This window comes from Medicago sativa, chromosome 1 (genome assembly GCF_051527215.1).
Source record: "Medicago sativa cultivar Bolivia chromosome 1, Bolivia_mono, whole genome shotgun sequence".
Lineage (NCBI taxonomy): Eukaryota > Viridiplantae > Streptophyta > Magnoliopsida > Fabales > Fabaceae > Medicago > Medicago sativa.
The window spans coordinates 51680129-51752217 of NC_140749.1; the positions used below are offsets into that span (position 1 = coordinate 51680129).

Consider the following 72089-nt stretch of genomic DNA (forward strand, 5'->3'; position numbering starts at 1 on the left):
GCAATTAGTATTAAGCAATGTTGAGATAGCAAGCAAGTTCAGTAAAAACGAAATCTGCTAGCAAACAGGGCCCAAGCCCAAAGGGAAATTGGTTTACCATGGATCCTTATCCACTAGCTGAACCCGTTTGGCTTTAACATAGAAGGAACCTTATGAATAGCATGAAAAAGATCCTCTTTATTCATAGAAGCTGCTGGTGATTTCTTTTTCTAAGAAAATGGAGAACGTACAGGTCTTGATTTCCACGACGACGGTGATGACGGCGGAGTCATGTAGCACCTTGCCGGAGAGTTTCTTTCCAATGTCAATCTTCGGATCAGAAATTTTCAACAAAGACATTGAGACTATAAAGAGATCGAATTCTTCAAAGGTTTGAGAGATGGTTGAAAGGTTCGTTCTGCTTCCTTCCTTGCTGCAATCTGGTTCGTCCTTCCTTCCATGATTCCGATCGGTTTTCTCTTGGCTTGTTCCTCTACGTTTTGGTTATGGTGACGGATTCGAAGCCGGACTAGATTGATTGCGTATTCGAGTTGGTTTGAAAGTTTGGTGAATGCAATTCGATTTTGACAGTGGTGAATTGATTGTGGTTGTTGATTCAATGTGTTGTGTTGATCCAAAAATGAGGGTGTTATGAGATGGGTTGTGAATTGAATTTTGATGATGGTTGTAGTGGTTATGGAGTTTTTTTTGTGTAGTGATTGAAGGTTGTTATGATGGTTGAAGATGAAGATTGATGAAGATGGTGGTGGTTTGTGGTGGTTAGAATGGTGGAGAAAAGTTGTTACGGTGGAGGAAAAGAAAGAGGGAAAAAAAATGAATTTTTGTGACTTTTTTTATTTTGTGGAAAAATGATTGAAAATAATTAGTAAAAAAATGATTAGTTGTGCCCCTTGACCATGACCTTGACTTATTTATAGGTGATGTGGGAATGCTTGGACCAATGGTGTGATGCCACGTGGCACTTGACTTGTAACAAACCTTGACTTTGACTCTAACAAACTTAAAAAGGATTAAAACGCAAATAATAAAAGTGCGAGGACTAAAATGAAAATTAAAACTAAAATTGAATTGAAAAAGTAAATTGAAAATTAACGTAAAATGAGACGATTAAAAACAACAAAGCAGATTAAAATGAATCAGAAATATTATGTGAAATGACCAAAACGCCCCTAGGGACTAAAACGACTAAAAACGACTCAAATGCAATTTTAAAATGATTTTTTAACAAGGGATTAAAGCAAGAGCTTATTCAAACAAATTAAAAGACTCAGAGACAAATTTTAGAAATTAAACAGGGTTTTAACACATGAAAAGACTAAAATGCCCCTAGGGGCAAAACTGACTCAAAATGACTACAAATGCAATTTTTGGAAAGGGTTTTGACATAGAATTGAAATGAAGACTTATTCACACTATTTGAAAGGACTTAAACAAATTTTTAAAAGATTGAAAGAAAATTTAACACAGGAAATGACTAAAATGCCCCTAGGGGCTAAGCTGACTAAAAGATGACTCAACTGATATTTTCTGAAATGAATTTTGACATGAGATTGAAACAAGGACTTATACAAACCAATTTAAAATACTCAAACAATTTTCAAGGATTAAAATGAGTTGAATGCAGGAAATGACTAAAATACCCTTTTATGTGAATTTTGCAAACAACATTGAAATAAAATGCTGAGAACGATGCAATTAATCAGAGACATATCAAGTGACTTATAATGCAAGAAAAGAAGAATTGAACAAGTATTTTTAGGTCCAAAATTAGGGTATAACAGCTGCCCCTATTTAAGTTTCTTTGTCCGGGGAGTCAAGAGACGAAGTCTTAGAGTTGACGGGACGAAGATACTTAAATATTAACATTTGCACTGCTTTTGGACATAAAAATACGTTTTCAGATTTTCAAAAAACATGAATGCCATGCAACATTTCATTTATGAATGCAAGACAATCGAACCGGAATCTACGGGCTGTGTCACACCACCAAGGGATTTATAGACATCAAGGTAGAAAGAACGGGCAACAAATAGACAGGTACAAGCTGTTCTTTGGATCGAACTTGCCACTTGACCGAGAGATACAAACAAGAGACGGGTACAAGCTGTTCTTTGGATCGAACTTGCCACTTGACCGGGGAAATACAAACAAGAGACGGGTACAAGCTGTTCTTTGGATCGAACTTGCCACTTGACCGAGGAAATACAAACAAGAAACGGGTACAAGCTGTTCTTTGGATCGAACTTGCCACTTGACCGGAAATACAAACAAGAAACGGGTACAAGCTGTTCTTTGGATCGAACTTGCCACTTGACCGAGGAAATACAAACAAGACACGGGTACAAGCTGTTCTTTGGATCGAACTTGCCACTTGACCGAGGAAATACAAACAAGAAACGGGTACAAGCTGTTCTTTGGATCGAACTTGCCACTTGACCGAAAACATAGACATATATGCAGGTACAAGCTATTCTTTGGATCGAACTTGCCACTTGACCAGTAACAAGATACAAATTGAAAGTCTGGTTTAACAAGATACCAATTGAGGGTAAATTGTCATTGACTTGATTTGAAAATAGACATGACCATTTTTGTTGGCCCAAAAGCAAATTGACATTGATTTGAACTGAATTGACAGTTGAAATTGACACCAGCATTGACATTGACATTGACATTGGCATTGACATTGACATTGACATTGACATTGGCATTGACATTGGCATTGGATATTAACATTGACATTGACATTGACATTGGCATTGGCATTTGACATTAACATTGACATTGACATTGACATTAGCATTTGACATTAACATTGACATTGACATTGACATTGGCATTGGCATTGGCATTTGACATTAACATTGACATTGACATTGGCTTTTGACATTAACATTGACATTGACATTGACATTAGCATTTGACATTAACATTGACATTGACATTGACATTGACATTGGCATTGGCATTTGACGTTAACATTGACATTGACATTGGCATTTGACATTAACATTGACATTCGACATTAACATTGACATTGACATTGGCATTTGACATTAACATTGACATTGACATTGGCATTTGACATTAACATTGACATTTGACATTGGCATTTGACATTAACATTGACATTCGACATTAACATTGACATTGACATTGGCATTTGACATTAACATTGACATTGACATTGGCATTTGACATTAACATTGACATTGGCATTAACATTGACATTGACATTGGCATTTGACATTAACATTGACATTGGCATTTGACATTGACATTTGACATTGACATTTGACATTGACATTGGCATTGGATATTGGAGTTTGACATTGACATTGACATTGACATTGACATTGGAATTGTAATTGGAGATCGGAAATTGCTTCGAATTTGACAGTTGACATGATTTGGAATTGAGATTGCTTCGAATTTGACATTTGACATGGTTTGGAATTGAGATCGGAAGGTTGAGATTGCATCGAATTTGACAATTGAAATTGAGTTGAATTTGACAGTTTGACATTGAAATTGAGGTTAGGATTGACATTGGAGATTGGAAATTGCTTCGAATTTGACAGTTGACATGATTGGAATTGAAGTTGGAGAGTGGAAACTTGCATTGAATTTGGCAGTTGAAGGTTGGATATGCAACATGTATGTATGGTATAGCAAGATTATTGGATATATGAGCACATAAAATGCATGATTATGCATGTATGAATGCTTGAAATGCATGATTGGTTTGTAACTTGACAGAGAAAGTTTCACAGAGATAGACGAAACGTTGGAAGATTGGGCACGTAGTGGCTCGTGCTGCGACATATTCACAGGGGAAAACCTCTTTGGAGAGACCGTCGTTGAGAGACGTATCGAAACCATGGCTGAGGGCAGTAAAACTTGTAAAGAAGGGACCCTTGGAAGGTTCTTGGATACAGGTCGCCGTTGCTAGGCGTGTCAGTGCTGGGTAATCATTGGATGTTCGCATCTGTGGTCAATGCTTTTCAATATTCTTTTCATTTTTCATTTCCAAACCCCACTTTTGCCTGAACCGCCCTTTCGGGTTTTCGATTCACCGGGGAATAAGATTCTTTTCATTGCCCCATTTTTGCCTGATTTGCCTTCACAGGTTGTCAATCAGCGGGGTGCTCATTTTTGCCTAAGCCGCCCTTTCGGGTTTTCAACTTAGCGAGCTTTTCATTTTTCATTTTTCATTTTCATTCTATTTTTTTCATTCTTGCCATTGACCACAGATCATCATGGGGAGTAACCTGCTTGTAACATGTATTGAAATAGACATTGACATTCATTCATTCATGCATGTTTCATTGAAATGTACTTTATTGCTCAGGTTTGCTTTCAAAATAGACAGAAAAAGATTTTTCAATTTTCAAAAATGTTTGTTTCAGACATTAACATTATCAAAATAGAAAGAAAATGTTTTGTATATAGCATTGAAAGTGGAAAGAAAAATAGAGTTTCAAACAATAGAAAGGCTCAAATTGATGTAGAAGAGTGAAAGTCAGCCAAAGGCATGGCTTCACGGATTTACAAAGCTTGGAAAATGGTAATTTTATTGGTTGGTGATACATTGAACACGATGACCGCTACATTTCATAGAAATTTTGAATTCACAAATACAGAAGCCTCTGATGAAGAAGATCATTGACAGTTGCAGATGCCCCAAGGGGTGATGGTGATTTGCCAGATATAGTTACTTGTCTTTTATTGTCAACCTCATTTTTGCATGAACCGCCCTTTCGGGTTTTCGGCTCATCGAGGCGCTCATTCTTGCCTGAGTTGCGTACAATCTCAGCGAGCTCTTTTATATTCATTTTTTTTGTCCCTAACTTTTGCCTGGATCGCCCTTTCGGGTTTTCGATCCACCGGGAAGCGCATTTTTGCCTAGGCCGCCCTTTCGGGTTTTCGACCTACCACGCTGTTCTTTTCTTTTTAGACAAAGTATTTCTTGACTATATCGGCATTAACAGGATTTGGGAGTTCAACACCATCCATGTGTGTAAGAATCAGAGCACCACCAGAGAAGGCCTTCTTGACAACATAAGGACCTTCGTAGTTAGGTGTCCACTTGCCCCTTGGGTCGGGTTGCTGACTTATCCTTCTTTTCAATACAAGTTCGCCTTCCTTGAATTCTCGAGGTCGGACTTTCTTATCAAAAGCATTCTTCATTCGCACTTGATACAACTGTCCATGAGCCATAGCATTCATACGTTTCTCTTCAATTAAATTCAATTGATCATACCGACTTTGACACCATTCAGCCTCAGTTAGTTTTGCTTCCATGATTACTCGAAGAGATGGAATCTCCACTTCTAGTGAGAGAACTGCTTCCATGCCATATACCAGAGAGAAAGGAGTTGCCCCGGTTGAACTGCGCACCGTAGTACGGTAACCATGCAAGGCAAAAGGTAGCATTTCATGCCAGTCTTTGTAAGTAGTGACCATCTTCTGAACAATCTTCTTGATGTTCTTGTTAGCGGCCTCAACTGCACCATTCATCTGAGGTCTATAAGGAGAAGAGTTGTGATGCTCAATCTTGAATTCTTCACATAAAGCTTGCATCATGCTATTGTTCAGATTGGAGCCATTGTCAGTGATGATTTTGTTGGGAACACCATATCGACAGATGATGTTATTCTTGATAAACTTGACAACCACTTGCTTGGTCACATTTGCATAGGAAGCAGCTTCAACCCACTTGGTGAAGTAGTCAATTGCCACTAGAATGAAACGATGTCCATTGGACGCTTTTGGTTCAATTCTTCCGATCATGTCAATGCCCCACATAGAGAAGGGCCATGGGGAAGATATAACATTGAGAGCGTGTGGAGGCACATGAATCTTGTCAGCATAAATTTGACATTTGTGGCATTTCTTAGCATGTTTGTGGCAGTCACGCTCCATAGTTATCCAGTAGTAGCCGGCTCTTAACAGTTTCCTTGACATGGCATGGCCCGAAGCATGGGTCCCAAAGGTACCATCATGCACATCATGCATCAACTTCTCAGCTTCTTGTTTGTCAACACATCTCAGCAAGACCATGTCATAGTTCCTCTTGTATAGGATTTCTCCGTCCAGAAAGAATCTACTAGCCCATCGTCTCAAAGTCTTTTTATCCCTGTTGGAAGCACCAGGTGGATATTCACGATTCTGCAAGAATTGTTTGATGTTGTAATACCAAGGTTTTTTATCATTCACATCTTCATCAGCTTGATCTGGCATATTTTCAATAGTAAACACATGAGCGGGTCTATCAAGACGCTGCACCTTGATCACAGGCACATCATTCCAGTGATTTACACGAAACATGGAAGACAAAGTAGCGAGAGCATCAGCCATCTGGTTTTCATCCCGAGGGATGTGGTGCAGTTCAACCTTTGTAAAGTATGTCAACAGACGTCTTGCATAGTCACGGTATGGGATCAGCTTCTCATGATGAGTTTCCCATTCACCCTTTATCTGATTGATAACAAGTGCAGAATCTCCATAGATGTCAAGGTGCTTAATTCTCAGATCAAGGGCTTCTTCAATGCCCAAGATGCATGCTTCATATTCAGCTATGTTGTTTGTGCAGTCAAAGGTTATTCGAGCGGTGAAAGGAATGTGGTGCCCCTGCGGAGTTACAATGATGGCCCCAATTCCTTTACCATAAACATTAACAGCACCATCAAACACCAATCCCCATTTGCTATTGGGGTCTGGCCCTTCATTGATCAGTGGCTCTTCACAGTCTTTTGCTTTCAGATACATAACTTCTTCATCAGGGAAATCAAACTTAATCGGCTGGTAATCATCAAGAGGTTGACAAGCAAGATGCTCAGCAAGGACACTTCCTTTGATTGCTTTCTGAGCTTTGTACACAATATCATATTCAGACAACAACATTTGCCAACGTGCGATCTTTCCAGTAACAGCAGGCTTTTCAAAGATGTACTTGATTGGATCCATTCGGGATATCAACCAAGTTGTATGATTCACCATATAATGACGCAGGCGTTTGGCAGCCCAAGCTAAAGCACAACAAGTTTTTTCAAGCATTGTGTACCGAGTCTCACAGTCGGTGAACTTCTTGCTCAGATAGTAGATAGCATGCTCTTTCTTACCAGTCTCATCTTGTTGACCGAGAACACAACCCACTGAATCATCTAATACTGATAGATACATAATCAAAGGCCTTCCTTCCACTGGCGGGACAAGGATAGGTGGTTCCAACAGGTATTCTTTAATGCTATCAAAAGCTTCCTGACATTCATCATTCCATACAACAGGCTGATTTTTCCTGAGCAATTTGAAAATTGGACCACAAGTAGTAGTCATATGAGATATGAATCTTGAAATGTAATTCAGACGTCCGAGGAAACCTCTGACTTGCTTTTCAGTTTGAGGGGCCGGCATTTCTCTGATGGCTCGGACTTTGTCAGGATCAACTTCAATGCCTCTTTGACTGACAATGAAGCCTAGCAACTTTCCCGATCGTACACCGAATGTACACTTGTTAGGATTCAACCGCAGCTTGTACTTTCTTAGTCTTTCAAACATCTTTTTCAAATACACAACATGCTGCTCTTCATCACTTGACTTCACAATCATGTCATCAACATATACCTCAATCTCTTTGTGAATCATATCATGAAACAGAGTTGTCATACCTCTTTGATAGGTAGCACCAGCATTTATCAAGCCAAACGGCATTACTTTATAACAGAACGTTCCCCACGGAGTGATGAAGGACGTCTTTTCTCTATCTTCAGGAGACATTCGTATTTGATTATAACCAGAGAAACCATCCATAAAGGAGAACACTTTGGATTGAGCAGTACTGTCAACAAGCACATCAATATGAGGCAATGGGAAGTTATCTTTTGGACTGGCTTTGTTCAGATCTCTGTAATCAACACACATTCGAACTTTCCCATCTTTCTTTGGTACTGGTACGATGTTGGCAATCCACTCAGGGTATTCAGCTGTCATGAGGAAACCTGCATCAATTTGCTTTTGTACTTCAGCCTTGATCTTAAGAGCCATGTCTGGACGAGACCTTCTCAATTTCTGTTTGACAGGAGGACATTCAGGTCTTGTCGGTATCCGATGTTCCACAATCTGGGGATCTAGACCCGGCATATCTTCATAAGACCATGCAAAGACATCTGGATAGTCGTGGAGAAGCTGAGTAATCTTCCTTTTCACTTCTGGCTCAAGTGCAGCACCAATCTTGATCTCTCGCTTGTTTTCTTCAGTACCCAGGTTGATAAGCTCAATCTCTTCCTGGTGAGGCTGAATGGCTCTTCTTTCTTGCTCAAGCAGTCGAGTGATCTCATACGGTATCTCTTCATCATCATCCTCATCTTCAGCTTCATATACAGGGAATTCAAAATTTGGAGGAACCATAGGGTCACTGTGTTCAACGGGTTTATTATGGTTCAATCTGCATAATATGATTGGGATGATTTTAGAAAAAGTTTTTCATGCAGATTTTTGAAATTAATAAGAAAATAACAAATGTTTTGGTTTTTTTTTGGCATTACCATTATTTCCAAGAAAAGGGCACTAAAAAGTAAAAAACAAAGAGTCGTGAGAAAGACGACAACTTTTATTGATAACGGCAATGCCGAAACAAACATGCCCTTACAATGATATCACTTTCGCCTTGGGCAGAGCGAAAGGATTGTTATTTTGAAAACAAAAAACACGAGCAACACGACACATTACATGGAAGCATGCATGACTAAAGGAACATCGATGGCCTCCCAATTTCTCACAGTGCCTCCTGGTATAACAAATGTAGGCGCGTGACTTCCTTCAGCAGCATCTTCAGTAATAGCGTTGATGAACCCAGCACTGTAGAAAGTTCCCTTTGAAATAGCAGATGTCGAGGAGAATCCAAGGCCCTCTTTACGCTTGTTTTCCAGAATCTGAATCACTTTGCCCCAGCCAGCAGCTTGCCCTTGTTGAACAGCCCTCTGGGCATCTTTCAGTGAAGCCATAGCAGTACCAGCCCTTCGGGGTTCTGCACCCTCCACGGTCAAGCCTTGAAACGGCGTCCCTTCAGCGGACCCTGCTTCAACACAAGAGAAGGATGATACTTGGCTAACTAGAAATGCCTCTTCACCATGCACAGTGACAATCTTACCATTCCTCATGAACTTGAGCTTCTGATGCAATGTAGAAGTTACCGCTCCAGCGTCGTGGATCCACGGCCTTCCGAGGAGACAACTGTAAGAAGCGTTGATGTCCATGACTTGGAAAGTGATTTGGAACGTCTCTGGACCAATGGTAATTGGCAAGTCTACTTCCCCAAGAACATCTTTGCGAGATCCGTCAAAAGCCTTAACCAGATAGCTGCTACCCCTTAGGGAAATTCCATGATGACTTAATTGCCTTAGTGTGGACTCAGGCATTACATTCAACGATGATCCAGTGTCCGCCAACACGTTGGATACCATATCAGATCCACAGTGTACTGAGATATGTAGAGCCAAGTTGTGGTGCTTCCCTGCTTCGGGGAGTTCATCGTCACCGAATCCCAGGCTATTGCAAGCGGTGATGCTACCCACTATTCCATCGAACTGATCCACAGAGACTTCATGATCAACATAAGCTTGCTCAAGTACTTTCATCAACACTTTCCTGTGAGCCTCTGAGCTCATGAGCAGAGACAAGATGGATATCTTTGACGGAGTTTGCAGCAGCTGGTCAACAATCTTATAGTCACTCTTTTTGATGAGCCTCAAAACCTTGTCCAGATTAGACTCTTTAATGGGCTGGCCCGAGGGGCTGGCATTCTCTTCCTCAAGGTTAGCCATGTTTCTTCTCTTGTACAATCTTGTTTGAAGAATTCTAGCCAGTTGGTAACCTTACGAGCACGAGCCACCTTTCAGACTGCGGCGGAAAAACCAGGAGACAATGAGCACGGGAAGCCATTTGTGACCGACGAATGATGCATATGATGCATGATATGCAAATGCGAAAAGACTCTTTTTTGTCAGAGGACTTCTTCAAAGTGGTTGTGAACATCACGGAGAAACACGGTTTTATTTGAAAATCTTGAGCAAAACTAAAAGTTTAGTTGAGATGGTATCACTTGGCGTTCACATCCGTGATGTTCAAAAGATGACTTGTCTAAGTCTTCTGATAAATGCATGGGAAAAAGTTTTACGCATGTATGCATGATTATGTTCAAGTTCGGAGAAAACATGGTGGGTTGAAGTTCAAAGTCGAGGAGTCATGGGTGGACACGGTGTCCGGTGAAACTAGGGCTCTAGGATAATAGTAACCGGGTTCTAAAAAAGGTTCCCAAGTTGCAACCTCTCCGACGTATATCACGGTGTCACGAGACAACACTCGCTCCATGATTATACGTGGAAGGTCTAACTTGAGTGTAGTATCGCGTGACGACTAAAACTCGAGACAACACCCGGTTTAGCCTCCGCACTACATCCTAGAAAATGGCCATGGATGGGTTTGGTTATCTACGGTTCATAGCGTCATAGAACAATTAGAAGCAAAGTGCCTAAACGCGACAACTCGCGCCGACAACATCACCCCCAAAATGCCTCAGCTATATGGGATTGATCGCATAATCCAAAACACGAGGCAACCCCCGGAATGAATTGTCGATTATATCCCTCCTAAATCCTAAGTTCACTCAGCCCGGGTGCAGGACTTTTGATATTCTCACCCCACACGTTTGCAAGAAATTAAACATTTATTCACATAGGAAAGCAAGTAAAAAAAAAACAAGTAAAAATGAAAGCGCAAGCGTGGAAATAAAGACTAGGCGTAACTCTCGAATCTCCCCAGTGAAGTCGCCAGCTGTTTTATCTTGGTTTTCGGGTGTCAAACATTGATTACGTTTGAACCTTTTAAACCGGTGATATCTTATTTTTTCTTGGGAAGGGAAAAAGTAAGCAAAACCCTTGAGAATCGAGGTCCGGGAGTTGTTTTCGCTACGGGAAGGTGTTAGGCACCCATAACGACTATAGTATCCTATAGGAACCGTCTTTAATTTCTACGCGCGCGCTTTATTTTTAAATGCTTATTTTGAAATGATATTTAAACCTAAGAGTTACTAAATGAAGAATTGGAGGGAGAAGAATGTTTTTGGATTTTTATTTTATTTGAATTGAAGGAATTTTGTTCCTTGCCTACGTACCCGTTTAAGGGATCAAATCCACCGTAGTTCTCTCCCAAAAAATGTTTTTGTTTTTATTGGTTGATTTTAAGTTTGAAAATGGAGTTTGAAAGAATAGAAAGAGGCCTCGAGGGCATGAGATTAGGAAATTGTGAGGTTGGATTAGTGAATTGCAAAAGAAGTCAAAGTTTGATTATTTTCATTGAAATTTGATTAAGAAAATGGAAAAGAAAATACAATGGGATGTTGGATCCCAAGGTTTATTTGGAAAAGCTTTGAGTGAAGCTTGTTCATATTTTTTGAAAAATTGATTTTTCCAAGTATGAGTCCTAGGCATATATCTAAACATACAATCCTAAACATACATCTAAACATGCATATTCTAGCTATTTATCTAAAGTGAAGTGTGTGCATGTGTCGGTGCTTGTGTCGGTGTACATTATTAGAGTCCATTGTCCTTTACATCATACCCTAGATACATTCTATGGCCTCTTTGCCAAGAAATTAAAAGTGCATAAAGGAAAATATTACAAAAATTCCTAAATCTTACATTCTAATTTTGGTACAAATTAATATGTAAGAAATGAAACTAAAATGGGAGAATGAAATATGCTCATGAAACATGAAAGGAAAGCGGTTAGTAGCACAAAAATATAGAAAAGAAATAGAAACAAGTAAAGAGAATTAAAGTAACTAGAAATTAACAAAGAGATGACCAAGAACTTAATCAAAAAACAAGATGAAATAGTACTTGAAAGATTACTAAAATTCTAAGACAAAACTAAGGCCTATAATCCTCACGTCAATGGTAATATTCCAAGAGTTTTAAATTCATCATGATGTGAGAAATTAAGGGACATTAGCATGCAATACAATCATAGTATTTCCAAGTCTATTTGCACTTTATTTGACGCAAGAAATACACATTATTCACATAGTACAAAATCCATGATAAGGAACCAAACCGAACAGCAAGTACATACAAAATCAAGAGGCCAACTCACTCAAAAAAATGCATATTCAAAGTCACTATTATGTGCCAAATTCAAGAACCAAAATCACTTCAAAATTGCACAAAGTTTTATAAGAAAAAGTGAGCCAAAAGCACAAGAAAGTTGCACATGATCTTGAAGTGAATTTCAGCATGAAATCACATTTCACAAGCGAACATCAAGTACCAACGATTATGAGCCAAACAAGAATCACACAAGTCTTAGAAAATTTTTAACACAATTTGACACCAAGAATCAAAAGAAAACGAAATCGACACAAACAAAATTACTTCACCTACTTTGGATCAAAATCAACATATAAGATATGTCAAAAATCCTCACAAAATTGTCAAGAAAGTTACAAGAAAAAATTGTGGAATTTTTACGTAAAAGAGGACACGCAGGAGGTGCAATTAGTATTAAGCAATGTTGAGATAGCAAGCAAGTTCAGTAAAAACGAAATCTGCTAGCAAACAGGGCCCAAGCCCAAAGGGAAATTGGTTTACCATGGATCCTTATCCACTAGCTGAACCCGTTTGGCTTTAACATAGAAGGAACCTTATGAATAGCATGAAAAAGATCCTCTTTATTCATAGAAGCTGCTGGTGATTTCTTTTTCTAAGAAAATGGAGAACGTACAGGTCTTGATTTCCACGACGACGGTGATGACGGCGGAGTCATGTAGCACCTTGCCGGAGAGTTTCTTTCCAATGTCAATCTTCGGATCAGAAATTTTCAACAAAGACATTGAGACTATAAAGAGATCGAATTCTTCAAAGGTTTGAGAGATGGTTGAAAGGTTCGTTCTGCTTCCTTCCTTGCTGCAATCTGGTTCGTCCTTCCTTCCATGATTCCGATCGGTTTTCTCTTGGCTTGTTCCTCTACGTTTTGGTTATGGTGACGGATTCGAAGCCGGACTAGATTGATTGCGTATTCGAGTTGGTTTGAAAGTTTGGTGAATGCAATTCGATTTTGACAGTGGTGAATTGATTGTGGTTGTTGATTCAATGTGTTGTGTTGATCCAAAAATGAGGGTGTTATGAGATGGGTTGTGAATTGAATTTTGATGATGGTTGTAGTGGTTATGGAGTTTTTTTTGTGTAGTGATTGAAGGTTGTTATGATGGTTGAAGATGAAGATTGATGAAGATGGTGGTGGTTTGTGGTGGTTAGAATGGTGGAGAAAAGTTGTTACGGTGGAGGAAAAGAAAGAGGGAAAAAAAATGAATTTTTGTGACTTTTTTTATTTTGTGGAAAAATGATTGAAAATAATTAGTAAAAAAATGATTAGTTGTGCCCCTTGACCATGACCTTGACTTATTTATAGGTGATGTGGGAATGCTTGGACCAATGGTGTGATGCCACGTGGCACTTGACTTGTAACAAACCTTGACTTTGACTCTAACAAACTTAAAAAGGATTAAAACGCAAATAATAAAAGTGCGAGGACTAAAATGAAAATTAAAACTAAAATTGAATTGAAAAAGTAAATTGAAAATTAACGTAAAATGAGACGATTAAAAACAACAAAGCAGATTAAAATGAATCAGAAATATTATGTGAAATGACCAAAACGCCCCTAGGGACTAAAACGACTAAAAACGACTCAAATGCAATTTTAAAATGATTTTTTAACAAGGGATTAAAGCAAGAGCTTATTCAAACAAATTAAAAGACTCAGAGACAAATTTTAGAAATTAAACAGGGTTTTAACACATGAAAAGACTAAAATGCCCCTAGGGGCAAAACTGACTCAAAATGACTACAAATGCAATTTTTGGAAAGGGTTTTGACATAGAATTGAAATGAAGACTTATTCACACTATTTGAAAGGACTTAAACAAATTTTTAAAAGATTGAAAGAAAATTTAACACAGGAAATGACTAAAATGCCCCTAGGGGCTAAGCTGACTAAAAGATGACTCAACTGATATTTTCTGAAATGAATTTTGACATGAGATTGAAACAAGGACTTATACAAACCAATTTAAAATACTCAAACAATTTTCAAGGATTAAAATGAGTTGAATGCAGGAAATGACTAAAATACCCTTTTATGTGAATTTTGCAAACAACATTGAAATAAAATGCTGAGAACGATGCAATTAATCAGAGACATATCAAGTGACTTATAATGCAAGAAAAGAAGAATTGAACAAGTATTTTTAGGTCCAAAATTAGGGTATAACAAAATATACATGACAATTTTTAGAGTTTTTAAAAGATTTTTAGACTCAAAAACATATAAAACTTCACAATTTTTAACAAAAATAGTAAACAATTAACAAGAAAATATCACAAATTTTTTAATCAAGATTTAACACATGACAACATCACAAAAATATCAAGAAAATAATTAAGAACACATAGAAAAAAAATTAGGAATTTTTAAAGGGTTTTTAATGAGACAGAGGTGTAAAAAGCATCAGTGTGGAAAATAGCAAAAAAACACTAAAAACGAATGCAGCAAGAAATCCAGGCCCAAGCCCAAGGCTAATGATGGATCTTGGACTATCCAGGTGCCTCAGAGGCGTTGGATTGATCCAAGCCCATCAAAACCCTAGATCTAAGGGCTGGGAGTGCATGGCGCAGTATAAGCTCAAACAGACACACCAGAAGATTGAATCAGGACCACACATCTAATCAAACAGCAAGATCAACGGTTAAACACATGGTCCAGGAGTGAACCAGACCGGTTCGAATGAACCAATCCGGTTCACGCCTATATAAAAATAGAAGGGACCAGTCTAATTCATTCCAAACCCTAGTTTCTCTTTCTTCTCTTCAGACTCTCTCGTTTTCTCTCGTCTTCACATGTTTTCCTTCATCTCTCACTACGAACATGACTTTCAAACCGTAAACTACGAATTAATCCACAAATCAGCATAGATTGGGCACAAAACGTTTCGATCTTGCTATTTTCTGAAGAAAGTTGTTCAAAAATGTTTCGATCTTGATGTTTTCTAAAAAAAACGTTCAAAACGTTTCGATCTTGATGTTTTTTGAAGAAAAACGTTCGAAACGTTTCAATCTACACTGATTTGAACAGATTTGGTTTTGAACCTTTACGGTTTTTAAGTTTTTGGATCTTTCGAAACTTTCTTGAAACCAAACCCTAATCTGGCTTATTTTCTCTGCTGATGATGAATTTGAACTCTGATTTGAAAAATAAACGGTGAATCTTCATGATTTTACGTTTTAGGGTTTCGGTTTTCAATTTGTTCCAATCTTTTCAAGGTTTTCACTTCGATTCACCGTTTATTTTCCAATACGAACCTTCGATGATGATTATAAGTGACAACGAGAAGGTTCTTATGTGTTTACCTGAATTTGATTGGGGATTCGAACAAATAGATCCTTGCGAAGGCTTCTGGTAAGTTCTTGAACTGAAAATAAATCAGTTATCTTCTTCTTCTCCTTCACTGATGTGATTTTGCTTCGATCCTCTTCTTCTCACTCTCTTTGCTTCTGTGATCGTTCAAATTTGTTACTCAGGTAATGAATCTAAGCTTCGAATTGCAGAAATCAAAGTTCGATGATGAAGATTCTTCAGTGAATCTCTGAGAACTGCTTTGAATTCATTGCAATTGATTGAAATTTTTGTTACTGGAAAGTTAGGGTTTGATGAATTAGGGATGAATGTTCTTGGTGTTCTTGAGAAACGGTTATGATTTTGATCTGTTTGGGAGAAGAGAGAAATGGAAAAGTGTTTGTGATGATTTGGCGAATTCTGATTGACTCTGTTGCTGTGCATTGATGAGTTGGCTATTTATAGGCTGACATGTGTATTTTTAATCCAATGGAATGTTGACACCTGTGTTTGGACTGAAATGGCTCGGCCTTGCTGGATTTTGACAAAAGGACCTTTCTGCAAAATTAAAAACTACAAGGACTAATCTGCAAAAAATCATTAAGGACCATTCTGCAATTGTTAAAAAAGACTTAAAAATAAAAATTCGAAATAAACAAAAAAAAAACTTAAAAATAAAATTTGAAACAAGAGAAAGGACTTGAATGCAATTCTTAGGAGTTTGAGGACTTTTAAAAAATTAAAAATAAAATTGGACTAAAAATTGGTAAATTTGACTAAACGTAAAGTGAAACGATTAACAATAACAAAACGGACTAAAATGAACCAATTACCTAAATGAGGTACTTTAAAGTAACCTCTCTCTGCCAAAATTTCATGTGAAATGACCAAAATGCCCCTGGGGACCAAAACGACTCAAAATGACTCAGATGCAATTTTAAAATGGATTTTAACATGGAATTAGAGCAAGAGTTTATTTAGACAAATTGAAAAGACTCAGAGGCAATTTTTAGAAATTTGAACAGGGTTTTAACACATGAAAAGACTAAAATGCCCCTAGGGGCTAAACTGACTCAAAATGACTTCAACTATTTTTGGAATGGATTTTGACATAGGATTGAAATGAAGACTTATTCAAACCAATAGAAAAGACTCAAGCAATTTTTAAAGGACTAAAATGAGTTTGGATACAGGAAATGACTAAAATGCCCTTTTTCATGAATTTTGCAAGTAATATTGAAATAAGATGCAGTGAAAGATGAAATTGATCAGAGACACTCTTAAATGACTTGAAATGCAAGAAAGATGTTTGGATGACTTGAAATGCAAGAAAACATGGACGAATACACATTTGAAAAGATTTGTAAAGCTAAGTTGAGAGATGAAGCAGAGTAAAATGTTAGCGTAAACAATAGCAAATTGGCAATTATTCAAGAATAATAGCCAAATATCAAAGATGAAAAGAAATTTTGAACAAGTATTTTTAGGTCCAAAATTAGGGTATAACATCTACCATGTTTATGGCGACCACATCAGCGTACACTGAGTCTGCTTTCTTCATAGGGTCTGCATCTATTTGCATTGGCTATTTGGTTTTATCTCCAAATTTCAGTCTTCCCTCATCGAGAGCTTTTTGCACCGAGTCCCTGAAACGAGTACAACGAGATAAGTTATGGCCTAAGAAACCATGAAATTTACAAAAACCCTGCTTCTTCCTTTGTTCTAAAGGGGGAAGCTTCATATTTTTTGGCACTAAAATTATGCCATCTGCAACTAAAAGATCAAAAATCTCTTCACATTTAGAAACATCAAGAGTATATGTTTTAGGCGGGTATTTGTCATTTTTAGGCTCTTCTGGATTTTTTCCATTCGATGGCCTTAACAATTTACATGTATAAGGTGGTCCATCTTTTAGTTCTGCCAGGTTAATCTCGTTTTCTTCGACAGTATCGGATTCCCAATCGAATTTGGGATCACTGTCTCCTGCATCTACGTAGGCAACCTTTTCCCTTTTAGGGAATTTATTCATCCGAGCCTTTTTAGCCTTAAGCCTTTCGACCTGTCGGACTCTATCCGCCAATTGCGCCATGTCTCTAAGATATTGGGTATCCAATTTCTTTCGAACAGAATAATCGAGACCACCAGCAGCCATTTCGACCAATTCATGTTCGGGTACTGAAGTAAAGCATCTGGCCTTGAGAAGACGGAATCTATTCAAATAATCGTCGATTGATTCATGTGTTCTCCGACGAACACTGGCCAATTCCTTCAAACTGATTTTAGACTGGCCCATGTAAAATTGTTCATGAAAGGCCTTTTCTAATTGATTCCAACTGTAAATGGAATGAGGAGGCAACGTAGTGAACCAAGTAAAAGCATTTTTCGTCAAAGAACTTGGAAAATATTTTAACTTCAAGTTCTCATTGTTTGCCATTTCACCCGCCTCCATCAGATATTGAGCAATATGTTCGACTATTGACTCATTGGTTTCCCAGCAAACTTAGTAAATTTGGGGACCTTCCAATTCCTTGGTAAGTCAGTCTCCAAAACATATTCAGATAAAGTTGACACAAATTTTGGCCTATGTAAACCCATATTAAAACCCTTCTGGGCCAACAAAGTTTCGACCACATTCGCTATGTTATTATGGCCCTCATAATTGTTTCGACGGGCTTGCATGACCACTTGGTCTGCGTCTTGTGCCTATTGACCACTATTGGTACTCTTTCTGGTTCCTCCTGAACCGGTTGTTGTAACCTTATTGGTTGGGTTTGAGTTTCAGGCACTTGATTATTCTGACTAACTGCAGGAATTTCTACCGAGCCAACGTTCGGATTTCGATATACAAGCCTTTGTGCAGCAGGAGCGCCAAAGAAATCGGCTATCCGCTCCATCTGGGCAGACAATGCCTGGTAACTATTATTCGTGTCTCGAATCAAACGATTGATCACTGCACCCATCTGTTGTGTCACCATATTAGCCATTTCATGATTGGCTTCATCCATCTGTTGCCTTAAGGCCATCATGGATGCATTGGTTAAGGATTGCTGGGGTGTTGTGAACGGAACGCTCACCCTAGGAGCGAACAGTTGAGGAATCGATACGTTCAAACTCTCGGAATACAAGGATGGATTCGTATGTAATCCTTGCATCAAGGAAGTTTGCATGTCGTACTGCATAGGTCGACGGCTTGTGCCAGGATAAAAGAACCCTTGGTTCGACGTACTCAGGATGGCCTGCGACGTCTGGGCGGCCAATGTAAATGCTGGAACCCCTTGAGTAGTTCTTGCGGCCGATGTGACCGCTGGAGTGGCCTGATTCTTTTGCGCGACCATCATTGATTCGACTGGCTCTAATACGGGTGTCATGGTACTTATTGGGATTGCTTGCGTACCACTAGGTGATGCAGGCGGGTTGGTTGTTGTTGTTCCTGATGAACTAGCGGTGTTCGATGCCGCTGTATCTGGATTGGGATGAGGACGTACCATTTCAGGAAGTTGTTTTCTACTCCTTAAGAGCATACACAACACAAATCAACAATATAAATCAGACAAATTTCGCTATTAAACTATTTTCAAAGGCACAAAAAGGTCCCACTGGGCGTTCCAATTTGTTTACACTGATTTTTGGTAAACAATCGCTGGTTTAAACGTAGTTACTTGCAAGATCAACCAGTAAATCTTAGGAGCATATTTGTGCTTTTGTTGTTTCTAGGAAATTGTAAATGTTCTTGAAAGATTTAAATAAACAGAAAAGATAAAAACAATCGAACTCAACCCAGTTGAATCCAATCAAAGTTTGTTAAGTAAAATAACTTTGAATTGCTCAAAAGAAACAAGTAAAATGTAAAGACATTTTAAAAGGACAAATGTAAATTGCATTGATTGAATGTAAATTGGTACACAGATTCATACATTGCAACTTGTGACTCGTTTCTCGCTTCCATACGGATAATTTGAGTGTAAGTTTTTGTATGATTGAATTGTGAACCATTTTTTCATCAGAAAAACTACTATTTATACAAATAGAAAATAACTACCTAAATTCAAATTCAAACTTATAACTATAGAAAACTAACAAGTCTTATCTATTAAATTTGAATTTCGAACGCACTTCGGAGATGTCCTTATCCAAAATAACCATCTCTCGATAAGTCTTGTTCGTCGAACCGGAACACGTGCTCCCAGCAAGCCCAACTTCGATAAAACCCTCAGAGTTAACTTTGCTATTTCTTCGATGATAAGGTCAACTCCCTTTGACTGCATTTAATGATAACCTTTAAAATTATAGGCTAACCTGACATTTTCTCGTGTATTTCCGCTGCGTGTATTTCTGCTGCGTGTAACCTGACATTTTCTCAAATGTGTGGAAGTATAATTGTAGCATTTGAGTTTTGAGTGAGTTATTAAAATTGTGAATAGAGTCTCATATCCTATTTTATAATAATAAAGACTTATCTCACACCCATATGATGATAAACCCTTTATATATATATATATATATATATATATATATATATATATATATATATATATATATATCATACTCTGTCTAAAGGTTACTATATTTATAAAATTCTTTGGAATTTTAATTGTGAAAAGGAGATCTTGTGTTATAAAATTCTTAAATGAAAATCTACATTCTACTTAATTCTAAATGCAGACTATGTGGTTAACTACGAAACTCAATTCTTGATAATATCTGCCATTGATAAATTATATATTCATGGGTTTCATACTATCATTAAGTTACCACTTGTGTTAATAATTTTGCTATAGGCATTGTCAAAATATGTGGTTGAGTTCATGAAACTCTATTGGTTAAAATTATATAACCACTTATGTTGATAATCTTGCACTAGTAATTAAGTATCCCACTGTTGAATATTACATTATTATAATATTTTATATTAGTGATCACTAATGAGAATCCCACTCACTCTTGTTTATATATATGTGGGATCAGTGGGAGTGTGTACACAACACATGAGCTCAAATGAGAAATCTCACTCTTGTTTATATATATGTGAGATCAAGAGAAATGTGTACACACTATTATTCTCGTCATTGCCATTAACTCTTGTGCACAATATAAAATATGGCATAGCTTAAGAGACTTTAAACATAGTCTCATTCTAATATATTGAGATATATATTAAAATTCCTTTTATCTCAATAAGCATCATAATTGGATGTTTAAGTCAATTTTGTTGGAATATGCACAATAATCTCTTAGCATGCAAATAAATATTGTACTTCTCTTTTACCAACATTCCACATTTTATGAGGTAATAAATAAGAGAAATGATATTTTGACAACCACTTTTTGACAACTTTTGGACAACTTTTTCTCTCATACTCACATGATGTTGTTATCCTCTCTTTTCCTTTTTCTCTCTCCATTGTTTTTGACCAATAAGAAGTGAGAAAAACAAGGTTGTCAACAAAGTTGTCATCAAATGGACGTCAAAATATCATTACTCAATAAATAATAAGTACAATGTATAATATCAATACTCCTATCGAGTATGATATTGTGTTCTTGAAGTACTTATAAACTGAGATAATCATAAATGTTCGATCATTATAGACATTTTAGTGGCCACATTAATCCATATTTTATTTTCTTTAAACTAAGTGTCTATGTTGATCCATTTCGGAGATTCTTGAATTTCCTATTTTCTTATGGATTTTCACATGTTTTGCTAAAACTTGGATTAATTGAATGTCAAAGAACATTTATCGATTTTGATTAAATGTAATTACACTCTCTTAATAGGCTATCCCTATAAGTAATTACTATTCTTATACCTAGGTGGATATATGACTTTTATAGAATTGAAAACTCATTGACAGAACCATTAACCACAGACTTATATAAATGAGTATTGTAACTCATAATGATTTGATTAAGGCTATGATATTTTGGGTTAATGGGAGTTTGTTATAGCATTTTTAAAATGCTTGGGCCATTCTTTAATGACACATTCTTTTTAATTCAAATGTGTCACTACAAATTCATCATTTGTTTGAAAAGTGAGTCTTTGACCTGTATGATTTGTTTTCCCTATCGGATTCAATTTCTGCAGCATTAAAAGTCACTTCACTTTTGAATGATTAGTGCTTTGACCATACATATAATTTTAAAATTAAATTCTTTATGACAAGGGAAATATTATATTCTTTTAGTAATTGAGTATTGTCATCCAAGTGGGAGATTGTTGGAATAATTATTTAATTAATCAATTATGGATTGACAATAATCAATTATTATAAGTTAATGTTATAATATAAATTATGGTCTATTGTATTAAGCACTGATTAGTTGGTTAATATGTGTGATTGAGCTATTCTTTCTAAATGGACTGTAATGGGTTGGACCATTTAGCTAAGCCAATGAGAGGTCTCTGCCCTCAGCCATTTAGCTATTTAAACGTCATCCCATCAGACGGTTCATTATTCTGAACACTCTGCTGCTAAACGGAATGAGGGTAGTCATCCCTCTCATCCTTCTGACAGTTATCCTTCATCAACCTAATTCAAATACACAATTTCTTTCTTCATTCTTTGTTATTGATAATATGCTATAACTTGTATTTATTGATCTATGGTTAAATTCTAAAACTTTTATCATCTTGTACAAAACATTTTCACCTCATATATATACACACCACAAGCCCTAGCCAAAGACAAAGCTAATCAATCTCAAAGATTGGTCTTTTAAGCTTTCCATTTTGTTTCTTATTCCTTTTGATCCTATCATTTCACGGCCATTCTCAGTTCACTTGCCATGTTGTTTTTTCCAAACCTTCTATACTTTTCAACTAATCATTGTTAGAGAAATTGTATCCAAGGCCACACGTATATGACGTTTAAACATAGGCTATACTTTTTGACTAAATTTAACTATTAAGAACATGATGTATTTTGCCAACCACCTAATTCATGGATTTTATTCAAGACAAAATAGAATAAATAAATATCTTACTACATGTTAAATTTTAAAATAGTACAACTTGATCCTAATATAGTACCTACTTTGTGTTGCTTCACCATGAGTACCTGCTACTACTACTTGTGGTTGGCCTGCGACCAGTTTTGGTGGTGTGGGCGGCTATAGTTTGCGGTTTTGCTCATGCTGGTGTTTCTCCCTGCTGTTCTGCTCGTTTTAGCTGGTATTTTTACACCTATTGTTGTATGTTTTTTTGCAACTCTTTTCACTTCTTGTATTGGGTGTTGATATCAATAAATCTTTGTTGCTTCAAAAGATAAGAACTTGTATTTCGTAAACCATTTTATTGTTGACTCTCTTTTTCTAGTTTATGAACACAGGTCTTTTCCTCCTTTATATTTACTCTATTTTTGTCCTTCTTCCCTTCATTTAGTTCTTACTAAAATTGATTGTATTTTAAGAGAAAACAAGAAGAAATATATCTACATATTGGACTTTGATTTTTCTTCACTAAGTATATGACTATGTGAGTTGTGTGAAACAAAAAAAAAAGATATTCTAAATTGATTTAATAAACTCATGATAGTTGAAGTTATGGACTTTGGAATGAAACATAGTTTTGGTGTAAAATAGATTATTTAACATGACTGAACTTAACAAGTGAGATTCTCTCGAATTCTTCTTTAAAATTTAATGACAAAAACGTTAAGATTATTATAATTCAAGACTCGTTCAAATAGGGTAACCTTAATTAAAGCTAGACAAGTTTTCTTAATCAAGAGTTATTTTGAAGTGTGTTGGCTAATTTTAGAAAAAGATAAGTTGTAAAAGTTTTAACTTTCATCAAAAGAAATAAAATAAGTAATAGTAATAAATCTTGACCATAATCTTAATCTTTAAAGATAAGGTCTCTTGAGTAGAAAATTGTCAAATCCTATTTTCTTGCTCTCTTTCAAGTTCGAGTCGTATTTTCTTGCTCTCTCTCAAGTCTGGTCATCTCTCTATACTCTTTTAGTGTTCTTTTCCCTTTCCTTGAGCGTTGGTGTCGTAAACATTAAAAGTAAAATGAGAGTTTGGAGAAGTGAGTAAGAAGAAAAATAAAAACATTTACTTGGAGTTTATATTGGGGTGAGAAAACAATGGGTATATAACCTTTGTGAATGCTATCGGATTCTCGAGGGTCTTTCATGACTAAGAGAAATAAAAGGGAATGCTTTTGCTTAGGTAAGGACACTCTCTCGAAACACTATAATTACTTAAATGCGTGGTTGGTTTATGTGCTTATATTTGTGTTGTTTGTGAATAAACATTTTGAGTAAATATTTTTGCCCAATTGGGGATGATATGCTATCGATTTGACTATGATCTGTTGATGTACTTTACTTTCAAAATAATGGAAATGCTTGATGATTTTATGATGTTATACATTATGATTAAGAATATATGAAAAAGCATTTTATTGATATTACATATGCTTTTGAGATATGTAAGTTGTTGCATTAGCATATAAGGGGAATCGTATGCTCATGCATTTCATAGTTACGTGGCCACCAGAGAGGAGTCACGAGGTGCACACCGGAGAGGTGGCACGGGGTGCGTTTTAAAACCACCTTATCCCAATGTCGATCTTTAAGACTGATAGATGAGTTGAAACTCATCTCCTTAGTGGCGTTGCCACAACCCTCTGCGGAGCGGTAATAATTCCGAAATCATTTGCATGTGATGTCCTGTGATAGGCTTCACACTCATGTAGAGTCTGTATTTTTAGGCTAAATGTATCGTTATGGTTTATATGTTGAATGTTTATTTTAAAGCCATTTACCATGCCTACATGCAATGCATGTTGTATTTATGTAATTATGTTGTTTTTAGATTGTGACCCTCTACATTAATTCGTGGATCGAGCTTTGCCCCACATCCAAACAGGGAGTCGTTAAGCCGGAGTGACAAAGAATTTGGAGGAGTAACAGTTTGGGAAGTCAAGCTTGAGGTCATCAGTAGATCTCAAACCAAGTCATTCCAGTTTAGAGTTAAGGATCAGTTTAGAGTTTTTATAGAGTTGTACATGCTCTAATTTTCTACATCATAATTGTACCGTTGTAAATAATACTACCATGGGTAAAGAATACCCAATTTCTTTATTTTTACAATAAGATCAGTTTAGTAGTCTTGTCAATTTTAGATAAAACTTTTGATAGGAAACTTTCAGTCTTGTCAATTTTAGATAAAACTTTTGATAGGAAACTTTCCCTCTGCGTAGGGATGTAAGCGTGTCTTGTAAATTAATCAGTTGTCATACAAAGCTCTATATAACTATGACGTTCATTTGGAAACTTGAGTTTAAAAAGGTTTAACCCTTTTTTTTTCGTTCTTTAAAAAAAAAAAAAAAAGACCCAATTTTTGGTGCTAAAAAAACGGGGCGTTACAATTTTCTACCCCTTCAACAAAACCAAAATATCAACATCAACTAATTTTATTCTATATACTCTCGCTGGAAGAAGACAATGAGCCTGAAGGTCAGGGGCTCTCTGGAACAAGTTAGACATATCTGTCAAGCTCAGAACATAAAAGACGCGCTGAATTGGAGGCAACCTATTGATTGTCGTGAAGAAGACGTTAAACACGCGCTGGCCAGAGGCAACACATCATTTTTTTCCTGCATTTTATTTCCTGCTGAGATGAGATTACCTGACTAATCAATTTCATTTCTTTTTTCCGTTGCTAATTTTCAGTATTATCTAATAAAATTTTATTTCTTTTGCATTGCACTTACAACCTTTCCATTTATACTTAATCTTGTTTTAGTCTTAGAGAATTATTTTAGAACATTTATAGAGGAGGCTAGATTACCTTTACATTCAAAATCACGATAACCATTGGGGCTTACTACTGAAGGTACTCATATAGGTTTTCCATCTCTTTAATGAATAGCATAACCGGTGAGATTTAGAGCCAAATATTTCCAAAACCATTCTATGTTATTAGTTATTTGAATTTTTTCTATCATGAGTGTTTTATATGAATGTTAGTTTTTCTTGAATTTGTGGTCGTTCTTTACGGACGATCGATCATTTGATATTACACACGAGACGGTTTTTCTTTGGTACCTTGAGCCTTTCAAGTCACCCTTTTATATTCTTGTTATCCTTTGTGAAACCACTTTGAGCCTCCATATGCAAAAAAATTTTGTTGTTACTAAGTGACGAATCATGTCAAAGTCATGAACCTTATATGCTACCTTTTACTATTTCTCTTGGAGTTAGAATAAGTCATTATTTTAACTGAGTATGGTTTAAAACTAAGTTTGGAGTTTCTTTTAGGAATTAGAAACATTCTAAGTTTGAGGTGGGGGTACCAGTAGAACTTATTTATCAAAAAGAAAAAAATGAAAAAAGAAGTAGACTGCCATGGGCCTACAAAAAAAATAGAAGAAAAAAAAAAGAGTCTCACACTTAATAGGGATATGTTAATATGCCATGTTTGAGTTAAACTTTTCTACATTGGATTCAAAAGTAGATACCGAGCAAGGCATAAGGGAGATGACTAATATATATAATGTCTTGATATTCAAGTTAACCTATTTGAAAATTGTTGTTCTGACTTCAAGATCTTCCTAATAACACATGGAAATTCCTAAAATGCCCCCAGCGGTAGTTAACTACCGTTTGCCAAACCGGCAGCAGTTAACTGCCGCTAGCCTCAGTGGTAGTTAACTGTCATTGCGATCTGTATCTTAAGAACGTAGAAACTCCAGTTTCAGGTTACAGAACACATGCAAAACAACTTCCAATTTTAATCCAAATTCACCCAAACCTTCATTTGCACAAAAATCTTCCAATTTGCTTCAAGTAAATCACCAGTAAGTACCTTTCTTCCTATTTACATGCAATGTAGGTTGTTTAGGGTGGTATTTTCATAATTTTAGCAAAATGTTAGTGTATAGGTTAGGTTTAAAAATTGTAAATTATGATAGAATTTGATCCTGTAATGGATTGTTTATGCTAGCATTGTTGTTTAGAGTAGGTTTAGGTACACTGTAGTGGTTTAGATTTTCAAATAACACTAATTGTGCTCCTAATTTAGAACGCACTTAAGGTGTTTGATGAAATGCCTAAGTGAGATATTCTTACTTTTTTGTGTTATTTTTGTGCAAATTGGTTCAACTTTATAATGTATATATGAGTGTTAATTAAATGCAATTCCTATTTCGTTTGATCTCCACTTATTGTAGGTACTAACTTTCTTGCTAAAATAGTTAGTAATTAGTTAATAATATATGTAAATATGTAAATATGGAATCCACTTATAGAATCCCTTTAATCTTAATCTTATACTCCATTTAAATAAGGTAGTATGATATATGGTCTCCATTTAATATATGTAAATATGTTCCATGTCTTAGGTTGTTTTACCATTAAAGCAGTGGCGGAGCCAGACAAAAAAGTTTGGGGTGGCCGCCATCTCGCCATCAAAATAAACTAAAATATATAAATCATCAAAATAAAAGTTTCGGGAGCATTTTTCAACACAACTTTTGCAACTTCATCATTGTAAGATGCTAAAAGTTTTAACAGTTCAAGAAAATTACCTTGATTTCTTGATTCACTTCCTTCATAGTGACCCCTAAAAGCACAAGCTTGAAGTGTTAACCAACGAACAGTGTCAATTGAAGCCTTCAAACATAGTCTATTATTTAGAATTTGGCTCGAACTTTGCACTTCAATAACATTCCTAAGATGCCCATCCTGATTCAAAAAGTCTTGACAATCTTTCATTGCATTGTTATGTGGTGAGCAAGGATCCTTCCCTATGTGTTTAAGAAAGGAACATTGTTTTCCATTCCTAACATTCTTCCAAGCTTTAAAACCCGTAGAAATGAATACTTGTGATTCGTAACGTCCGCTTGGTTTTTTGCTAAAGAGATAACATTGTAAGCAATATGCAGCATCTTCCGATGGTGAATATTCTAGCCATGAAGGAAACAAGCTGAACCAAGTGTCTTGAAACCGCCTTGGATGTTTATGCTCACCGGACAAGGGATAGTTTTCTAATTTCATTTGATAAGGACCCCATTTTAGATACGCTCTTCGTATTGCATCCTTTTGATTCGGTGGATATTGCCAAATTGGAATACGCTTTCTAGGATCACGTTCTAAAGAATTCTCAATGTCTTCCGGGTTAACTTTATTAACCTTTGAAGGACGAGGCTCATCTTCTTCAATTCTTCGATTCTCGCAAACTTGTTCAAGTTCAGATGAAGAAATTATAACTTCTTCATCTCTTACAATATCATCGGCCTTCCTTTTGTAAAATGAATGGATTTGTTGATTCTTCATCTTCTTCTTCCTGCACAACATATAAGTACATTTTCATTAGCATTGGCCAGTGAGAAAGATTTGCACAACAAACGGTTAATAACAAATAAGATGATTAATTCATATAGGTAACAAATAAGATGATTAATTCATATAGGTAACAAATAAGTTACTCTTTGCTACTTTCAAATCAGGTGTGAAATAGTTTACTACAACAAAATTATAGCAGCTACAGTGTTTATATAACTAAGAAATAGCTGCAGAATCTGTTGCATAAGGAAGCTAAAGAAATAAAAAATAAAAAATCCTTATTTTATAGAACCAGCCATGCCTAACACAGGAAACCCGTAAGAGATAGAGATGGAGATTCAAATTTTATAGAATTTTGCAACTAATCAGAAGCTTTCATGGGTGATAATATCATGGATACACAACAACTCATATCAAGCACCGAAACTATGACACCAACACCAGACTTTTAGAATGAAAGTAAAGAAGGAAAACCAATTTAGCTTGCAGAAAAACTACGCTCATTTGCAACAGAACAACAAAAGAAAATGTCCCAAAACCAAAAGCAAAGCTTACTAACACTAAAAGACACAAAAAGCAATCAGAAGCTAAATACTAACAGAGCAAACATCTGCATAAACCGCAAAACCGTGACACTAAAAATCCCCTTTTGTTTTGATTAGGGTTATGTAAAAATTGAAATTGAAAACCAAATCAAAAATCAAATCAAATTCATTAACAAACAAAAAGAAATTGAAGCACTATCATTACTAACAGATAAAGAATCAAATTCAGAGATACACTTACATTTTTAGGGTTTGTAGAGAGATTGAGACCAATGAAACTTTGATTCTGGAGATTGATGCAGAGAGAGTAGATGCAGAGAAGATGCAGAGAAGAGAGCAGTTTCTTTTCTTTCCAGTTTCACGGTTTGTAGAGAGAGTAGATGCAGAGAGATTGATGCAGAGATGCAGAGAAGAGAAAGCAGTTTCTTTTCTTTCCAGTTTCAACTTTCACGTTTTGGACTTTGCAGGAAAATTTGGAGTGTAAGTGTAGTTGGCTAGTGGCATATGTAGTAATATTAAAATTACCTCAGGGGTATTATGGTATTTTCACAGAATAAATGGGTAGGCCATGGCCTACCCCAGTCCTGGTGTAGCTCCGCCACTGCATTAAAGTATATAGTTTTGAGGAAATGCCTAAATATATTCTCCATCTATTTATTTAGGGTTTTTTATTTTTTATATGCACAGATATGTCTGGGAAGGAGGATGAGCTGCAACGGTTTATTAGAGAGGCCAGGATGCGCAAAGGTAAACAGGCGACTACCGCTGGCGCTTAGAGGGAGAGGGTGGAGCAAAACACGTATGTTCCAAAGACTCGAAAGTGCAGGGACCCGAGGCTAGTTGGAGATAGCTCACAGTCACAGATGGATTACTCCTCCCAGGTGGTTGATCTGCCATAAGCGCATAACTATGCCGAGTATGCGGGGGCATTTGAGGGATATGATCGGATGGAGGAGGAGGCTATGTTTTATCAGCCGCAGGAGGAGGCAGAAGATGAGGAGGTGGCAGATGATATTGTGCATGAGCCTGAGGTCGAGCCTCGACGACGTCTTCGTGCTCCGTTGATACCGCCCTGCCCTGTTGTAGGGCCTCCCTTTCCTAGAGGTCCTGAGACCACGCATTTTTGTCCGACTACGCGAGGCACGTGGCGATCCCTCTTTGGGTGAACCATCATAATGTAAGTGTTTAAATTCTTAAAAAAAAAATTAGTGTAAATGTTTAAATTCTTTAAATTCTTTACATTATTAAAATTCTTTAAAATTTACAGTGATAATGTCTTAATTCATTTGATTTTCAGATGTGGTATGATGGGGAGTATAAGTGTATAAATTCAGGGAGAAAGGTTAGAGACCTTTCATTGTCGGAGAAGGGTTTGAATTGGTTTTGGGATCCTGTGGAGGCGTCTGGCTTACATGATTTGATATACACCTAGTATTCGACTGTGACTCATGCCATGGTACGATCACTTTGGACGATGTGTATAATCTCCTCCACCTTCCTATTCAGGGCCGCATGCTGGACCATGACGCGGTACTCGATCAGGCACATGGGATTACACAGATGACCAGGTTGTTGGGCATGTTAGATGTTGCTGCTCATTGTGAGGAAAAGACTGAGTATGATGCTCATATTAGTTATCCCGTACTGAAGCGGCTTTATGAGGAGCACCTGATAGAGGCTAGACGGCTGCATGACGCACAAACGAGGGAGGAGATGCTGGAGAGAGATAGGAGGAGTTGGTGTGTGATGAATTTTCTTTTATATCTCGTTGGTAGTGCGTTGTTCACTAACAAAATAAACAGACACATAGACTTGGTACGTATATCTTGAATGTATGGCAGACTTGCATGGGATTGGGAAGTGGTCATGGGGAGGGATGACCTTAGATTACCTATATGATTATTTTGATGATTTTGTTTGTCTGAATAACAAGATGATGGTTGGTTGTGTGGCCCTTCTTACGGTATAAATTTAATATTTATCGTCATTTATTTATGAATTTATTTTATAATTTTTATCATCATGTTAAATTTTTTTTCCTAAGTTCGACTACATTTATTTAGGATTATATTTAAATATTTTTGTAAAGTTTTTATAATGTATTATATTTATTTAATATTTAACTCGAATATTTATTTTTGTATATTATTTTTTTTTTTTTGCAGGGATGGATTTTGGAGCATTTGTCAGGTCCGTACCCAAGGAAGCCTAACAAGAGCTGGAAGCCGAAGAGACGATGTGCGGGGAGATGGCTTACTACCAGAGGGCATACAGTTGTGCACCATTACCGCCTACTCCTGGATCGCTTATAGGTGGATGATGTGAGGTGGTCTACATATGATGATCATAGAGAGATACACCATTTTCAGCTTATTGTCACTTACTTGGGATGGCTGATGTGCAGGAAGGAGAGGGGGTACAGTCATTTACTTGAGTGGGTTAAGAGACAGTTTGGATTTATACAGGACATTCCTAGACATCCGTCAGATGTCCATGAGATGCCTAAGGAGATGATGGCTACTTTGTTGATAGACCCCGTTGCGGGGTTCTACCCTGATTGGAGACAGAGATATCAGAGACCATGGCATCATGAGCCTGGCTACATGGCTTGGTATGCCAAAGTCTCTCACCCTCGGATTATCCCACCTGATGAAGGATCTCCTTCTAGATCGGCGAACGTGGAGCAGATTATAAAGGAGGAGAATGCCAGAGAGATGCCTGACACACTGACGATCATCAGGGATGTCGTGCAGATGACTGATAATGCTGTGGCCGTGCAGGCCGAGATGACTAAAGAGGAGCTGGTGCAGGAGATGATCCGGATTGGTAGTATTGGTCACCCGGCCCTTACGTATCAGATTGACATGAAGCACAGGGGGCAAAAACATCGTAGGCAGCAGGGTTGATTATCATTAGGCTTTTTTATGTACACTTTGACTTTGATTATGATGACATTATCCGTACCTTGTGATATTTCTATGACATTTACGTACGTACCTTTTATATTATTTCTTTTAATTTTATCATGTTAATTATTTCGTACCTTTTATATTGATGAATTTGAAATTGGACGAAAAGAGTGAAAAATTTTGTTTAAGTATGTGCAAAACATGTTCAAATGTGGGGAAAAATGGAAGGAGAGCTGCTGGAAATTGAACCAAGAACGCAACAGTTAACAACCACCGGTTGTAGCGGTAGTTAACTACTACTGGCCTCAGCAGCAGTTAACTGCTGTCGGATCTCTCAACACTAGTTAACTACCGCTGGGGGCTTTTTTAAAATTTCCATGTGTTATAAGGAAGGATTCAAAGTCAGAACAACTATTTTCAACCTATTTTTTGTTATCCCATTACAGCCCCGCACCTCATTAAGATCATATGGGCATACTCTCCCAAAAACAAAAACAAAAACAAAAAAAGAGCAGACTGTGACACGCCGCAAAAGATCATTTCAAGATTCAAGTTATTTAAAATGAGAATTTTACCTCAATCTCTTACTTCTACCCGACAAATATCTTAGACTTCCCAAAACTTTCTTAAGTCTAACAAATAAAAAAGTTTTTCTCTTATTTTTTACTCCAGAAATTTCTAATTTTCAGACTTCTTGTATCAATGTCAAAACTACCAATATTAATATTTATTTCGGGCATTTCAAATTTCGAAACTACAAAACATAAATATTTTCTGAATCTAAGTTAATATGAGAATATGAGATCATAATTTTATTATTTCTTTGCATGATACAGTGGTTTCATATATGATTTTTATATGATTTATGATCATATTTATCCAAAGATCGGAAAGTTTTTAATAATAAAAGAAATGAGACTAAGTCATCTTCTGGTATCACGGCCTTCATAGTTGAATTTGTGTATGCATCAAAAAAAATTGAAATGAAAATGCTGAAACTCTTAATGAGAAATTTGAATTTCGAAAAATCTGGGATTAACATATGATTCATCATGTTCAATTGATGAAATTTTTGGGAAGGGTCAAAACCAAAAATTTAATTGTGTTATGGTGGAAATATTTGTTAGGAGGAAAATTGAGTTAACATCAAATTGTGGTATAGAGGTACAATTGAGGAGGTATGAGGTAAAATTCTCATTTAAAATTCACGAAAATTTTACCCTATACCCTACATCTTTACTCTCACCCCTACATTTTAGGTGAATTGTCTACTTTACCCATAATATAAAATTAAAATACCAATTTTTTTTTCCTTCAAAATTTTGCTGGTTCACCCTACAATTAAAACCCTACCGGAAAACACATTCTAAGTGTTACGGGTAGGAAAAAGCATCAAATTCATTGTTCCTCTTCATAATATTGTCCTCTCATTTAAAATCTTGTCCTCTTGTTCAACATCTTCCGGTCTAGAACTGCCTTATGCGATACTGAGTTTCCCTAGAATCAATTCTTTGCATTTCAATTTGTCTTTGCCTCTACATACTATATATGGATTGTCGGATTTGATTTCAAATTTGATTTCGGATGAGACAACAATGATGAGTTTTCCAAATCAATTCTTTAATTTTCAATTTGTCTTTTCGGAAAACTTAAACCATCCCGTTGGATTCAATTGTTGCTATTAACAATAGTTATGGTGAGTATTAGTGGAACCTACTTTTATTCAATTTAATAGCTTATTCACACTGTTGTTGTATGAACATTGGTTATGATGATACGGTGATACTAGCTGAGAAAGAGAAAGGACCCCAACAAAAGAATAAAATTTGCAGGCTCATAGACATCAGTTAGTTAAAAATTAAAAATACATATCCAAATTATTGGTTATGATCTTATAAATTACGTATCCAAATTATTACGGTGACCTAATTTGAAAGATGGGGATCGACAACATGAAAGATTTAATAGAAAGAATGATTAAGGAATTTCTGAAATTGTGTTTTACTGCTTTCCGAAAAATAAAATTACATACCAGAGATTCTTTGATTAAAAAATGTTTCTGAAAATCATGAGGGGGTGAACTCGTATGATAGGGAAATGTTGAAAGTGAGGGTGAAAAAATGTCTAAATAATTAAATGACAAAAGGGTAATATTGGATTTTTTGATAAATTGTAGGGGTGAAGGTACAAATGTAGGGGTATAGGGTAAAACGGGCAAAATTCACTCATTTAGTTATTAGCCCGTTATGGTGGCCCAAGTAATTCACTTGTACATTTTATTTTTTGTTTCTCGTGTTTTTTTAAATTAAGTAACAATGTTGCTTCACTGAATAATAACAATTAGGAGGTAAGTCTCCTTGAACTTAACTCATTTGGTAAGGGATAATGCATATTTTATGCAGGGGTCGGGGTTCAAACCCCGGACACCCCCATTTATTCACCTTTAAGGTGAATTTCTCTAACCGCTAGGCTACCTGACAAAAAAAAACAATTATGAGGAAAAATTCATCAATTTCTCAATCAAAACAATTAGGAGGGAAAATATTTAAAAAAAAAAAAAAAAACGAATTACAAGTAATGGCATGCTTATTTTTCTTTACCGGAGAGTAGTACTTAAATAAGTTTTATAAAAAATAATGTTTAAATAAGATAACACACGTCTCTTCCGGTTTAATCAAAATTTAGGATACCTGGTTATGAAATGCAACAACGTTAAACTTTTAAAGAGTTTGTCCTTCATTTCGGTCTCACAAAATTCGAGTGATTAGTCTTTGCTGTTGCGAGATGAATATATCGTATTTAAACAAAAATATATGTTTCTTTGAAAGGAAAAGAAAGAGAATTACTGAACAAAAAGTCTAATATCATTATGTACATAGTCAAGTTTAGGGCTAGACTACGAGGATTGATTTTTCATTTGATATTTTCGTTTGTGTTGTACGGTCACGTCTAATGCCCCGGTCATTTTATTTTTCTCTAGAAAAAAAATAAATACTCATTTTCGTCTTAAATCGGTCATTTTCTCCTGTTTGGTTCTTTTCTTTTGTTGATCTAACATTAACTTGAGCTGCTTCTTCTGCTGTTCAATCACCAGTTGCAAATTTCGCTGCATCTGACCACAAGACAAAATAAATAATCAAAAACATATAATATTTCCTTAATTCTTGATATAAAATATAATGTAGAATAATTAAAAACATACAGTGTTTCCTGAATTCTTGATGTAAATAATTAGAGTATATATACCTCGAATTGTCGTTTATTGCTCCTCTCAACCTCAAGTTGTAGTTGTCGTGATTCTTCTATTTGCATTTGGCTACAAAGGATGGAGTACGAAATTTGGTAAAAACGTTTATACATTTTGCATCGACATTGTAGTGCCAATGCACATAATTTTAAGGTTAACATAGCTAAATGATGTTACATTTTAACTTGAAGCTCATTAATCCCATCTGTTATCTGCCCTTCCTCAGATATTCCTGAAACACGATAAATTAATATATATTGGAGGTTAAGGTGATAGTACTTACTACCAGAAGTGTATGATTTATATAAGTAAAATTTGTTTTTTTTTTATATAAGTAAATATAGTTTGTCCTCTCGAGTATAGTTCAATTGGTAAGAACAATTCATTTTATTAATAAGAAAAACAATGCATTTTAATATGCAGGCGCGGGGTTCAAACTTTGGACTCCCTACTTATTCATGAATTTCTAGCCACTAATATTTAAAAAAAAAAGAAAAAAAAAAGATTCATGGTGTCTACAGTATATCAATTTTCCCTTCTCTACTTTGCAAACCTTCCTTTCACATTTTCCCTTCTCTATTTTTAATTAATTTTTTTGTCAATATTTTCTTATGCTGAGTGAATTCAGTGTGGTGAAGTAAATAGTGACTTAACTCAAAAATAAAAACAGAAACTTAATTCATAATTGAAACTCAACTGAAAATCAAATCGCAGAATTGAAATTGAAAACTAAATTTGGTTAAAATGCATTTCATAAAGGACTATTATTGTTAGTAGAATAATGAACAAGGCCACACAGATTAAAGTGAATTACCTTTCAAACATTTGTGCGTGTGTAATGTAGAACGATATTTCTGCATGAAAATTATAATAGAAATATTAGAAAGCAACTTAGTAGTTTGCAGTAACACGCCCATATCGCTAATAAATTATTAAAATCACATAATTAAGTATAATTATATGTGTCGGTGTCGTATCCGTGTTAGATACGACACGTGTCCGATACCAGGACACGTCTAATCCGAGGAGTGTTTGTGCTTTATACTTTACCCTCAAAATAGGTACATGCATATATATAACAATTGTCTCATGAAAATAAACTGACCTGCAAATGACTTTTGACATGAGAAATGGTCAACACATCCACACCCATCATTTGTAGTATAGCCTTAGGTTTTGCCTCTGTGATTGATCAATGATTAAATTAAGCACTAGCTAGGTAACATGCAATTTCAAACTATTTTGTTACTTATAAAATGAATTATATAAACTTACTTTCAGGGCCACCAAGCTGGTTAACAATCATAATAAATGACTCATTCAATTCTTTTGTCCATCTTAATCTTCTTTTACCCTTTGCAGTTATCTTAAAATCAGAGTTGCTAGATGTTGCAAAATCAAAGCCACAAGGTGAAGATTGTTTGTCTTGCTTTGTACATGATTCCCACTATGATAAGACATTTATGAGGCAGTTTAGAATAAAATAAAATGAATGTGTGTTACAAAGAAACTTCTAAATGGATCATTGGGATCAAAATTTCCTTTTATTCCTTCAAAAACTACTCTTCTCACTTTTAAAATTGTTCAAAAACTATTTTTTCAACAGAACTATCGTTTGATTTTTTCAGCGGCAGTGAACCGTCATCATACATATTTAAGATTGGTTAAGCCGACTTAAAATTAATTGAACCGCTTTAAAAGATGTCCAACAACAATTAACTCCCGCTAGAAAAGCCGAACGATTGCTGGAATAGTTTTAGAGCAATTTCAACAGTGGGAAGAGTAATTTCTCAAAAATTATTTTAAAAGAAAACTAATAAAATGATACCCTTTTAGGTATACATATTGCTTTGGGTACAAATGGACCCAAATTCATTGTAATCAATAATTCCTATTGAAACTGTAGTCAATTAATTTAAAGAGTCATATAAAAATTAAGGAACTCCCACCGTGACTTCGACAAACAAAGAACTCGAGTTTGATTTCACTCGATAAGGAGGTTGAGGAGTGAAGTGATATTTGTCAAAAAATAATGAAACAATTATTGGTTAAAGAGGTTCGACAAATTATGCGGACATATCTAACATCAGAGCTCTACCATTTATTTTTATGATATAATATAACAACTTAGTCTTTCTAACAAGTGTTCTAATTAACTTCTAACACACAAGTTAAGGAAACAAAAATAGAAATTCTATATCATGTTCCGCATTGGGATACATCTATACCGTGACAAATGTGTTCCTAAATTCATCCATTGACTAATTAACAATGGTTTGATCCAACAAAAATTTGAAGAGTAATAAGAAAGGTAGTTAAAAAAAAAATAATCACCTGAGTTTTCTGAAAGGAAATTTCATGGGACCTATGATCTGGGGAAAAATCATTCTCCAGCACCCTCTTATCAGAACAAGAGGGAAGCTCACTACACTTTTCACAAGAAGAAATACTATCTTCACTGCTAGACATTAAAGATTCAGAACCCAATTTGAAGCAGGTTGTTGGTTGATCTTGTTTGGTGATATTTTCTGAGTAGTTATCTTTACAGCCTTGACAATACATAAAAGGTGAATCAGTTGTTGTTGGCATGGAAAATTCATTGCTCCAAATAGGTATGTCAAACTCATGGTGTTGTTGAGCTTGAAAATTCATATAGGTGTCATTTGAATTTGATCCATGAATTATTGTTGATATGTCCTCTAGAGGACTAACTATGCTACAAGGGTCATAGCTTTGATGTTCATAATCCCAATGATTTATGTACATTTTAGAAATTTGGAATAATATTTGATATATCACTCTTATCTTGTGTGAAAGGGGTTACTTCACTTCTTTTGTTCCTCTATACATGCCAAAGCCTAATATAGAAGAAGCTACCCAACAAAATTATCAACATGAAAAAAGTGTACTTAATTATTTTATTTCTTTACTAATTTAGGGCTTGGGAGCTGAATTTCCTGCAATTATAAAAGGACAACGTTATTCGCAATAATCTATCTCGTTTATTGATTTGAGATCAGAAAATTTATATTATACATTAACTAAATTGGTATTAAATAATCACAGCCATTATTAATTTAGATCAGACAGTCGACATTAGTATTCTAGATTTGACATGTGGTAGGACCAGTTTCTTGAGTTGTACGATGTTAATCTTCAAATGTTCGTGAAAGAAAACACACACTATCTATATAGTTTCTGACCAATGAAACATATATACTGTGGATTGTATTGTAATCTAGTCACATGAAAAGAAGAAAAAAGCAATGGAAGGACATGTCTTTAGCTTTTGAAATGCACTTTACAAGCATACAAATCTTAGGCAAAAAGTAATAGCTAAATAATGACGACATGGGTATAAGGAAGCAGCGTGACAATGACAACAAAATGTCGACATTTTGTTTCATTTTGACTTTGTCGATCTATGAGTGCAGCCAGACAGAATATAACTGAATAAGACATGTTGAAACAAACATCATGCCATTGTAGTTCAATCAACAACAACAAAAATCAACATGGTAAAGTAATGGGTGGCATTTAGAGTGGGAAAGGTAAGAGTTTTTCATTATGGAAAAAATTCTTTGGACGATTAGATTAAAGAGGAATACAGATTTTATGATACGCAATAATTGTCATAGACTAACTAATTCCTATAACTTTTACACCAACATTTAAATTACTTCCTATAACAAACTAACACTCCTTCGAAAATTATTTTATCGTTCCACTAGCGTTTGCATAAATGTTTTGAACATTTTTTTTCCTACCATATGATTTAAAAATGTGCAAGAAACTATCATAGCTGGGACAATTTATATGGTGGATAGGTGGCCCATAAAGAACATCCAAAACTATTAAATTGAGGTGCGTTTGTTTCAGCTTTGAAAAAAATAGATTTTGGGTTAAAAGAATCTAGAGATTGTTATAAAACTAAGTAAATAGAAACAATAATAGAGAGAAGGAGAGAAAGAGAGAATAGAGAGAAGTATTATTATTCTCTGATGTACATAAAAATGTTACAAATGAGCTCCATTTATAGGAAAATAGAATAGCTTATGGACTAAGCCCAATAATCTAGCAGTATAGCTCATTAACCCATTTGCTATTTGGACATCCACTATTAATATTTATAACACTCCCCCTTGGATGTTCATCGTGGATATGCCTCATTAAAACCTTACTAAAATAAAACCCAATGGGAAAAAAATTCTAGTGAAGGAAAAAGAGTACAATATCCTTTTGTGTTTGAACTGTCTCGTTAAAAACCTTACCAGGAAAACCCAGTGGGATAAAACCTTGGTGAAGGAAAAAAGAGTGCAGAACACGTTTATTTCTCCCCCTCATGAAGACAAATATCTCTTAGACGCGGAAGACTAATTCTTAGTACAAGTTTCTTAAAAACTTTACTTGGGAGTGACTTTGTAAAAACATCTGCAAGATTATCATACGAACGAATTTGTTGAATGTTGATATCATCATTCTTCTGAAGATCATGAGTGAAAAAGAGCTTGGGAGAAATATGTTTTTCTCGGTGTCCTTTAATGTATCCTTCTTTCAACTGAGCAATACATGTTGTATTATCTTCATAAATGATTGTTGCATCCATACTTCCAGAAGATAAACCACAATTATTTTGTATATGTTGAATCAATGACCTTAACCAAACACATTCTCTACTTGCCTCGTGAAGTGCTAAAAGTTTTGCATGATTATCGATGTTGCTGCTATGGTCTGCTTTACAGATCTCCATGAAATTGTTGTATCTCCACTTCTAGACAAGTAATTTGTTTATGATATACCATGATGAGGATCTGACAAATAACCGAAGTACATGTTTGACTCCGTTCCAATGTCTTCGTTTAGGTGAAGAACTATATCTTGATAATAAATTGACATAAATGATATATCAGGACGTGTATAGTTAGCAAGATACATCAATGCTCCTATTGCACTGAGATATGGTACTTCAGGACCAAGTAGTTCTTCGCCCTTCTTCTTGAGGTCTGAAGGGATCTTTCTTCACATCTAGGGATCTAAAAACCATTGGAGTAGACAATGGATGAGATTTGTCCATATCAACCTTTATATAACAAAATTTAGAATCTCTTCAGGAGTTCTAATATTTATACCATTATCATAAAATTGGTTATAACAATTTCATTTTCAAATCTTTGAAATGGACAAATGATGTCATCACTTCAATAATTTTGATAGTGCGTCTCAAGCAAATGAAATCCTTCGGGGAGTTTCATATAATCATCACTATCAAGTGAGCCATACAAATAAATTATAGCACATCTTTCATATAGTTTGAGTCTTTCATGTGTTACTAAACTTAATCAAACAAGAAAAAGTTCTTGAATTCTCTTTGGGTGAATATGTCTTTTAAAAATAAAATATAGGCATTTACCATTCACTTCCGGTGAATATCTCAAACTCTATATATATGAATATTATCAATATAATTCTCTTTCGCGCGAAAAATCATATATATCTAACTAAATTCACATCTTCAAGTGTGTGGACTACAACTCCCAAAAAAATTATGCTTTATGAAGCGAGTTTGATTTCACTGGAATTGTCTCTTTCCATTTGTAGATATTTTCTTTATCTAGAATCTTTTATATGCTTTAGTTCATGATCCTCTTCATTACTTATCACATATAGCTCTATATAATATGCAAAAATACGTTAACGTTGACTTCATTTCGGTTCCATCTCATTCCATTGAGATCTTTCATTCATGACATAATTCATCAATATTTCATAAGTTTCAGGTACCTAATTAGTTCTTCTGGAACTGAAAAATCAATTATGTCATAAAACTCTTTTAGAGTTTCTATATTCTCGTTTAGGTTATCTTTCATTTAGGCTCCTGTTCTTATTCGAGGCTTTTTATATTTGAAACCGATTGATATGTCGTGCTTCAGGCATGAATGAGACTCGTTTGCAATATTAGAATATCCTACAGGGATATCTATTTCGTTTGGAGCATTAGCAGCTGATATTCAATTTGTTTAACTTTGCAAATGAATTATATCTTGAGGATCATGATGAGACAATAATATTTCCTTTCAAATAATTTATTTGAACTTCAGGTTCACAATTTTTAGCTGCTTATCATCTCCCTCTAATATTGGGAAAACCAATCCATCAATCGGTAATCAACCTACTGGGTTGTAAACAAGTGTACTTAATATAATTTATAGTACATGGAGATTCATATCAAATATGTTTCCCCAATATTCTTTCAAGATTTATCCTAGTGCTATATTGGAGCAATTGTGATATACACAACACATCCAAGAAAATTACTAAGATGGGAAATATTATGTTGTTAACCAAAAACCAATGATAAATTAAGGGAAGGACTTACAAATAGTAATGTGTTGGCTTGATGCAAATAAATATATCAACATCAAAGATTTTTGATTCCCAAAATAGAGTTTATAAGGTGTGGTTTTATAAGTATCAATCATACACTTAACTTTAGACGTCTAAAGAATGGATCTTCAAGTCCATTTTTTTCATGAGCATATGCTAGCAATTGTTCAATATCAATTTCAATTGACAAATGATACTTATCATATTTCTTTCTGAAAAGTTCAGAAAATAAACTCTTTATCAAATTTGTTGACAAAATAATCTCACAAACTTCTGGTTGTGAATTGACAATAGTCATACATGTCATTTAGTTTATCCACACTTTCGATATATCGATTCACAAATATCGCCAATTTTGAGAGGCTCAAATTCTCAAATTTTCTACTTCCTTGAAAAATATTAAGACACAAAAGTTATTTGATTGAAGAATCTACTGGATCTTCAATACAAATCCATTAAAATTTATCTATTTTGCATCATAATAGATCTGGGATAACCCAACCGGTCTTGCCAACGACAAACTTAATATAGTATGTAAACTTCTGGTTTACATAATATGTGTTTCCATTGCACTAATATAAGCGTATTACAAATCATAGACAACATCACTTTTCCATTACGCTTATTTTCACCAGAGTATATCTCGTAATAGAGATATTTAACATATATTTTTCAATATGATATCCATTTGGATGGATATTTTGTAACTCAATAAAATCATATTAGAATGCAATCTCAACGTGTAACTTTGTTACTTTATGTAACAATACATTAGCTCTTCAGGAGCTTCGAGTAATCTTATAGTTCTTCGGGAATTATATCACAAATAATCAAGAAAAACAATTTTGAGCAATCCTTCTTTAATTGTTATATATTTTTAAGAATTACCATTTGAAAGATGATTTGTAAACTTCTGGTTTACAATAATATTCGCTTCATTTAATTTTATCAATTTGAAACAATAATAATAAACAACAACAAAATTCTACCCAAATAAAATTATATAAGGAATATTCTTAAAACCATGATTTATCTTTTGTATAACCATCATTTTATCAATTATAAAATAAACTAAACACGAAATTTCTCGAATAAGTAAAAGTTTATAAATCATAAAGCTTTTCTTTCAAGGTAATATTTAGGCAACACAAATTGTTAATAAAATATCTTTTTTCAAGTTTGATATCTCCACAATGTAAATTACATATGAGATCAAGATCAAATAAATGTATTTCATAAGAAAATATACATATCTAACATGTATTGTTTATGAGATAATAATCTTGAAGGATTTAGAAGTAGATAAGAGAACGATAATTCATAGAAGGTATTTTCAAGAATTATGTAGAGAAGAATTTGTGCTTACCTTGTAATCCAAGCCATATAGAAGAAAAATCATAACCAAACTTTGATCAATAAGGAAACAATCTTGCAAATTTCAATCCATATAATAGAAATACGATCATATCAAGAAAATCTTTAATCAAGTAGTAATTTCTCAACTTATCTAAGTTCGTACTAAAGGAATCATACGACCTTGACATGTATCATATCAATAATAATCTCTACTAAATCAATTACCATAACCATGATATTAGTTATATAAAACAAATAGTATGAACCATTCACTTCTGGGAAAGACGTTCAATGTAACCTTTCACCATTTTGATCAAAAACCACTCATTATTCAATTACAAATGCGAGTAATTTTTCAAAAATATTGTTGATGATATTCACTCATTTTGCTACTTCAGGAGCATATTCGAGTGGTATAAAAACATGTATTGTCTCACATTTTCCTCCTTTTTTTTATATGATCAAATAGATCTTATAAATTTATGTTCTGTTATGATTTAAATGTGTAGTTCTTCAATAACTCAACATCAAATTTACATAAACGGTGACTAAGAATTTTTTTTTTTTTACGGTCCACAAGGGTGTTTGATATTATGGTATTAGTTCTTCAAGAACTATGCCACAAATCTTTATAAACAATGATTGAGATAATTCATTCCTTAAGTAGTCCTTCAGGGATGCTTCCAGCGATATGTTTATTTTAGTTCTTCAAGATCTATATCACAAATGTTCATAACCAATGATCTATGAAAAATCATCCTTTAAGTAATCCTTCAAAGATGTACTAATAATAAACAATTTTACTTTCTTTGGGACTAAAATCATTTTTTTTCTTTGAGAAATCTTTCATATATGCTTTAATATTAAAAAAAATTAGTTTTTCAAAAATATGTCCACAAGGGTTCAATCAAGAACCAAGCATGTTTTATTATCGTTACAAGCTATAAGCCATTAACATGCTTTTATTCAATCATGTCTTGAAATGGCAAAGAAATAATAAACTTCTTTCAAGTATGACAAAAAAAACACGTAAGCGAGTAGTAATAATAATTAGGGAAATGCTAACCGGTGCCCCCGGAGGCACCGGTTAGCATTGAAATTGTGTAATTAAGTTATAGTAAACTCAAAACAGTTTCTTTTTATGATAATAATTCTCTTTTATGGTATGCTTAACCAGTGCCCCGGGGGCACCGGTTAGCAGGACCCAAAACAAAAAAACAAAAATTAGATAGTGGAATTTTTTTTTTGTGGTAGTAGTTTATGGTACATTATGAGTCAAAATCCTTTGATTTAGTCATTATTATTTATTTGCAACTACGCTAAAGCCTTTGATTTAGTGGAGTGTATGAGTATTAGCCTTAAGACATTTATGGGAAACTAAAAGTCTACCAATTACGGTAAATGCCAGCATTAAAAGTCATGTTAAGGAAAAATTAACAGCATTAAACACGCCAGTCATGGGAAAATTAATTGCAATAAACATGCCAGTAAATATTAGTTGCGCTAGTCTGACATGGTCTTTGATGAGGTGCAAAACTAAAATCTCATGGTGTGCAAATAGCAATAAAACAAGGTTTTTTGGTGCAAATAGCAAAGATCTAGGGTGTGCAGGTGCACACCGTCAAGTGTAGCTCGGTCTGCCCCTGGTTGCCTCCCATTAAGCCCTTGTTTAACGTCTTAGTCCCGACGATCAATAGGTTGCCTCCTATTCAACGCTTCTTTGGAGTCATTAACTTGACGAAATAGGTTTCCTCCTATTCAAATCGTGTTTTACATCTCGTGCTTAACGGATATGTCTATCTAAATGCACTTGAATCCATTTGGATCAGGTTCCTCATATCTGGTACTTAATCCTTCTATATAACCCCGCAAGTGTATAATTTCCTTTGTTGAGACTTTTGCATACCACCTAGTGTGATCCTAGACCTCAACTCGATCGTTCTTGTAGATGCAGACTATGGTAAAAGGGCCATACCATCCTTTGTTAGCTTGAGTTGGTCGATAGAAAAGTTTGTGCGACTTGATCATGACATCCTCTCTTCTTTTAAAGGTCTTGTTGTCTTGAGTTCTTGTCGACACTTCATCCGCGAAACTCACTTGTGCTATTATCTCCTTTTGTGGTTCTTTCTTCACTCCTCTAGTTGGTCTTCCCCTCGTTCTTTTCCTTCCAGTTTGCTTAGTTCTCATGATTGCTAATCTCCTTCTTTAAAAAGTCTTTAATTGGTTTCCCTGCAATGTCCAGACTTTCACGAATATGATAGAACAATCCTTTACTTTGGCAAGACTTCAACTTTAAAATGGGGGATGTGACCTATTATCTACGAGTTTTGAAATGCATTTATAATTATAAGGGAAATGCTAACCGGTGCCCCCGAGGCACTGGTTAAGGATATGAAAAAGGAAATTATATAGTAGTTAATGCATTGAAATTGTGTAATTAATTTATAATAAAGTCAAAAGCGGTTTCCTTTTATGGTAATAATTCTCTTTTATGGTATGCTTAACGAGTGCCCCGGGGGCACCAGTTAGTAGGACCCTAATTATAATTGGATTCATGAATTTCATTGTATTAACACCTAGATGCAATGCAGACTCGATCTAAACTAATTTATTATAACCTATTATTACTACTAATAAGACATAACATTGATTATGACTCTATGACTATTAATACTAAATGTTAATCCTAATTCTAAATGCAGAAATAAATGAACTGACTCCTATGACTAAATGACCTAATTTATACTAGACTCAACCTAATGTAGGTATTATAACAACCGTTATTTTAACTGCGACTCTCTAAAATGCAATGCAACTATTGATAACTTAAACTACGACTCTAAAAAAAAATGAGTTAGTTCCAATATGAAGGAAAATACTTCCATGACATTGCTTGGGTGCCATTGGTGCCATTGGTGCAATCCTGGCCGTTGATGTGTGGGGATGTGTGTGTGATGTGTGTGTGTGTGGTGGAGATGCTAGCTATGGCACCAATGACACCAAAGCTATGGCACCAAAGTGCTACTCCAATATGAAATGTTCAAATATCGTTATGTTTGAAATTACATTGACGAAACTTAAAAAATAATTATAATTATGCTTAACGTTTACACATGAAGATTCAACTTCGCACGATCAATTGAGAAATTATCTCAAGACCAAGTAATATGGATTCATCTATCCTTTAATGCAGAGGGGGCAAGAAAAAATTAACCCTGCAATGAGCCGAAACAAAAGCTCTGAGTGTGGAACATTACAAATTGTAAATTAACCAATTATAATTTGGTTTTCAAGGAATGCAAAAGTAGTAGCACACTCATATAAAAACCTTGTTCAAAATTGAGGTTCATGGCGCAGCCACAACGATTCAAAAACTTGTTCTTGAGTATGCACTGTAAATTATGCAGAGTCGCAAAGTGATGTATATAAGGAATTGAAGGATATACCTCTAGCTGTTCATGAAGAAGCTTGGAAACATGTAGTAGCTCTCTAATTTGCAAGTAATTGAAAATTAAGAACAAGAAATATAGTTGATTATACAGTAAAATGCAACTGATTCAAATATGAAAGTAACTGAGAAATGAAGTACTGAAATTATAGAACATGTAAACGGCTCAGGAAAAAGAAGTAGCATTACGATTTGACATCATAACACATAATGAAGGCAAACATGACAATAAGGAGTGTTTGGATAGATAACTTGCGCAGCAAGTTACTATGCCCTAGCTAGTTTTCACTTAGTTTCAGTTAGTTAGAAGAGCATTGTTACTCTATGATACAGCCTATTGTAATATTGTGCACCTCCTAGCAACTATATATAGGTGTATCTTGTATTCATTCCACAATAATGAGAATTTTCCTTGTTCATTCTTTCTCTCATAATATGGTATCAGTGACTTTTCCCAATTGGTTGGAAAAGTTAGTTACGATTCAGTTACATCGCTTCCGCCATTAAAGCTTCATCTTGAAGCTTCTTCTTCTTCCTTCTTTCTTTCTTGCTTCATATTGAAGCTTCTCATTCGTTTTCTTGCTTCATTCTGAAGCTTCTTGTTACTCTGTTTTCTGCGTCTTTCTTTCGCAGTTTCTTCTTTCTTCTTCTCTTGCTTTTCTTCTCTGTTTTTCCATGGCACCACGCAACAATTCTCCAGATACTGATTCTCCATTTTACGTTCATCCTAGCGAGAGTCCTACATCTCTCACTGTTTCTCCCAAATTGGATGGATCCAACTACCTTGCTTGGAGCCGTTCTATGAAACGCGCTCTTGGCACAAAGAACAAGCTTGTGTTTATTGATGGATCTATACCAATTCCCGATTTTGATGATCTTAATCGAAATGCTTGGGAACGTTGCAATTATCTTCTTCATTCTTGGATTTTGAATTCTGTTTCTGAATCCATTGCTCAAACCATTGTGTTTCATGATACTGCTATCTCAGCTTGGGAAGATTTGAAAGAGCGTTTTGCTAAAGTTGATCGTGTTCATATCTCTAATTTGCGCTCTCAAATCAACAATCTTAAGCAAGGTACCAAGTCTGTGTTAGAGTATTTTCTTGAGCTTCGTACTCTTTGGGATGAATTGAACTCCCATCGTCCTATTCATACATGCAACTGTGTTCATACATGTAGAAATGATGCAATTCGTTTGGCAAAGAAATATAGAGTTGAGGACCAGATCATGCAATTGACTGGATTGAATGAGTCATTTTCTGTGGTTAAGACTCAAATTCTTCTCATGGATCCTTTACCTCCAATAAACAAAGTGTATTCACTTGTGGTTCAGGAAGAAAGTCAAAACTCTTTACTTCCCACACCTATTTCTCTTGATGAATCTAGTGTGTCTGTTAATGCTTATGATTCAAAGAAATTTGCTGGTAACAAGGGTAAAGGACCTGTTAATGCTTCTAACAACAAATCAAGTGGTAGATATTGCACCTTTTGCAATAGATACAATCACACTGTTGAATTTTGTTACTTGAAACATGGGCATCCCAACTCTACTAAGTCCCATAATTCAACTAATGCCACTACTATTGAAGCTTCTGATGCAAGTAAATCTTCCTCAACTTCTGATATGGCAACATCTGGTTCTGGTTTCAGTTTGACACAAGAGAAGTATGATCACCTCGTGGCCTTATTGCAACAAGCAAATTTACTTTCTTCAGCTTCTTCCTCTTCAGGACCTGTCTCAAATCACATCAACACCTCTTCATTCCCAGATCATTCATCTGGTTATGCTTCTCAGACACGTAGTTTTAGTGTCATCTCTTGTTCTATTCAAACAAATTGTGATTTTTGGCTTTTAGATTCTGGAGCTAATGATCATATATGTTCAGCTTTATCTTCATTTTCTTCATTTTATAAAATTAAACCTACATATGTTAACTTACCTAATGGCACTTCTGTTATAGTTGATCATGCTGGCACTGTCTCTTTTACTTCTCACCTATACTTAACCCATGTTTTATATTGTCCTTCTTTCAAACTCAATCTCATTTCAGTTTCCAAATTGTGTGAATCTCTTTCCTGTATTGTAAATTTTGCATCTAATAGTTGCACTATTCAGGAACTGAATTCCAAGAAGATGATTGGTTTGGGTGAGAAGACAAATGGCTTATACAAACTGGTGGTGCATGCTTCTCCTTCTAGCCAACCTTCTCTTTCTAATAAAATTTCCCCCACCCTTTGTAATTTTTCTGATTCCAATAAATCATCTTTCAATGTAATACCTTCTTCAGCCATATGGCATTTTAGACTTGGACATCTCTCTCATCAGAGAATGTCTCATATGAATCATTTGTATCCATCAATTACTTGTGATAATAAAGCTACATGTGATATTTGCCACTTTGCTAGGCATAAAAAGCTGTCTTTTGTTCTTAGTAAATCTCATGCTTCTTCAAAGTTTGAATTGCTTCATTTAGATATTTGGGGTCCTCTTGCCATTGCTTCAGTTCATAACCACAGATATTTCTTGACTATTGTAGATGATTTTAGCAGATTTGTTTGGGTTATTTTACTTAAATCAAAATCTGAAGTTTCCCAACATGTCAAAAATTTTATTCACTATATTGAAACACAACATCATATCACTCCTAAGACCATTAGATCAGACAATGGCCCTGAATTTCTCATTCCTGAATTTTATGCTTTTAAAGGGATTGAACATCAAAGATCTTGTGTTGAAACCCCCCAACAAAATGGTAGGGTTGAGAGAAAACATCAACACATTTTGAATGTTGCTAACTATTCCAATCCAAACTCCCTAAACATTTTTGGTCATATGCAGTTTTGCATGCTACCTTTCTGATCAATAGAATATCCACTCCTTTGCTTCAAAATCATTCCCCTTATCAGGTCTTGTATGATTCATTACCTGATATTAACTCCTTTAAAGTCTTTGGCTCTCTATGTTATGCATCCACCCTTCAAGTTCATAGAACTAAACTTGATTCAAGAGCGAGAAAATGTATTTTCTTGGGTTACAAGTCAGGTTTTAAGGGCTTTGTTCTTTATGACTTGAACTTAAGAGAAATCTTCATTTCTAGACATGTCACATTTCATGATCACATTTTACCTTACATCAATCCTAATGTTACTCATTGGGAGTATTTTCCCTCAAAATCCTCTCTTGTTTTAGATACTGCACCTGACAGTTCACCTGTTATTCATCCTTCCACTTTTGATAACCTTCCCTCTCAGTCTCTATCTCCTCCTTCTCCACCTCCTGAAATACCTCCCCTTATCAGATCCTCTAGAACTAGAAATCCACCCATCACACCTCAAGGATTTTGTATGCCATCTCTCAAATCAATCATCTTCTCCTTCCTGCAATAATATTTCTACTTACCCTATTACTGATTTTCTTTCTTATAATAAATTGTCTAACCAACATTTCAATTTTGTTTTGTCACTTCAAACACACACTGAGCCTAAATCATATGCTCAAGCAAGTAAATTTGAGTGTTGGAAAAAGGCCATGGAGACTGAACTTACTGCTCTTGCTCAAACTGGAACTTGGCAGATTGTTGACCTGCCTCCCAATATCAAACCTATTGGCTGCAGATGGGTCTACAAGATCAAACATCATGCAGATGGCTCCATAGAAAGATTCAAAGCACGTTTGGTTGCTAAGGGATTTAACCAGATAGAGGGTTTGGACTATTTTGATACATATTCACCTGTTGCCAAGATGACAACTGTCAGGCTTGTCATTGCTTTGGCCTCCATACATAACTGGTTCATTCATCAGTTAGATGTGAATAATGCCTTTCTTCATGGTGAATTGCAAGAAGATGTGTACATGCAATTACCACCAGGCATCACAGTCTCTAAACCCAATCAGGTTTGCAAATTGGTTAAATCTCTCTATGGATTGAAACAGGCTTCAAGGAAATGGTATGAGAAGCTGACATCTTTATTGTTGGATCAAGGATACAAACATGCCAACTCAGATCATTCTCTCTTCACCAAATCAACTGCTACTACATTCACTATACTTTTGGTTTATGTAGATGATATAATTTTAGCAGGCAACTCTTTATCTGAGTTCAGTATCATTAAATCCATCCTTCATGCCTCTTTCAAGAACAAGGATTTGGGTCAACTTAAGTATTTCTTGGGCTTGGAGGTTGCTCATTCTAAAGAGGGTATCTCTTTATGTCAAAGGAAGTATTGCTTGGATCTCCTCTCTGATTCAGGTCTCACTCATTCAAAACCTGTTTCAACTCCCTCTGATCCTTCCATCAAGCTATACAATGACTCTAGCCCAGCTTACACTGACATTTCTGCTTATAGAAGATTGATTGGAAGATTGTTATATCTTAACACAACCAGGCCTGATATTACATTTGTTACACAACAATTAAGTCAGTTCCTTACAAAGCCTACTCAGATTCATCATACTGCTGCCATGAGAGTCCTCAAGTATCTCAAATCTTCTCCAGGCAAAGGCTTATTTTTCCCTAGAACTTCCACTCTCCAATTGTTTGGATTTTCTGATGCTGATTGGGCTGGTTGTTTGGACTCCAGAAGATCCATTTCTGGGCAATGTTTTTTTCTGGGCAAATCCTTGATCTCTTGGCGCACCAAGAAACAACTAACTGTTTCCAGGTCCTCCTCAGAAGCTGAATATAGGGCACTTGCAGCTGCTACTTGTGAGCTTCAATGGCTTCTTTATCTGCTTCAGGATTTAAAGCTTCAAACTATTAAGTTGCCTGTCTTGTATTGTGACAATCAAAGCGCTCTACATATTGCAGCTAACCCTGTCTTCCATGAACGCACTAAACATTTGGAGATTGATTGCCATCTTGTGCGTGACAAACTCCAGGCTGGTGTAATGAAGCTGCTTCCTATTTCTTCCAAAGCACAGATAGCTGACTTCTTCACCAAAGCTCTTCTTCCTCAGCCTTTCAGCATCTTATTATCCAAGTTGAACATGGTTGACATTTACCATCCTTCAACTTGTGGGGGGCTAACACATAATGAAGGCAAACATGACAATAAGGAGTGTTTGGATAGATAACTTGCGCAGCAAGTTACTATGCCCTAGCTAGTTTTCACTTAGTTTCAGTTAGTTAGAAGAGCATTGTTACTCTATGATACAGCCTATTGTAATATTGTGAACCTCCTAGCAACTATATATAGGTGTATCTTGTATTCATTCCACAATAATGAGAATTTTCCTTGTTCATTCTTTCTCTCATAATACATCAAGATGCACATTCTCTACATTTGTTCTTTTCTCAGATTCCCCTGAAACATGATAACAGTTTGTTAGACTTTAGACCCACTAAAGGAAGTAAAGTCGATAATGTGAAAGTTCATAATTTCCATTGGAGTGTGCTCCTAACGGTGAAAACTTAGAACCTTGGAGCGTGCTCTTCTTAAGGTTTCAGGTTCAATCCCTCCCTATGCCAATTTCAGTGGGCTAATCCAAAGCTCTAGCTATAAGTTTCCCCCCTGCTAGTGGACCGGGAGATTAGCCCCCCGGACTATTCGGTCTTGGGAATAGGCCAGGCCGGCCTACAGGGGCCTACGGCCTGGCCTGTTTTGGCCTGGCCTGGCCTGGCCTGTTTAGTAGATAGGCCTAGGCTTAGGCTTTTTAAAAAGCCTGTTTAGTTAAATAGGCCAGGCTTAGGCTTCCAGAAAAGCCTGTTAAGCCTAATAGGCTGGCCTATTAATACTATTTATTAAAAAATGTTTTTTTTATATTAAAATAATTGCATATATTAAAAATATAAATATCTTTTTCTCTATCTAGTAGTCCCATAATAGGCTTTGTTGTTATAGACTTTTAAGTAGGCTTTAATCTAGTTAAAATTTACTTGTAGTTAAATAGGCTTTTAAGTAGGCTTTAAGGCTTGTTTAGCTTATTTAGTAGGCTAAATGAACTATTTGATGGCCTTAATATAAAGTAGGCCTGTAAGCAGGCTTTCAGGCCAGTCCAGGCTTTTAAATAGGCCAGGCCAGGCCAAGAAAAACGGCCTATGATAGGCCATAGGCCAGGCTTAGGCCTGTAAATTTTTTCGTAGGCCAGGCTCAGGCCTATCAAAGCCTGGCCTGGCCTGGCCTATTCCCATCCCTAACTGTAACTATGCTAACAAAATTACCCTGAGCTGGTTCAGCCATGTATTTCGCAATTCTATATTTCTTCAAATGACTTTTAACTTGGAAGATTGTCAATCCATCTGATTCCATCAGCATTAATATAGCTTTTGGTAACGCCTCTACAATCAAGCAGCCAAGACAATCATATATTAATATTTACATTTTTTTTTTTGTGGGCTGTGGCCATTTACTTTCTAACATCATTTTCAGTTTTTACTTCGTGCATGAGCTACTAAAATGACATTTAGTTATAAATTTTCTTTTATATTGGAAACATTGCAAACAATGTTTGCAAATTTTTCAGAAACAGTTAACACCGAAAGTAAATGGACGCATTTACTCCCTAATGTTTATTTCATCAGTAAAAATAGAAACAGAAAACACCGAAAGTAAACGGATGCATTTACTTACTCTCGGCACCACCAAGACGATTCACACACTCAACAAACTTCTCATCAAAATCAGGAGTCCATGTTATTCTTGTATTACTTGAAACTGATGAACCATTAGTAGCAGGGTTTCCAGAAGTTGTTGACATTGTTGGAGACATTTTCTCTTGCTGACGAGAGAAGTTCAGTTGCGAAACAGGCAAATCATAAGCCGTATAAATCACAAATCATTTACTCATGTCTAAAGATGATCTGAGAAATGTCTATAGCATAGGAAGAATCATCTATTTATCATTTTAATAATTCAGGTTTTCTAACATCTGAAGGCAAGTTATCTAGCATGTATCATTTTAATAATTCAAACTATTTAACTTAGGAAATATCTTTCTTGTGTAGCATAGGAAATATCGTCTTTCTACATTACGTGTGTAATTATTATTAAATGATCTTTTGATCGTATAGACATATTTAATATTGACTTTTCATATACTAAAAGTCTATAACAGATTAATAATATTAACTAACTAGAACTATATTTGAAAAATAATAAAAAAAAAATGAAACTTGTTTAAGAACGATTTTTTAAGGGTGCTTATATTTGAAACGGAGGGAGTAGTTGTTAATTTTTTAATATGATTGCTTTTGTTTCATATAGCCTAACAACGAAACACGCACACTCCAAAAACAGACAAGTGAGGTATTGTAGGTTCATGAAGGTGAGAAAAACACAAGAAGGGGGATTGAATTATGTTTTGAAAAATTCTTCAATTCTCCTAAAACTGAACACACTTGATCAGAAGCTAAGTGAGACAGCTTCTGAAGTGGTAATCAGAATCTAAATGCAGCGGAATAACACAGAGAGAGAGAGAGAGAAGAAGAACGACACAAAGCAATTATACTGGTTCCTTCCACAATCCGGAAGTAGTCCAGTCCCCCTTGCACTTCCAAGGAGATTTCACTAAGAGTAATATCTGATTACAATTGCTCAAGCACACAAGCAAGAGACTTCCTTTGCTCAAGCACACAAGCAAGAGACTTCCTTTGCTCAAGAACACAATCAAGAGACTTTCCTGCTCAAGCACAACTGCAAGAGACTTCTAACTAAACAAAATTACACAGAAAATTGTTTAAGGTTGAACACTTGATATACAATCAGAGGTGCTCACAATACAAATCAGATACAGACTCAATGACTTAAGAATTTCTAAGATATGACTTTGAGACACAGAAATTCTAAGTGAATGTAGAACAATTTCAGCAGAGGTTTGGCACTCGTAAAAATGTTGTGAGTCTTTCGTTCAGCGTTCTAGTATTAACGTTCTTGCATTACCAATTCTCTAAGTCTTCACTCCTTTATATAGAGGTGTGAAAGAGACGTTGTGAAATTGCCAGCACATCAAAGAGTCGTTGTTGAAGCTTGATCTTTCACCAATGATCTTTTGCCTGATTTGGTTGTTGTCCTATGAAGAACCAATTTGAAATCCATTCCTTATCCAAAGGAACATCTATGCAGGCGAAGCCGTATTCTGGAGCTGTTTTCTTGTCTTGTAGTGTGGACACAAAATAGAGTAGTGGAGAAGGTGGTTGTACAGTTCGTACAAAAGTACAATGTCAACGCTTTCGTCCAAAATTGCAAGCACATGCCTTCAAACACCTTTGAAATGACCGTTGCAATGTTCCACTAATTTTCTGCTATGTTTTCGAATCCAATAGACAGCTTTTGCAGTGTTGATTCTTCAATCTTTGAATCTTTGCAAATCCAGTTGATCTTCAGCTTCTGGTGAAATGACTTCTGATGAGGCAGCTTCTGATGTTGTAGCTTCTGATGATGACGTGATACTTCAGGACTTCTAGTGTTCAGGAGCACTAGTCTTCAGGAGCGTTTTTCTTCAGGAGCGCTATTCTCTCTTCAGAAGCAGCTGGACTCCAGGAGCGCTTTCCATCTTCAGAAGCAGCTAGACTTCAGGAGCGCTTTCCATCTTCAGGAGCAGCTAGACTTCAGGAGCACTTTCCATCTTCAGGAGCGTATTGCCTTCAGAAGCGTCTAAGCTTCATCTTCTTGATATCACTTGCTCTTTATTTGCTCATTCAGAACCAATAAATGATGTAACTTTTTAAATATGGTCCTGTACACTTGAACAAATATTAGCTAGTCCAATTTACAATTTTTAATACCTTGTTATCATCAAAACTCTCTAAGGTTCATTGTTAAACACATTTTGTTCCAACAATCTCCCCCTTTTTGATGATGACAAACAATAGTATTTAAAATTGGTCAATTGTTGTTAATCTAATTAACGAGTTGACTTTGGGGTTTCTGAGGTTTGTAAGCTCAGAGTCTGAGGTTTGTAAGCTCTAACTCCCCCTGAGTCTGATAGTCTTTAAGGTGAGGTTTGTAAGCTCCCCCTAAGTTCTATCCAGGTTAATTAAATTCATTTTTCGCACAATAATATCAGAGCTTAAAAAAATAATTGAAAGAATTGACTTATAGATAAGAAGAATGGTTCAATTAATTTTTATTTGAGATTTGATACTTCACCCTTTTTAATACACCCTTTTAAAGGTAAAACAAAAAGATAGAAATTTTTCAAAATTTTCAAATATCATTAATGGGGCTCAGAGCCTTTAAATACTATCACATATACTCCCCCTTTTGTCATTAGCAAAAAGACATAAACAAAAAGAAGAGATGAGAAAAACGTAAGATTAATGGTTCAGAGCATAATTCAAATTATTTTAAAGTATATTAACCATCTTCAAAAATTAAATAAACAGGGCATAGCAAGCATTATTATCAGAGCAAATAACAACACACATGATATAAACAGTTAATGATATTAAAAGAACTGAATTCAGAAGCATATAATATCAGAAGCGAAAAGAACTGAATCAGAAGCAAAGATGATCATAGAATATTAAAAGCCTAAAGAGAAAAAATAAGCTAAAAGTGTGCAACTATGTGTTTGGCTTATTTCTCTAAAATCTTCTTCAGAAGCTCTTGAACATCAGCATACTTCTTGTCCATCTCTTTTCTGTAGTTGTCTTCTCTGATCTTGGCTTCTTGCATATCAGCTTCCAATTTTGATATCTTCAGCTTCTGCTCTAGTAGCTCTGTTTCAAGCCTTTCATTTTCTTCTTTGAACACCTTGTTCTCCTGAGCTAGAGCCAGGTCAGGTGCATCATTCTTCTCCAGGATCTCAGAAGGAATAATTAGATGCAAATCCTTAGGCAGGAATTCACCAGGTTCTCTGCCTCTGATATTGAGTGGGTTCTTCACCCAAGTACCAAGAATTTCTACATCTCCAGTATTCTCTTCCATTCCATTCAACCAATCTTCCAGATTCTGCTTGGCTTGCTCTTGAGCCTCAATGCAGGAATCATGCAGTGCTGAAATCAGGTTGATGACCCTTTCCTTGATCCTTCTCCATTGCTTCTGATAGTTAACTTGATGACCCAAGTCATTTCTTCCTGCTATCAGTCTGAGAACTTCAGAAGCAATATCTTCCCACACATCTTGTAGCACTTGAGAATCCAGGAAAATGGTGGGAGGTGAAGGTTGTTTAGAGGGTTTTGGAGGGGCTAAGTGTACAATGGGTAGGTTTGATGATGATTGGTCATTTGTAGTTAAGGATTGGCTAGTTGATGGTTGGTCAGGAGTGGGGTCAACTATCATATCAGAGGCATGATCATCTTGATCATCCTCAGAGTCTGTGTCCATATCACATACACCAGTATGGTGGGTGATCTTGATGGCTTGTACTGGTGAAGGAGTTATGGAAGCAGGGGTTGGCTCAGGAACAATGTGTTCAGGAGAAGCAGTTTCAGATGCAGGTTCTGGTATAGATTCAGGTTCAGGAATGGGTTTAGTAACTGGTTGTTCAGGAATAATATGTTCAGGAACGGTCTTTTGAGGAGTGACTTGTTCAGGAACAGATGGTTCAGGAACAGTTGGGGGTGATGAAGTTGTAGGTTCTGTTTGAGGGGGTGAAAAGGCTTTTTCTGGTTCTGGTTGTTGTTGTGGGCGGTCTTCTGAAACAACTTTATCAGAAGCGGCTGCTTCTGGGGTTGTCTCAGAGGCTTTCTCTGAGGTTGAGTTAAAGCTAGATTGGGGTAGTTCACCTAGATAATGACTTTCTAGGTGATCTAAAAGAGAAGTGTCTTCAAAAAGAATAGAGGGTGTGGTACAAGATGTGTGAGAAACTTGAGGTACCTTAGATAACATTGCTGAGTTATCTACTGCTTCTGAAGTTCCAAGATTCTCTTCCTGAATTATTTGAACTTGCTCTAAATTTTCAACACCAGCTTCTTCCACGATTATCATCATTTCTCCTTCCTCATCTCTTTGAAATTCTTTCATAGCTTTCACTTCTTGCCTATTGGCTAAAAAATCATCAGAACGTTCCTTAGCCATCCTCTTCATGGCTGGAGTTACTTTAACCATAGAAGATTCCATCTGTAAAGGTGCTTTCTTCTTCTTCAGCTTGGATTCAGATTCTTCTTTCTCTAGCTCATCCAGAGCTTCATCCAACTTCTCTTTATGGAAAACAGTTTCAGCTTTCCCTCTCTTTCTCTTAGCAACCTTCTGTTGCTTGCCCTTATCGGTAGCAGTTCCTGATGCAGTAGCACCCTTAACTTTCTTTCCTTTGGTCTTAACAGGAGCAGCTTCCTCCTGTGTGCTTGCATCTATTTCCATGACATACTCAGCTACTGATTTAGCTAAGATTTCAGGATTGCTTTCCTTAATGATGAGAGGAAAGTCCCTGATAATCTCAGTTTCTGCAGTAGTCATCTCTATCCACTTCTCATCTTCAGGGGTTTTCTTGATAAAGTTCATAGAAAATAAGCTCCTGCTACTGATAGTCCTTTCATCAGTAGAAACTTTGAAGCACTTGTCAGAAGCACCCCTTGTCTTTTTCAAGAAATCCAGCACCCTTCCTTGATAAAAGATTTCATATAGCAATCTTCCATAGGGCACTTGTTTCCTTCCTTTAACAGTGCCTTCATTTATAGCCCAGCAGAGATGATCCATGACATATCTTGGGAAATTTATCTTATCAAAAATAGTCATGAAGTAAATTGCTAGCTTCTGTTGGTTGTTGGGTTGATCAGACCCTCCTGCTCTTTGAAAGAAGCAATCAATACTGAATTTCACCAACATCCTGTTGTGAATCTCCATTTTAGAAGGCTTAGCATCTTTGTTCCCACCCAGAAGCGTGTTATAGTAGCTCTTTAGCATGACATCTTCCTTCTTGACTATTTCTTGGAATCTTCCCTCTGCATCCACTCTACAAGCTTTAGCTATAACATCCTCAGTGATGGTTATATGAATGCCCATCACTTCAGACCTTATTTCTAAGCTATCAAAAGAGGTAGGATTCAAATCCACGGTCATTTTCCCTTTCTTTGACCCAGCTTGTTTACTTGCGACCTTTGCAGGCTTTCCATTGTACACCTCAGCCCTTAACCAAAAGTCCTTGACCAAGTTCACATAAGTTGGCCCATTCAACATCTTGAAGTACTCAGATAGCTTCTGAGTATCTACCAAACCTTCCATGTCGACTTCGTACTTCTTAAGTGAAGCGAAATCCACCGGTGATTCTATTTGAACTATTAAGGATTTCCATGGAATATCCATAGTCTTCTCTTTGTACACGGACCCAGATTCTGATGCGCCTTGCATGCTAGAAGTAGATTCTGAAACTTTTCGTTGTGAGCTTGATGACGCCATTTGATGATTGAAGAAGATTTGAAGAAGATGATGATTTTAGGGTTCTAGGGTTTTTGCGCTTACTTCGCAAGAGGTTTGAGAGCAAATGTGTTTGTTGTGAGTGAGTAGTGTGTGAAGTGACAAAGTGTTAAACGTAAAAACGATTGCAATTCAAAAGAGACAAACAAACATAACATTAATGACAAAATTGGGGGCGCGTGAAAAGTACTTTCAAAGCTATTAATTCATCATTGCCCTTTTTAGTTATACAGCAATACATACAGGCCACGTCAGAAGTTCTCAGAGTAACTACCAAGTTAGTGGGCCAGAAGTTACCACAGAAAGTAATTCCCAACGTTTCCACTAACTCTACTATTCAGAAGCATAAAATCCAGCTTCTGGACTTCAGATGCTGACGTCATCATCAGAAGCGAGTTTTCCTCAGAACCTCAATAAAGAGCTTCTGATGGACTACTGCTTCTGAATTAACTTCAAAACCTAAAATCCTATTCAGGAGCAAGCAAACATTTAATCAGACACAAAGTGCATGTTCAAATTTTTCTTTATAAAATCAAACCTTTCAACAGTTAAAGGCTTAGTAAATATATCAGCCCATTGATTCTCAGTATCAATGAATTGTATATCTAAAATTCCTTTTTGAACATAGTCTCTGATAAAATGGTGTTTGATTTCAATATGCTTATCTCTTGAATACAAAATTGGATTTTTAGACAAACAAATAACAGTAGTATTATCACAATAAATGGGAATACTGTTAGCAGTTATCTGATAGTCTTCCAACTGATGTTTCATCCAAAGTAGTTGTGTACAACAACTTGCAGCTGAAATGTATTATGCTTCTGTTGTAGACATAGCAATAGTTGTTTGTCTTTTGCTAGCCCAGGATATAAGATTATCACCCAGAAATTGACAATTGCCACTGGTTGATTTTCTTTCAATCCTATCACCAGCATAATCAGCATCACAGAATCCAATTACCTTATAATCTAAGGATTTCCTATAAAGGAGTCCAAGATTAGTTGTTCCTTTCAAATACCTGAAGATTCTCTTGACAGCAGTCATATGAGATTCTCTAGGATCTGATTGGAATCTTGCACACAAGCATACACTGAATAAAATATCTGGCCTAGATGCAGTGAGGTATAACAAAGAACCAATCATACCTCTATACAGCTTCTGATCAACTTTAGCTCCTTCATCTTCTTTGCATAAGGTGCACGTAGGGTGCATTGGAGTGTTCATCACTTTACAATCTTCAAGCTTGAATTTCTTCAGAAGCTCCTTTGTATACTTTGATTGATGAACATAGACTCCATCTTTGCATTGATTAATTTGAATGCCCAGGAAGAACTTCAGCTCTCCCATCATGCTCATTTCAAATTCATCCTGCATTAACTTAGAAAATTCCTTGCAAAGAGATGCATTAGTAGAACCAAATATTATATCATCAACATATATTTGCACTACAAGAATATCTTTCCCAAGAGTCCTTCTGAAGAGTGTTGTATCAACCTGTCCTCTTTTAAAATCATTTTTGATTAAGAAATTACTTAGTCTATCATACCAAGCTCTGGGAGCTTGTTTCAAGCCATATAGTCATTTCTTCAGTTTAAAAACATGGTCAGGATATTTAATATCCTCAAATCCAGGAGGTTGCTTGACATACACTTCTTCTTCTATGACTCCATTAAGAAATGCACTCTTGACATCCATCTCATATAATATTATGCCATGATTAACTGCATAAGACAGAAGTAACCTGATTGCTTCCAATCTTGCAACTGGAGCAAATGTTTCAGTGTAATCAATGCCTTCTTGTTGACTATACCCTTGTGCAACAAGTCTGGCTTTGTTTCTTGTTACTTCTCCTTGCTCATTCAGCTTGTTTCTGAATACCAATTTTGTTCCAATAATGTTCTTGTGCTGAGGTTTGGGTACCAGATCCCACACATCATTTCTTTGAAATTGATTCAACTCTTCTTGCATAGCTAAGATCCATCCATCATCTGAAAGTGCTTCATCAACTATTGTAGGTTCAATCATTGACATCAGTCCAATCATTGATTCTTCTTGTCTAAAGACTGATCTTGTTCTTCTTGGACTATCTTTGTTTCCAATGATTAGCTCCTCAGGGTGTGAAGACTTGTGTTTGAAAGTGTTTCTAGGAGGATCTTCTTGATGTGAGCCATCTTGTGCTTCATCAGAAGCAGTTTCATCTTGCGCTTCTGATGTGGGTTCAGCTTCTGGACTTTCTTCAGATTCAGCTATCTGATCAGTTTCTGGAGTAGCTTCAAGAACCTGTATCTCTGCAACACTTTCACCTTGCTTTGAAGTTTTATCTTCAAGCTCTTTGTCATCAAATTTAACGTGCATAGATTCTTCAACACAGAGTGTCTCTGAATTATACACTCTGTATGCCTTTGACCTTTTAGAGTAACCTTAGAAGATTCCTCTTTGGGCCTTGGCATCAAATTTCTTTAGGTAGAGCTTATTATTTAGAATGTAACATGTACATCCAAATTGATGACAGTAGGAGATATTGGGTTTTCTTCCTTTAAAGAGTTCATATGTTGTTTTCTCCAAAAATAGGTCTAATATAGATCCTATTTTGAACATAACATGTTGTATTCACTGCTTCTGCCCAAAAATGTTTAGCCAAATTGTTTTCATGGATCATGGTTCTGGCCATTTCTTGTAAAGTTCTATTCTTTCTCTCTACAACCCCATTTTGTTGTGGAGTTCTAGGAGAAGAGAATTCATGGATGATTCCATGTTTTTCACAAAAAGCTTCAAATGGCTCATTTTCAAATTCTCCACCATGATCACTTCTGATTTTCAAAATCTTTGACTCTTTTTCAGTTTGAATTTGTGTGCAGAAGTTACTGAATACATCATATGCATTATCTTTACTTTTCATGAATTTCACCCAAGTCCATCTGCTATAATCATCAACAATGACTAATCCATATTTACTTCCATATAAGGATGCAGTACTCACTGGTCCAAATAAATCAATATGGAGTAATTCTAAGGGTCTGGAGGATGAAACAATGTCTTTGGTTTTAAAAGATGATTTCACAATTTTCCCTCTCTGACATGCACCACAGAGTGCATCTGAATGATAGTCAATGTCTGGTAGCCCTTTGACAAGTTGTAACCTACTAAGCTTAGAGATTAACCTCCAATTAGCATGTTCCAACCTTCTGTGCCACATCCATTTCTTATCATTCACTGATAGTAGGCAAATCACCTTCTGATCAGCCAGTTCAGAAAAATTGATTTTATAGACATTATCAACTCTCTTTCCCTTGAACACAATGGATTTGTCTTCCTTGTTGATTACTGTACAGTTGGTTTTCTCAAAAAGCACATCATAACCATTATCACAAAATTGACTAATGCTCAAAAGGTTATGTTCAAGACCATCTACCAACCATACATTATTAATTGAGGTAGAGGAATTACCAATAGTTCATGTACCTATGATCTTGCCAGATTGGTTGCCTCCAAATTTCACACTTCCTCCTTCTTTCATTGTTAAGCTGAGGAAGCTGGACTTCTCTCCTGTCATGTGTCTTGAGCAATCGCTGTCTAGGTACCATGATCTTTGCTTTGGTGCTGCTCTTAGACATACCTGCATCATTGACATTTTCAGATTTAGGTACCCATTGTCCTATGGTTCCTGAAAGGTTAGTACTAAAGGCTTTACTCTTCACTCCTTGTACCTTGTGCTGTGAGTTGGGTTGCTTCTGATTAACCATTACCTTTGGTTTTGGTACTTCAGAAGCAGTAATTGTCTTCTTCTAAAACTTAGACTTCAGAACCTCAGATTTTGGTTTCACCAGACTCTGAGGTACAGGTTCTGATCTTTTCAGGATCCTGATCTTTGAAGTCTTGGAACCAGATTTGATCATTGCCTTTGGCTTAGAGTTCTTTGGCTTTGAAGTAATCTTAGCCTTAGAACTAGAAGCTTCAGGTTCTGATTGAACAACAGTTTCCAACTCAGCACCTTCAGGTACAAAAACTGTTTTCAGACCTTCCTTGATGCATTCACAACATGCTTTGAGACTGATTTCATTTGGTTTCCCTCCTGAAAAACCAATCCCTTTGCCATTGTTTCTGTAAATGCTATAAATCATAGAAGCCACTCTGCTTCTGTCAATGCCAGATATGATAAAATCTTCAAGAGCAATTTCATGGGTGCTTAAAGGTTTCTCATTACACTTTTCTTGTAGCTTCTGACATAAGAACCTGAGCTTGTCTTCGTATGTTTTACAAATGAAGTCAAAGCCCCTAAGTCCTTCTTTAGAAGCTTTTAGATCCAATAGAGTTGATTTTTGTTGTTTCATTAACTCAACATATTTTTCTTTTAAATCCTTCAACTCATTGGTTCTTACTTCAAAATGTGTAAGAAGTTCTTTAAGTGACTCAACAAGTTCATCTCTGGGAATTTTGGAATATACCTCGTTTTCATCTTTTGAGTCTGAATCTGATCCAGCTTCTGAAGTTGCTGTTGCTACCAACCCAACAGCTATCTTTGCATCTTCATCAGCTTCCTCTTTATCAGATCCAGATTCACTTCCCAAATCATCCCAGGTTTCCATTAAACTCTGCTTGATCTGTTTCTTGAATTTGCTTGGTTTGAATGTAGACCTCTTTGACTTGTCCTTTGTCTTTTCTTTTTGAAGATCAGGGCATTCAGTAATGAAATGTCCAGGCTTCTTACAGTTGAAGCATCCCTTCTGATCTTCTTTCCTTGAGCTTCTGGAGTTACTCCTCTTGGTTAGAAACTTTCTGTTCTTCTTGGCCAGATATTGAAGTCTGTTTGAGAGCATGGCCATTTCAGCAGCATCTGGTTCAGAATCTGAACTTGATTGTTCTTCCTCTTCAGATTCAACCACTTTGAGAGCTTTTGATGACTTGCCTTTGGATGGAAGAGCTATTGATTTACTCTTCTTAGTAGACTCATGTTCATTAAGACTTAACTCATGAACTTAGAGAGAACTAACAAGATCTTCGACACTTAAAGTGTTTAAATCTTTAGCTTCTTCAATGGCAGTCACCTTTGGTCTCCATCTTGCAAGCAAGCTTCTGAGTATCTTGCTCACATGGTCAGAAGCAACATAGCTCTTCTTTAGAATTTGTAGCCCAGAGACTAAGGTTTGAAACCTTGAGTACATCTCCTCAATAGTTTCATCATCCTTCATCTTGAATAACTCGTACTGATGTACAAGCATGAGAGCTTTAGCTTCTTTGACCTTCTTGCTGCCTTCGTAGTTTGAACAGAGAGAAGCAAACATAGCTTTAGCAGTGGATTTGTCACTCATCTTCATGTACTCTGCTTTGGGTATGGCAGTGACAAGGGCTCCTCTGATAATATGATGCTTCTTGTAGAGTTTCATCAGTTCTGGAGTATGTTTCTTTCTATCCACAGCAGCTCCTTCTTCATCAAGGACAAGGTCACCAACACCATCTTCTAGAATATCCCATAGTTCTTCATTTAAGCTCATGATATAACTATAGAAGTTGGTTTTCCACCAAGAAAATTCTTCAGCATCTTCATTGAACTTTGGAACTTTTCCAACACTGGATCTCTTACTGTCACTATAATCATGTGAGACATTATTATAGCTAGTTCCATCATGAGTAGGAGTTGGAATAGGACCAGACATGTTTTTCTCAGATCTTTGACTGTTACACGGTTAAAGGCTCTAGATACCAATTGAAGGTGAGAAAAACACAAGAAGGGGGGTTGAATTGTGTTTTGAAAAATTCTTCAATTCTCCTAAAACTGAACACACTTGATCAGAAGCTAAGTGAGACAGCTTTTGAAGTGGTAATCAGAATCTAAATGCAGCGGAATAAAACAGAGAGAGAGAGAGAGAGAGAGAGAAGAAGAACGACACAAAGCAATTATACTGGTTCCTTCCACAATCCGGAAGTAGTCCAGTCCCCCTTGCACTTCCAAGGAGATTTCACTAAGAATAATATCTGATTACAATTTCTCAAGCACACAAGCAAGAGACTTCCTTTGCTCAAGCACACAAGCAAGAGACTTCCTTTGCTCAAGAACACAATCAAGAGACTTTCCTGCTCAAGCACAACTGCAAGAGACTTCTAACTAAACAAAATTACACAGAAAATTGTTTAAGGTTTGAACACTTGATATACAATCAGAGGTGCTCACAATACAAATCAGATACAGACTCAATGACTTAAGAATTTCTAAGATATGACTTTGAGTTACAGAAATTCTAAGTGAATGCAGAACAATTTCAGCAGAGGTTTGGCACTCGTAAAAATGTTGTGAGTCTTTCGTTCAACGCTCTAGTATTAACGTTCTTGCATTACCAATTCTCTAAGTCTTCACTCCTTTATATAGAGGTGTGAAAGAGACGTTGTGAAATTGCCAGCACATCAAAGAGTCGTTGTTGAAGCATGATCTTTCACCAATGATCTTTTGCCTGATTTGGTTGTTGTCCTATGAAGAACCAATTTGAAATCCATTCCTTATCCAAAGGAACATCTATGCAGGCGAAGCCGTATTCTGGAGCTGTTTTCTTGTCTTGTAGTGTGGACACAAAATAGAGTAGTGGAGAGGTGGTTGTACAGTTCGTACAAAAGTACAATGTCAACGCTTTCGTCCAAAATTGCAAGCACATGCCTTCAAACACCTTTGAAATGACCGTTGCAATGTTCCACTAATTTTCTGCTATGTTTTCGAATCCAATAGACAGCTTTTGCAGTGTTGATTCTTCAATCTTTGAATCTTTGCAAATCCAGTTGATCTTCAGCTTCTGGTGAAATGACTTCTGATGAGGCAGCTTCTGATGTTGTAGCTTCTGATGATGACGTGATACTTCAGGACTTCTAGTGTTCAGGAGCACTAGTCTTCAGGAGCGTTTTTCTTCAGGAGCGCTATTCTCTCTTCAGAAGCAGCTGGACTCCAGGAGCGCTTTCCATCTTCAGAAGCAGCTAGACTTCAGGAGCGCTTTCCATCTTCAGGAGCAGCTAGACTTCAGGAGCACTTTCCATCTTCAGGAGCGTATTGCCTTCAGAAGCGTCTAAGCTTCATCTTCTTGATATCACTTGCTCTTTATTTGCTCATTCAGAACCAATAAATGATGTAACTTTTTAAATATGGTCCTGTACACTTGAACAAATATTAGCTAGTCCAATTTACAATTTTTAATACCTTGTTATCATCAAAACTCTCTAAGGTTCATTGTTAAACACATTTTGTTCCAACAGTTCAAACCTCTGCCTCACCACATCCAATATCTCCACGACCTTTCACTATTTCAAACTCTATTTACAAGACAATCACTCATTAATTTAGAATGAGATTTTAATAAAGAAAAAATTCAAGAGCTGTTGAAGTATAATAACAAAAGCACCAACATCATGTTGCACAATTGGTAAATGATAAGTAATTTTAAACATGTGTTAGAGATTTAGTCTCATACTAGTTACTATATAAAAACAAATACATATCACTCTGAACGAGTCCTTTGATCTCTCGAGCTTGATAGAACTGTAATGGTTGAAAAAGTTTTTTTTTAAGAGATTTAACACTGCTACATTTTAGCTCATACTCCTTTTTGTTTTTTTGCTGATTTGTAATTATTAAAAACGAATTAAAATGTTGAATCATTACTCACACGGCCACGTCATATTCAAATAATTACGTGGCAATGCACCGGTGGCTCAAATTGTGCCATGTCATCATTGAAGGGTTGAGAGTCCTATGACATAAGGTTGTTGTTTTTGGATTTCCAAACTGTTGTATTTGGAATTCCAAATTCTATTATCTACCGAAGTTGTTACTAGGTTGAGTCACGACCAGGTCGCTCTCTTTAAGACGTTTCGTGGCACTACCCAAAATTGTGCAAGGTAGACTATCAATCACGCCGCCTCCAGGATAAAACAAGCACAGCTACAACTGTTCGATTAACTACTGCACTGTAGAAAATCGTTCGAGAATTACACCGTCAAATATGGTACTAAGACCACTCTTTAATACTGAAACCACTTTAATATGGTATTATTACCATTCTATTATGGTGCTAAGACCACTCAAATATGGTGTTTCCACCATTCTAACCTTTAAGTTCTCCAAACTTTCAATATGGTACTACGAGCACTCAAATATGGTGATACCACCATTTCTCCTCAAATATAAAAATATTTAAATAATTTATATACTGTTAAGATCATTCATAATTCCGACGGGACATTATTATTACGAAAGGGACTATGATCTTAATAGTACTCTTTATTCCGAAGGGACATATATTATCGAAAGGGACTATGAACTTAAGACCACTCTTAATTCCGAAGGGACATTAAACCGAAAAGGGACTATGGTCTTAAGAACACTCTTAAAAATATGGTTCAATCGATTGATCGAAGCCACTCGATACGGTACGTAACCGCTCTATTTGAAACCGAAAGGGACAGAAAGGAGTAGAAGCAGAAGAAACTTGTTAACACAAGTCGGAGGGAGAAGAGAAGAAAAGAATTCCCGACAACTCAATGAAATTCTTTTCGGTGTGTGGAATGCACTATGTGAGTTCTCTATTTATAGGGAAAATTCACAACTAATAAGTGAGAAACTTTGGGAACAAGTAATATGAGAAACTTTGGGAACAAGTAACATATTACTTTGCGATTAAGTAATTCACATATTAGATCTAGTACAAAAATATCTTAATTGAGTACTAAAATATATTAAATTTAGTACAAAAATATATTATATTATGTACCAAAATATTTTAGCAAAACTTGGGGACTAAGAAAGCACTTTCTAATAATGATTAAATTAATTATTTAATTTATCATTTCCAAATAATAAAATATATATCAATATATATTTTTTCTCTAGTGCTTATGTACCCCCATTAATTAGAGGTACACCCCCACTATATAAACACTACTAATGTGTGTGTTCCATCCGATGTGGGACTTCCACTTTTTTCAATTCACACAACACTAGTTCTACCCAACATGGGAATTTGTGTTTAGTCTTTTAACTCAATTTCCACACATGTTCCAACAATCCCCCACTTGAATTTAAAAAATGGTTTCAGAAGTAACGTCAAAAACGTCTCCATAAGATTTGCTAGTAAACAAAGGTGTCGCTTACAACTTGAACCTTTGCATAGCGAGTAAAATTCTGATTAACAAGAGTTGCTTACAGCATTGAACTCTATCTCAGACATAGAACCCACACACAAACCTTTTCATAAGGTGTATTCTAAAAGCCAGTGCGTTTATGGCCTTGCACGTGTATCCCGGTTTTAACGAATGCTCTAGGTATTCTGCCCCGAATCCCATAGGAACCGGCCCTTAGTTCCACATTTGTATAGGTGAGTCTATCAAGAGTACTCCTGTAGCTATGTACTCCACTCCAAATAGAGTATAGATCTCATTAAGAGTTTCTATTATCTCATCCTTCTATCACTGCAGGAATCATGCTTTCTTACTTTTATCATAGCATGTTCTATCACTTGTGACTTGTTATTACCCATTGAACCTATTTCTTGGGATCTCCAGTCATGTAGGTCGGGTTACCATCATTTGTGACCTTTGGGCATAAGTCCCATCCTATTGGATGTGTTTAGGACTTTCTTTTTAGTAATTCCTTTCGTCAAAGGATTAACTAATTCTTTATCAGTACGTACATGATCTACTTTAACCGTTCCTTTTGAGAGTAGCTAGCTCTCTATTTCTTTATGTGTTCGTGCCTTAATAATCGCCTCTTACCATTGTGGTAACGATTCTCAATTTTGTAATAGCTGCAGACTATCACAATAAATTAACACTTCTGGAAACGGTTTTATCCACTAAGGGATTTCAACTAGCAAGTATCTTATCAACTTGCTTCTTCACCAGTTTTCTCTAGTGTTCTCATCTCATATTCATTCCATAGTGGACTGAGTCAATATCATTTGTTTCAACAAATAACTCCTCTAGTGATGCTCAATATGCAAACACTAGTCGCTAAATATTCATCTGAAAGATGTTCTATTTTATATCTTGTACCATTTAAGTACAATAAGTTACTCCTCATGAAGTAATTCTAGAGTCATAGTCTTCTTAAGGCACCTCATGACTCTTTCTATAGCATGGCAATGCTTCTCATCCGTCTACTAGTAAACTTGCACAAGAGGTTTACGACATCGGCAATGTCGGGTCTAATACATTCAGTGACATACCTAAGTATTGCCAATGATGCTCGCATCAGTTTTTCTAACTCCATCTCAAGTGTTCTTACACTTGATCATAATATATGATTGCAAGTTTACGGTGAAATAATAATATTTCCTTAAGAACTTCTCAACTTTGTGAGATTTATCAAAAAAATTCTTTTTTCTGATCTAGTAATCTTGAAACCAAGAATTACTTCAACTTTGTCTAGGTCTTTCTTATCAATGTTATTGATAAACAATGATTTCACATAATTCATAACATGAATCTTTAAATCAAATATGAGCAAGTCATCTTCATAGAGACATATGATCGTGCAAATATTATTTGTCACTTTCATTCACTTTATACTCATTCGATAGCATTAGAATGTCAAATTTTTCATGTCATTCCTTAAGAGTTTATTTTAGACCTCACAAAGAATTATCTAACTTACAGACTTTGTTTTCTTGTCCATGAATCGCAAAACGTTTAGGTTGTTTCATATAGATTTCTTCTTCTAATTCACCATAAAAAAGGCAACTTTCACATCCATTTGGAGTACTATCGAGTTATGAACGGCGGCTAAAGGGACTAGTACTTTCATGGATAGCATTTTCGTGACTGGTGAATGAATGTCGAAGAAGTCTATATTTTTCTCTTTGTCTAAAACCTTTGACTACAAGGAGAGCCTTGTATTCATCAACCGTTCCATCAGGTTTTAGTTCCTTTTTCCAAAATCCAAATATAACCGATTGATTTTGCAACTATGAGACAAGTCAACAAAGTGTCATGTTTTGTTAGACTCTAGAAAATTCATTTCATCGTTTATTGCTTTTAGCCAAAATTCAACATCCAAATAAGGATATAGCTTCGTTTAAGGCTTAATGAATCTTCTTCCAATGTATAAACCATAAGGTCCATACTCTTTAGCAATTCATGCTTTCTTACCTCTTTGAGGTTCTATAACATCCCGTACGATGTTCTCATAACTATTTCTAATTACGGAATTTAGTTTACCCCCACTAGTGCCCCCACTGTTCTTTAATTTACAGGGGTACTTACTTCATAGAAATCAGCATCTTTTAATTCTATGATCACTTTAACATTTAGGTCCTAAAACCTATATGTTTTGTTATTTATCGCATACCCGATGAATACACATTCATAGGCTCTACTAGTGAGTTTAACTCTCTTGGGTTCAAAGTCCGAACTTATGTCAGACAATCCCAAGTTCAAAAAATAAGACAAGTTGAGTTGTCTTTTCTTCAAAAATTTCTTAATTAGAATTTTTGTTCTTAGACTTGGGTTCTCTATACAACATAAATTTCAATTTTTGTTATAAAAATTGAACATTCAAGCATATCAATTTTATTTTCCAAAATGCACAGTCATCAATAAATATGATAAAATATCATTTTATCATTTCTAGTTTATGTGTCATCAAATTCACACATATCATAATTTATTATGTTTAGAGATTCATATTCTCTAAATTCTGATTTATATGAACTTTTGGTTCATATATCTTGACTGCAATAAATAAAATTGTCTAATCATATAACGTTGGAATTAAATCCAAGTTACTCAAATTTAAAATTAAAAGCTTGTTCACATGTCAAATATTAAAATCACACAACTAATAAAATAGAAGCATAATTTAATTTTGATCATGTCATCAAAGTGCAGTCTTTTCTCATAAGAATGCATAGAGTACAAGTCACTAGACCTGTTCTTATAGGATTAACATCCTAAAATAATTGAGTGCTCAAATTTATATCCGTCTGCCAAAATTGATGCTCTAGCACATGGTTTTAATCGATAACATAAATATAATATATGTTGTAGCTTTCATTTACCAAAAGAGATTTATTTAGTGCACGTGCTGAACTGAAGCAATTTTGGCAGAGCAGGCACACATTGATTCTAACAATGTACACTCATCTTTCAATTATAACCGTAGCATCCTTTTTCATTTGTCAATGCACCGTACAAAATTTCCCAATCCTTGACAATTAGTTTTATCCTACTCGATCATCCCTGTGTTACGTTAAATGTTTGTCTTTGTCAATCATCAAAGATTCAATAGAAAATTAGAAACGATGCATCAACACTCGGGGGTTCTATTCATGTACCAATTAAGGTTATTTATTCACAGAACCGTATTGTGAATTTCTTAGTGTTGTTGTTATAACAACATACACTTCATTGTTTCAGTCGAAAGATGTAATTTTATAGCTTGATTTATCCTTAATGTATTTAGGGACAACGAAATCTCAATAAGTAATTTCTTCGGTAGACATAGCAGATAGAAACGTCTTAAAATTGTTGTTTTTGGATTTCCAAATTGTTGTATTTGGATTTCCAAATTCTATTATCTACCGAAGTTGTTACTAGGTTGAGTCACGACCAGGTCGCTCTCTTTAAGACGTTTCGTGGCACTACCCAAAATTGTGCAAGGTAGACTATCAACCACGCCGCCTCCAGGATAAAACAAGCCCAGCTACAACTGTTCGATTAACTACTGCACTGTAGAAAATCGTTCGAGAATTACACCGTCAAATATGGTACTAAGACCACTCTTTAATACTGAAACCACTTTAATATGGTATTATTACCATTCTATTATGGTGCTAAGACCACTCAAATATGGTGTTTCCACCATTCTAACCTTTAAGTTCTCCAAACTTTCAATATAGTACTACGACCACTCAAATATGGTGATACCACCATTTCTCCTCAAATAGAAAAATATTTAAATAATTTATATACTGTTAAGATCATTCATAATTCCGACGGGACATTATTATTACGAAAGGGACTATGATCTTAATAGTACTCTTTATTCCGAAGGGACATATATTATCGAAAGGGACTATGAACTTAAGATCACTCTTAATTCCGAAGGGACATTAAACCGAAAAGGGACTATGGTCTTAAGAACACTCTTAAAAATATGGTTCAATCGATTGATCGAAGCCACTCGATACGGTACGTAACCGCTCTATTTGAAACCGAAAGGGACAGAAAGGAGTAGAAGCAGAAGAAACTTGTTAACACAAGTCGGAGGGAGAAGAGAAGAAAAGAATTCCCGACAACTCAATGAAATTCCTTTCGGTGTGTGGAATGCACTACGTGAGTTCTCTATTTATAGGGAAAATTCACAACTAATAAGTGAGAAACTTTGGGAACAAGTAATATGAGAAACTTTGGGAACAAGTAACATATTACTTTGCGATTAAGTAATTCACATATTAGATCTAGTACAAAAATATCTTAATTGAGTACTAAAATATATTAAATTTAGTACAAAAATATATTATATTATGTACCAAAATATTTTAGCAAAACTTGGGGACTAAGAAAGCACTTTCTAATAATGATTAAATTAATTATTTAATTTATCATTTCCAAATAATAAAATATATATCAATATACTACCTCCGTCCCTAATTATAAGACCCTTTTGAGAAAAAAATTTGTCCCTTTTTATAAGACCCCTTTGGTATTTCCAAGTACATTAATTATTTCTTTACCAACATACCCTTATTTATTTTGCATCTTTTTCTTCAATCAACAATAAATATTATGTTGAAAACATAAATTAACTCTCTCTCTTAAGGATAAAATTGTAAAAACAATAGTAATTATATACAAATTTAATACTACAACCAACTTTCTTAATCTCCGTAATTTTTGCCAAAGGCTCCTATAATTAGGGACGGAGGTAGTATATTTTTTCTCTAGTGCTTATGTACCCCCATTAATTAGAGGTACACCCCCACTATATAAACACTACTAATGTGTGTGTTCCATCCGATGTGGGACTTCCACTTTTTTCAATTCACACAACACTAGTTCTACCCAACATGGGAATTTGTGTTTAGTCTTTTAACTCAATTTCCACACATGTTCCAACAAAGGTCTACATATGAGGGAATTTGAAATTACATGGATGATGGAACCTAAAGAATAATTGAAAGGACCC

General features: G+C 35.6%; 2 protein-coding genes and 1 pseudogene across 2 annotated transcripts; all 3 read right to left on the bottom strand.

The window, feature by feature from the left end:
• Nucleotides 1–16948: 16948 nt before the first annotated feature.
• On the bottom strand, nucleotides 16949–18941 carry LOC146955201 (uncharacterized; annotated as a pseudogene).
• A 7940-nt stretch (nucleotides 18942–26881) lies between these two features.
• On the bottom strand, nucleotides 26882–28894 carry LOC146955202 (uncharacterized). Its single transcript, XM_085720591.1, has 2 exons — nucleotides 28536–28894; nucleotides 26882–27750 (listed from the first exon to the last, which is right to left on the bottom strand). Coding segments are annotated over exons 1-2 (870 nt in total). The 5' UTR covers nucleotides 28538–28894; the 3' UTR covers nucleotide 26882.
• Nucleotides 28895–34049: 5155 nt separating this feature from the next.
• On the bottom strand, nucleotides 34050–37407 carry LOC146955203 (uncharacterized). Its single transcript, XM_085720603.1, has 7 exons — nucleotides 36785–37407; nucleotides 35726–35897; nucleotides 35556–35632; nucleotides 35265–35304; nucleotides 34628–34682; nucleotides 34450–34519; nucleotides 34050–34315 (listed from the first exon to the last, which is right to left on the bottom strand). The coding sequence occupies exons 1-7, from the start codon at nucleotides 37214–37216 to the stop codon at nucleotides 34199–34201; spliced, it is 963 nt and encodes a 320-aa protein (XP_085576729.1). The 5' UTR covers nucleotides 37217–37407; the 3' UTR covers nucleotides 34050–34198.
• Between the last annotated feature and the right edge of the window lie 34682 nt (nucleotides 37408–72089).

Excerpts from the sequence above, each read along its gene's own strand:
- LOC146955203 (XM_085720603.1), bottom strand. The coding sequence starts at position 37,216 with ATGTACATAAATCATTGGGATTATGAACATCAAAGCTATGACCCTTGT. Across the intron at positions 35,633-35,725 it reads CCAGCTTGGTGGCCCTGAAA|AGGCAAAACCTAAGGCTATA; the intron begins GTAAGTTTATAT and ends GATCAATCACAG. Across the intron at positions 34,316-34,449 it reads GCAATAAACGACAATTCGAG|ATGCAGCGAAATTTGCAACT; the intron begins GTATATATACTC and ends TCTTGTGGTCAG.